The 72,089-nt window shown below is 45.4% G+C and overlaps 1 non-coding gene and 3 pseudogenes across 1 annotated transcript; 2 read left to right on the top strand and 2 right to left on the bottom strand.

Moving 5' to 3' along the window:
* The window catches only part of LOC127032828 (olfactory receptor 14A16-like), a 957-nt pseudogene extending 664 nt beyond the window's left edge, over positions 1 to 293 (top strand).
* A 32,694-nt stretch (positions 294 to 32,987) lies between these two features.
* Positions 32,988 to 33,959, bottom strand: LOC127033197 (olfactory receptor 6B1-like; annotated as a pseudogene).
* Positions 33,960 to 45,248: 11,289 nt separating this feature from the next.
* Positions 45,249 to 45,321, bottom strand: TRNAK-CUU (transfer RNA lysine (anticodon CUU)). The gene has a single exon. It is a non-coding gene; the product is annotated as a tRNA-Lys (tRNA).
* Positions 45,322 to 57,628: 12,307 nt separating this feature from the next.
* On the top strand, positions 57,629 to 66,693 carry LOC127032859 (olfactory receptor 12D1-like; annotated as a pseudogene).
* Positions 66,694 to 72,089: the final 5,396 nt, after the last annotated feature.

Genomic DNA, 72,089 nt, shown 5'->3' with positions numbered 1-72,089 from the left:
CGGTGCTGAGAATCCCTTCTGAGCAGGGCCGTCATAAAGCCTTCTTCACCTGCCTTCCTCACCTCATTGTGGTCTCCTTATTCCTATTCACTGGCACCTTTGCCTTTCTGAAACCCACGTCCAACTCAACCTCAGATCGGAATCTCTTGGTGGCTGTTCTCTATTCCATAATGCCCCCAATGATGAATCCGGTCATATACAGCATGAGAAACAAGGAAATGAAAGGTGCGCTCAGTAAACTGATAGGCTGGAGGATATTCAGCAAGAATAAAATGTCTATATTTCTCCACTGATCACAGTTACATTCTGTGTTTCTTTATATATATAATCCGCTGATGACATTATTACCTTCATGAAACAATACTGTACAATCTGTTAATGCAGAATTGGGTATTTACACTAATAAAAATCCAGATAAACAAATATCGAAAAAGTAGTTACTAGAGGTTTACATCAATGTAATTAAGATCAGAATCTATCTATCTATCTATCTATGCACTGCCAGTCATAACCATTCAATGTGATAACCTTGCACATAAAATCAGTAGCCACAGCAAAGTCCCTACTGGGTTCTCTGGCTCTTCTTATTTTTCAGGATAGTAACTCAGATTAAGGTATCAATGTATTTGTTCTTTGGGGGATTTTTATTCGTTGGATTTTTAGTTTATTTTTGTTTAGTTGTTTGTTGTTTTTATTTGTTTCTTTGTTCCAGGTGGGTTTGCAGATGGAAAGGCCTGAAGAGATACTGAGTGTTTGGTTAGACAGGATTTTCAATGTTTTCCTTCTCTTGAGAGTGCTCCTATGTCATCTCTTTGATGGGATTTTCTGAGTGAGCTGAAGTTTTGCTCCCCACAATCATAAAAGGATGCAAAAGAAGGTTCTGCATGGCTAAGTTCCTCCTGAACTGATTATGTATATACTGTTGGGATATTATTGTATTATTAATGACATGTTAGGAGCCTCAGGAAGCTGTTTTTTATTATTTTAACCTGAAGACGAGCTCCGTGCAGCTTGAAAGCTTGTCCCTCTCACCAACAGAAGATGGTCCAATAAAAGATATTACCTCACCCATCTTCTCTATGTAAGAACTGTGTCATTCTTGCTATGGTGCAAAGCCTGTTTTGAAGAGAAACTTGTTCCAGTGTTTTCTAAAGAAAATCTAATTTGAGATAATGAGGCCAAATTTTGATTCCATTGAAGTCACTAAGGTTTAGCCCCTCACTTCAAAAAAATTAGGATTTGGCCAATAACCTATATACACAAGGATCCAGAATTGGCTGACAAACCGCTGGAGAAAGTCAGTATGACAGAAATCTAAGGGTCTGATATCCCAACTCATCTAGACCAGCACCAATGAAGACTAGACCCATTACATCATCAATTTAATACTGATGAGGTTCTGGCCCAAAGTCTCTGGGTTCCACATAGTAGTGACATAAACACTGCTGTAAGTTACTTGTTTGGAGTCATTTCCTTCTAGCCTTGGTGTAAGTGGAAAAGTCCCATCACATGCACTGATTTGGTGTTCCATACGCTATCCCATGTAGATCTACTCACTTCCAAGTTGAGAAAGGATCTCAGAAGTTATTAGTATTAGAATACCATCTTTGTGCATGGCTCTGTACACTACATATATGACAGACAAAATCAGATCATGGGATTAGACAGAGAGACAGATGGATAGGACCATTTCTTCTCCTAACACATAACCAAATTTAGTCAGAATGATAGATCTCTATTTCATTGAGAATTATGCTCGCTAGCTAGTTAGGTAACAAGAAAGCTATGAAAACTATTGTGCTTCTTTTCCTGTTAATGATTGTTTTTGTCCACATCATGATTTTCTTATAAGTCCTTATTAAGCCTTATTTAGCAAAGATTTTTTATGACTATATCTTACTCCATCGCTCATTTACAAACAGCTCATCAAAAGTACTCGGTGTTTGGATTTTGAGATGTTTTGACTGGATACATTTTAAACATGCTATGTTTTGTTTCACTGAATAAATGGAAGTATCGCACATGGATTCCTGAAAAATCAAGGGGCTAATTCTCAGCTGGTTTAAATTGTCATAGTTCTGTTGAAGTCAATAGATCTCTGAGAATTTACACCAGCTGAGGATCTGGTCCAAAACCTCATGATTATGAAATTAAAATTCACTTTGAATATTCTGTATAAAGGCCCTGATTCTGCAGCCACTTCAGCGTATTCTAAACTTTAAACACAAATGTCCCCGTTAAAGGTTTAAAGAGAAATGTATACTGAAATTCCTGTTGGCTATGGGTCAGGGTTATGGATAGGGCTTAAGGCTAACACCAAAGTGGTGTCAGACCCTGACACTATACAAGTTACTCTCCTTTCTCAGTCAAATAAAGCCCTGCAATTGGAGCATTGGAATTATTCTCCTTTTCTGGGTTCTGGATTATTAACAAGAAATAACAGTTTATCGGAAAGCCAGAATCTCTGGGTCTTCTCCCTCAAGTCACCAGTCCAGTATGCCCCATCACCACCAACCTCTCCTTCCTGGATGTCCTGCTCAGAAGTCACCTTCTACAGGACAGGCCCAACAAAGAAAGTAACAGAATTACACTAGCCGTCACTTTCAGCCCCCAACTAAAACTTCACCAGCGCATCATCAAGGATCTACAACCTATCCTTATGGACCATCCCTCACTTTCACAGACCTTGGGAGACAGGCCAGTCCTCACTTACAGACAGCCCCCGAACCTGAAGCAAATACTCACCAGCAACCACACACCACACAATAAAACACTAACCCAGGAACCTATCCTTGCAACAAACCCCACTGCGAACTCCTTCCTCATATCTATTCAAAGGACACCATCACAGGACCTAATCACATCAGCCACGCCATCAGGGGCTCGTTCACCTGCATGTCTACCAATGTGATATATGCCATAATGTGCCAGCAATGCCCCCCTTCCATGTACATTGACCAAACTTTACAGTCTCTGTGCAAAAGAATAAATGGACACAAATCAGACGTCAAGAATTATAACATTCAAAAACCAGTTGGAGAACACTTCAACTTTCCTGGACACTCAATTACAGACCTAGAAGTGTCAATTCTTCAACAAAAAAAACTTCAAAAACAGACTCCAATGAGAAACTGCAGAACTGGGATTAATTTGCAAACTGAACACCATCAAATTGAATAAAGACTAGGAGTGGATGGGTCATTACACAAACTAAAAACTATTTCCCCATGCTAATTTCTCCCTTACTGTTACTCACACCTTCTTGTCAACTGTTTGAAATGGGCCATCCTGATAATCATTACAAAGCTTTTTTTTTCTCCTCCTGATGTTAGCCCACCTTAATTGATTTGTCTCATTAGAGCAAGTATGGTAACCCCCATCTCTTCATGTTCTCTGTATGTATATATGTCTGTATGCACGGATTTCCTAGTATGTAAGGTGCCACAAGTACTTCTTGTTCTTTTTATTATATCCGTGTTATAGATGGGAATTGTTGTCCAGACAGAATGACGTGCCCAAGATCACACAGGAAATCCATGGCAAAATAGGTAGCTGAGCTGGATCTCACATTATATTAGGTTCCTCCCCCACTCAAAGGGTCAGTCACTTATCCCAGGTCAATGGATAGATCTCACATCAAAGGCAATGCTGGCAGCCAATTTCTCTAGTAAACTAACTAAAGATTTATTATCTAAGAAAAGAAATGAAAGTTATTGAGAGGTTAAAGCAGGTAAAAGACATTAACGGGTTTGGACAATCAAAGTGTGTCAGTCCAAAGTGACAGCAGAAATGTGATAATCTGCTAGTTTTCCATAAGTCTGTCAGGGTTACCCAAAATAACTTTGGGGATCTCTGGATATGTCTACACTGCGGGATTATTCCGATTTTACATAAACCAGTTTTGTAAAACAAATTATATAAAGTCGAGTGTAAGTGGCCACACTAAGCACATTCATTCGATGGTGTGTGTCCATGTACCGAGGCTATCGTCGATTTCCGGAGCTTTGAACTATGGGTAGCTATCCTGTAGCTATCCCATAGTTCCCGCAGTCTCCCCTGCCCCTTGAAATTCTGAGTTGAGATCCCAGTGCCTGATTGGGCAAAAAACATTGTCGTGGGTGGTTCTGGATACAGCCTCACTCCTCCCCCCGTGAAAGCTGCAGACAACCATTTTGCTCCTTTTTCCCTGGGTGGACTGTGAAGACGCCATAGCACAGCAAGCATGGACCCTGCTCAGATCAAGACTGCAATCGTGGGTGTTGTAAATGCCTCATGCATTCTTGTGCAGTCTATGCTGAACCAGGACCTGCAAAGCCAGGCGAGGATGAGGCAGCTACGGCAGTGTGGCGACGAGAGTGATGAGGACATGGACACAGAATCCTCTCAAACTGTAGGCCCCTGCGCATTGGAGATCCTGCTGGTAATGGGGCAGGTTCTAGCCATTGAACTCTGATTTTGGGCCCGGGAAACAAGCACAGACTGGTGGGACTACATAGTTTTGCAGGTGTGGGACGATTCCCAGTGTCTGCAAAACTTTTGCATGCGTAAGGGCACTTTCATGGAACTTTGTGACTTGCTTTCCCTGCCCTGAAAAGCCATAATACCAAGATGAGAGCAGCCCTCACTGTTGAGAAGCGAGTGGCAATAGCCCTCCAGAAGCTTGCAACACCAGACAGCTACCGGTCAGTCGGGAATCAATTTGGAGTGGGAAAATCTACTGTGGTGGCTGCTGTGATGCAAGTAGCCAAAGCAATCATTAAGCTGCTGCTATGAAAGGTTGTGAATCTGGGAAACGTGCAGGTCATAGTGGATGACTTTGCTGCAATGGGATTCCCTAACTGTGATGGGACGATAGATGGTATCCATATCCCTATCTTGGCACCGGAGCACCAGGGCACCCAGTACGTAAACAACAAGGGGTACTTTTCCATGGTGCTGCAAGCACTGAGTGATCACAAGGAACGTTTCACCAACATCCACGTGGGATGGCCGGGAAGGGTTCATGATGCTCGAGTCTTCAGAAACACTACTCTGTTTAAACAGCTGCAGCAAGGAATTACTTCCCAGACCAGAAAATAACAGTTGGGGGTGTTGAAATGCCTGCAGTTATCCTTGGGGACCCAGCTTGCCCCTTGATGCCATGGCTCATGAAGCCATACACAGGCAGCCTGGACAGTAGTCAGGAGCTGTTCAACTACAGGCTGAGCAAGTGCAGAATGGTGGTAGAATGTGCATTTGGCCATTTAAAGGCACGCTGGTGCACATTACTGACTTGCTCAGACCTCAGCCAAACCAGCGTCTCCTTTGTTATTGCTGTTTGCTGTGTGCTACACAATCTCTATGAGAGTAAGGGGAGCCCTTTACAGTGAGGTGGGAGGCTGAGGCAAATCACCTTGCTGCTGATTACATGCAGTCAGACACCAGGGCAATTAGAAGAGCACATGAGGAAGTGAGCATCAGAGAAGCTTTGAAAACGAGTTTCATCACGGGCGGGTACAGTGTGACTGCTGTGTTTGTTTCCCCTTGATGAACTCCCTGTAAGCAACCCACTCTCCCCCTTCGATTATAGCTTGCTTAAGGAAATAAAGTCACTATCATTTAAAAAACATGTATTCTTTATTAAGTCATTATAAAAAGAGGGAGAGAACTGACAAGGTAGCCAAGGTATGGTTTGAGAGGAGGATAGGAGGGAAGAAAAAGGCCACTAAAAAAATTTCAAAGTAATGACAGCCTTTTGGTTGGGCTGTCCATGAGGGTGGAGTGGGAGGGTGCATGAAGCCTTCTCCCACGCGTTCTTACACATCTGGGTGAGGAAGATATGGAATATGGTGAGGGGTGATGGTGGTTACACAGGGGCTGCAGTGGCACTCTGTGACCCTGTTGCTGTTCCTGAATCTCCACCAGACATCGGAGGATGTCAGTTTGATCACGCAGCAGCCCAGGCATTGCACCCCGCCACCGCTGATCTTCCTGCCTACACCTCTGATCTTCCTGCTGCCACCTGTCATCTCAAGCTTCTCTCCTCTCCTCACGTTCATCCCTCCTATCCTCACGTTGGTCCTTCCTGTCCTCACGTTCACTGGCATCTTTCCTGTAATTTAATACCATGTCCTTCCACTCATTCAGATGAGCTCTTTCATTGCGGGTCACTTCCATGATTTCTGAGAACATTTTGTCTCGTGTCTTTTTTTTCCGCCGCTTTATCTGAGATAGCCTTCGGGATGGAGTAGGGAGACTTGAAAAATTTGCAGCTGCATGAGGGAGGGAAAAAGGGAGAGAAGTATTTAAAAAGAAACATTTTACAGAACAATGCTTATCTCTTTCACGGTGAACAACACTATTCACCTTACATAGCACATGTGATTTCACTACAGGTTGCATTTTGCATCTTAATATTGAGTGCCTGCAGCTCTGGTGTTAGAGATATCACAGACGCAGATCCAGGCAGCTGAATTCAGCTTACATGCGTCCATGGTAAGCCATTGTCTTTCGGCTTCTGCAGCCTTCAGATACACAGTGCCTTCCTTTCCCAAATACCAAGCAAATTCCTTTTAGTGATGCTTCTTTCCTGTTAACATGCAGCAGCAGAAACCACTCCCCCATCCAATTCTCTGGGATGATCACTTTACCCCTCCCCGCACCGCGTGGCTGGTATCATGGAAGATCACTGCTAGTCAAATGCAAAAAAGCTCAGCGCCATTCCCCCTCCAACTCCCCTTCCCCTGCTTGGCTACCTGCAAGGAAGGATTTCTTTTAAGCAACAGGCAAACAGCCCAGTAGGAATGGCCATCTCTGTCCCCTTAATTAAATTCCTGAATTTCAACCAGGTTACCATGAACGATATCACTCTCCTGAGGATAACACAGTGAGATAAAGAATGGATGTTGCCAGAATGCCAGCAATCACCGGGACCATATGCAGCTAGGATTTGTCATGTAATGATACCAGATTACTTGCTACATGCATGGCGTGGTCAAGTGTCGTACTATGGAGGATAGAATAAGGCTGCCCAGCCCAGAAACCTTCTGCAAAGGCTTTTGGAGTACCTCCAGGAGAACTTCATGAAGATGTCCCTGGAGGATTTCTGCTCCATCCCCAGACACGTTAATAGACTTTTCCAATAACTGTACTGTCCGCGAATGCATCCCAAGTCCTCAGGGCAAATTAATCATTAAAAAACCCTTGCTTTTAAACCATGTTTTATATTTACAAAGGTACACTCACCAGAAGTCACTTCCATGGCTTCATTGTCTGGGCTAGTGGCTTGGGAGGGCTGGGAGGGTAATTCCGTCTGGGTGAGAAAAAGCTCCTGGCTGTTGGGGAGAACGGAGTGCTGTGTGCTCTCTGCAAACTTGTCCTCCTCTTCCTCCTCCACATCTTCCCCTCCCACAGAATCCTCAAGCATGGCTGAGATTACCACTGTCACCTCGGAAACCACGGACAGGGGTGGGGAACTGGTGGCTGGACCCCCCTAGAATTGCATGAAGCTCAGCGTAGAAGCGGCATGTTTTTGGCCCTGCCCCAGACCTTCCATTTGCTTCTTTGGTTTTCTGGTAGGCTTGTCTGAGCTCCTTAACTTTCACATGGCACTGTCCTGAGTCCCTGGTGTGGCCTCTCTGCATCATGGCCTTGGAAATTTTTTCAAATGTTTTTTCATTTCGTCTTTTGGAATGGAGTTCTGTTAGCACAGAATCCTCTCCCCACATAGCAATCAGATCCAGTACCTCCTGTGTGGGCCATGCTAGAGCTCTTTTTCAATTTTCAGGAGACTGCATTGTTACCTGTGCTGATGAGCTCTGCGTGGTCACCCGTGCTGATCAGAGCTCTATTCTGGCCAAACAGGAAATGAAATTCAAAAATTCGCAGAGCTCTTCCTGTCTACCTGGCCAGTGCATCCGATTTCAGATTGCCTTCCAGAGCTGTCACAATGGTGCACTGTGGCATACCACCCAGAGGCCAATATCATCGATCTGCGGCCATATTAACCCTAATCTGATATGGCAATACCAATTTCAGCGCTACTCCTCTCGTCGGGGAGGAGTACAGAAACCAGTTTAAAGAGCCCTTTATATCGATATAACGAGCCTCGTTGTGTGGATGGGTGCAGGGTTAAATCGGTTTAATAATGCTATATTCGGTTTAAATGCGTAGTGTAGACCAGGCCTCTGTCTTGCAGCTGGAATGTTTCCTGAAAGTGTTCAAACAGCGCCGAGATACAGAACCATTCCCTGGATCCATTCTTATAGCTGTCTTCCCTTTCCTCTGTTTACTAAAGGCAGATTAGGTCTGTGGATTTCCCTTTGTCTAACACAATGAGCTGTGCTTTGAAATTAGCATGTTCTTTACATTTCCAAGGCTCCAAACGCATTTGATGGGCAAATGTAATTACCAGAATACATGAAATGTAAATTGAAATGTAACAGCATACAACAATCCTTTGTTAGTTTTCACGAAGTTCACATATCAAGTACATTTATACTTTTGATCTAGGGTTAATTAAGTACAGGGATATACATAACGTAAAGGGATACCATTCAACAGGTTACAGATAAGTGAAGACAATATCAGTCCCATTTCCTCTGAACTAAATTAACACTTGAGTGAATTAGTACACTCAATATTTCTTTGATAGACGCAAGATAGTGATGGTAATATATTCTGTAGGCCTGTTTATTTACCTGAGATAGAATTTTGGGTTTTGTTTGCCCAGTTGAATTTTGAGGTTTTTAAAATATAATTGTTTGTGTCTTATACCAGTATCAACATATGTAAATGAGGAAAAAACAAACAAACAAACAAACAAAAAATTTGTGTGTTGCTTTTGCCTATAGCCAGATGGGGTTTTTTAGTGCAAAGAGAAAAAACAAGAAATAAGAGTTCAGTTTTGCTGGATATGGTGGGATTTTGATATACGGTGTATAACTGATGGCTGTCTGACTCCCCTCTCAAGACAAGGTCAAGTAACCAGTTGGGAAGGGCCAGAAGGCTGTGGGGGAGTTATAACGATAATTGAAAACCAGTGAAAAATGTACTCCGGTGCATAACCTCACTCCCTTCCCTTCCCATGTGGTACAAAGAAGATGGTACTGAAGCCCCCAGATTCAAGACTCTCCAAAATGGAATAGGACCGTACATTGCAAGGGTGGTACCAGGGGCATATGTTACAGGTATATTTAAGCCCACTACAAAGAAGGAGGGAGAGGAAGCTCTACTGGTGTAAAAAGCTGTGATTATGCTTGCTTGTTAACCCCAATAAACATTGCAATGCCTGCATTTTGGACTCTGGCATTCTGCTCTCTGCTTGCGTGACAAGAACCAAGATTGGGTAGGGGAAGCCCTAACAACACACAAATGAATTGGCCTATTGCTCTGACCTGAGCTGGCCTGTCAGTGTCACAACTGCTACATGACCAGAGGGAGCAACAATAATAAGGTCTGTCTTCACAGGGTTAAAAAAACCATGGCTGACCTGGGTCAGCTGACTCAACCTCATGGGGCTTGGGCTCCGGGGCTGAAAAATTGCTGGGCAGACATTCAGACCCAGGCTGGAGTCTGAGCTCTGGGATCCTACACAGCAATCTTTAGCCCTACTGCCCAAGCTCTGCAACCCCAAGTCAGCTGACCCAGGCCTGCTGCAGCCATGCCACAGGGTTTTTATCGCTACATAGCCATACCCTGATGGACCGGGACTCATGACACCCAGGTTATATTCCTCAGAGCTGCTATGTGACCTCTGGCCAGTCACTTACCCTGTCTGTACAATCTGAAAAATGAGGATGATAACACAGCAGACCCTTACTAGAACATGTGCCTATATACCGCGAATTCGCTTTGAACACGGTCGAGTCCATGGCTCCCAAGTTTAATTACTCTCATTGGGAGTCATGGTAACGCGGGCCCCGCATTAACGTGGTACCGCACACTGATTCCAACCCGGTGTTCAAGTGAGGGTCTGGTGTACTGACCTGGCTATTAAATCACTCTGAGATCTAAAGCTAAGTTGCATTGTTATCTAGATCTATGGAGTAACCATAGAATCATAGATTCATAGACTTTAAGGTCAGAAGGGACCAATGTGATCATCTAGTCTGACCTCCTGCACAAAGCAGGCCATAGAACCCTACCCATCCACTTCTATAACAAACCCCTAACCTATGTCCGAGTTATTGAAGTCCTCAAATTGTGGTTTGAAGACCTCAAGCTGCAGAGAATCCACCAGCAAGTGACCCACGCCGCAAGCTGCAGGGGAAGGCGAAAAACCTGCAGAGCCTCTGCCAATCTGTCCTGGAGGAAAATTCCTTCCCTACCCCAAATATGGCAATCAGCTAAACCCTGAGCATGTGGGCAAGAGTCACCAGCCAGCAGGAAAGAATTCTCTGCAGTAACTCAGATCCCATCCCATCCAACATCCCATCACCGACCACTTGGCATACTTATCTGCTGATAATCAAAGATCAGTTGCCAAAATTAAGCTATCCCATCATACCATCCCTTCCATAAACTTATCAAGCTTAGCCTTAAAGCCAGATATGTCTTTTGCCCCCACTACTCCCCTTGGAAGGCTGTTCCAGAACTTCACTCCTCTAAAGGTTAGAAACCTTCATCTAATTTCAAGTCCAAACTTCCTAGTGTCCAGTTTATACCCATTTGTTCTTGTGTCTACATTGGTACTAAGTTTAAATAATTCCTCTCCCTCCCTAATATTAATCCCTCTGATATATTTATGAAGAGCAAGCATATCCCCCCTCAGCCTTCTTTTGGCTAGACTAAACAAGCCAAGCTCTTTGAGTCTCCTTTCATATGACAAGTTTTCCGTTCCTCGGATCATCCTAGTAGCCCATCTCTGAACCTGTTCCAGTTTGAATTCATCCTTCTTAAACATGGGAGACCAGAACTGCACACCATATTCCAGGTGAGGTCTCACCAGTGCCTTATATAACAGTACTAATACATCCTTATCTTTGCTGGAAATACCTCGCCTGATGCATCCTAAAACCGCATTAGCTTTTTTAACGGCCATATCACATTGGCGGCTCATAGTCATCCTGCGATCAACCAATACTCCAAGGTCCTTCTCCTCCTCTGTTGCTTCTAACTGATGTGTCCCCAATGTATATCTAAAATTCTTATTATTAATCCCTAAGTGCATGACCTTCCACTTTTCATTATTAAATTTCATCCTATTACTATTACTCCAGTTTACAAGGTCATCCAGATCTTCCTGTATGATATCCCGGTCCTTCTCCGTGTTAGCAATACCCCCCAGCTTTGTATCATCCACAAACTTTATTAGCACATTCCCACTTTTTGTGCCAAGGTCAGTAATAAAAAGGTTAAATAAGATTGGTCCCAAAACCGATCCTTGAGGAACTCCACTAGTAATCTCCTTCCAGCCTGACAGTTCACCCTTCAGCACTACCCGTTGTAGTCTCCCTTTTAACCAGTTCCTTATCCACCTTTCAATTTTCATTTTAATCCCCATCTTTTCCAATTTAACTAATAATTCCCCATGTGGAACGTGTCAAATGCCTTACTGAAATCGAGGTAAATTAGGTCTACTGCATTTCCTTTGTCTAAATAATCTGTCACCTTCTCAAGAAGGAGATCAGGTTGGTTTGGCATGATCTACCTTTAGTAAAACCATGTTGTAATTTGTCCCAATTACCATTGACCTCACTGTCCTTTACTACTTTCTCCTTCAAATTTTTTTCCAAGACCTTACATACTACAGATGTCAAACTAACAGGCCTATAGTTACTCGGATCACTTTTTTCCCTTTCTTAAAGATAGGAACTACGTTAGCAATTCTCCAGTCATACAGTACAACCCCTGAGTTTACCAATTCATTAAAAATTCTCACTAACGGGCTTGCAATTACAAGTGCCAGTTCCTTTAATATTCTTGGATGAAGATTGTCTGGGCCCTCCGATTTTGTCTCATTGAGCTGTTCAAGTTTGGCTTCTACCTCAGACTTGGTAATATCCACCTCCATATTCTCATTCCCGTTTGTCATCCTTCCATTATCCCTAAGCCCCTCATTAGCCTTATTAAAGACTGAGGCAAAGTACTTATTTAGATATTGGGCCATACCTAGGTTATCCTTAACCTCCTTTCCATCCTCAGTGTTTAACGGTCCCACTTCTTTTTTCTTTGTTTTCTTCTTATTTATATGGCTATAGAATCTTTTACTATTCGTTTTAATTCCCTTTGCAAGGTCCAACTCTACTTGGCTTTCAGCCTTTCTCACTTTATCCCTACATGTTCTGACCTCACTAAGGTAGCTTTCCTTGCTAATTCCACTCTTCTTCCACTCCTTGTATGCTTTCTGCTTTTTCTTAATCACCTCTTAATCAACTCCTGCCTATGGTTTTTTTCCTCTTTCTTGGGATGCAGGCTTCCGATAGTTTCTGCAGCTGTGACTTAAAGTAATTCCAGGCCTCCTCTGCATTTAGATCCACAAGTTCTTCAGTCCAATCCACTTCCCTAACTAATTTCCTTAATTATTTAACGTTAGCCCTCAAGGAGTCAAAAACCCTAATCCTAGATCTATTTTTGTTTATCCTTCCATCTAGTTTGAACTGAATTAGCTCATGATCACTCGAACCAAGGTTGTCCCCTACAACCATTTCTTCTATGAGGTCCTCACTACTCACCAAAACCAAATCTAAAATGACATCCCCTCTTGTTGGTTCTTCAACTACTTGATGAAGAAATCCATCTGCTATCACATCCAGAAAAATCTGAGCCATATTATTCTTGCTAGCACTTGTCCTCCAGTCTATATCTGGGAAGTTTAAGTCTCCCATGATAAACACATTTCCCATTAGTGTTTACTTCATTAAAAATATTAAAGTCTCTATCCATATCGAAATCAGATCCCGGCGGTCTGTAGCACACCCCAAGCACTATCTCAGGGGAGGCTCTAGTAGCTTTCTTTCTCAGTGTGACTTTTGCCCAGACAGACTCTGTCTTGTCCATTCCACCACTTCTTATTTCTTTACAGTTAACCTCCTCATTGATGTACAATGCTACTCCACCACCTTTGCCTTTATTTCTGTCTTTCCTAAACAGCACATAGCCTTCAATACCTGTACTCCAGTCATGACTACTATTCCACCATGTTTCTGTTAGCCCTATAATATCTGGTTTCAGTTCCTGCACCAGTAGCTCTAGTTCCTCCATTTTGTTCCCTAGGCTCCTCACATTAGTGTACAGACATCTTAATTTTTGCCGTTTGGCTTAACTGACATTCTTTACCCTGTTAGGCACAGACATTCTACCACCAGCATCACCTGTTAGTCTGCTATCTACACTACCCTTCCTCCTTATGCCAATTCTTTTGTCCACGGCTGTATCCCCTCTTACTTTGTTTACTTCCCTCTCAAGGTTAAATATCAGTGTGGAGATCTCCTGGACATCTCCCAACAATCTCCCCCAAATTCCTAGTTTAAAGATCTCTTAATCAGTTCGGCGAGCCTCCATCCTAGAAGTCTATTTTCCTCCTTACTCAGGTGAAGTCCATCCCGAGAGAACAGTCTTCTGTCCGTAAATGCTTCCCAATGGCCGAACATCCCAAAGCTCTCCTTATAGCACCACTGCCTGAGCCATCTGTTGATCGCCATAATCTTGTTACACCTTTATTGCCCTTCTCTAGGAACCGGCAGAATCCCACTGAAGATCACCTGAGCCTCGATTTCCTTAAGCGTCTTCCCCAGTCTGGCATAGTCTCCCTTGATACATTCCAGAGAGTATCTAGCCGTATCATTCATTCCCACATGAAGGACAATCAACGGATTCCTTCCCGCTCCCGCTAGGATCCTTTTCAGCCTCAGGTCCACATCCTGTATCTTAGCACCCGGCAGACAGCACACCCTTCTGTTCTCCCGATCAGCTCTAGCTACAGGCCTGTCTATTCTTCTCAGTAAGGAGTCTCCAATCACGTAGACCTGCCTTTTCCTGGTGACAGTGTGATTCTCTGGTCTATCCCCTGCACCCACTGGCTGCAAGTCCTCTCGATTCCTATTCACCCTTGCAATCCTCCTGGGGCTTATATTTGGTGTTGCCTCCATTGACTTCTCCCCTCCTCTTGTAGGTCTATCAGCTCTTCTCTTTTTCCTTGCCCTCTCTCCTTCAGCAACCACCTGCTGTGCCCCTTCTTCATTTTCCAACTCTGCAAACCTGTTCCTGAGCTCTATTTCTCTTTCACTGGCCCGTCTTTTCCTCTGCCTGGTTCTCTTAGTCACATGCTTCCACCATCCACTTTCCTCCCCCAGCAGTCTCTCCTCTGAATTCTTTGGTCCTGCTTCCATCTGCACGTCTGAGCTTATCCCTTCAGCCCCCTCGTGTCTGTGCTCCATCATCTGCTCAAACCCCCTTCTAAACTCAACCAGAGTTTCCACCTGCATCTCCAGTCCTCCTGCATAACCAGGTACCGAGCAAGGAAGAACATTTGAAGAGAGCAGCTGGGTGGGAAATGGGTTTCCCATCCTGCAAGATTTTGAGAGAGACAAAGAAGGTGAGGTAACATTTTTTATTGGACCAACTTCTGTTGGTGGATGGGACAAGCTTTTGTGCTTCATAGAGCTCTGGGTCTGGGTCTTGGGGTTCCCCGGGTAAGGTCTTGGGGGGACCAGAGTGTACCAGGCACTGGAATTCCTGGTTGGTGGCAGTGCTACAGGTTCTAAGCTGGTAATTAAGCTTAGAGGAATTCATGCTGGTACCCCATCTTTTGGACGCTAAGGTTCAGAGTGGGGAATTATGCCATGACAGCCGGTGACAACACAAAAAGCTCCCTCTCTGAATTCCCTACTGAGCATGCTCACCCGAACTGAGCAGGTGCAGTAACATCTGCTGTTGCAGCTGCCCTCACTCTGCCCTTACTTGGAGTCAGACTTTGCTGCCTGGGGTTTGGAGGTATTAAAAAGGGGCAAAGGGGGCAAATCACACCTGGGGGAGGGATCAGGGTCTGAGCAAGGGGCAGAAGTTTACTGGCGGGGGTATCAAGCTACTGTAAGTAGCAGCAGAAGAGGGGCTGGAGGGGAAAAATCGGGATGAGGGGTGGGAGTCCATGACTGGAGATGCTGCCAGATTCTGTGCAGGTACAAAGCCTGCACCCAGGGAGGGGGAGAGGGGCTAAGAGTTACCCCACAGGATGAGCCACCTGCTGTGCTTGGAAATATGGGGGGCGGGGCAGAGGCTTTTTTAGTTCTCCTCACAGGACACTGCATGCCAGTGCTGGAGAAGAGGGCAGATTCCTAGGGCTGTGTTCTTAAAGGCACAGGCATCCCAATTCCTAGACTGTCAATGCTTAGACACCACACCTTCTCTCTATCTTATATAAGTGCTGAGGTGCTACTTTACTGTTACAGGCAGGAGACTGAATGCTGTGAAATATTGTACATACACTCCCTCCCTCAAACTCTGCCTCACACATTTTGAGTATTTAAGAGAGTTTTCTATCAGTTTCTATGTCTATATGAAGTCATTGCAGCTCCTTTCTCTTATATAATGTGCTGAGGTGCCAAACTCCTACCCGGAGCCCACACGTCTGCACCCCCTCCTGCACCCCAGTCCCCTGCCCCAGGTCAGAGCCTGCACCCCTCACTCAAACTTCCTCCCAGAGCCTGCACCTCAAATCCCCTCCCACAGCAAAACTCCCTTGGACCTCTTCTGGATGTTACCAAAAAATATACAAACCTGCTGCCCCTGGTGCTACTTTACTGCTACAGGAGACCTGATGCAGTGAAATATTTTACCTACATTCCCTCAAACTCTGCATCACACATTTTGAGTATTGTGATAAACTCAGGACAGATAGGTGCAAGGCAGGGGTAGGAATCAGTAACAGAAGGTTAAAAGGCCCTCCTCCTTATCAACTGAGAGACAACCACAGGTCAATCAGGTTCAGCTGGGAAAGGTTACCAAGGTAGTAAATTAGAATCAGCTGGGGGGGAGCTACCTGAGGTTAATTGGGACCAGCTGATTCCAATTTGGGGCTGCCTGAGACCTTTTTAAATCCTTCCCTGTGGAAGGAAGGGTGGGAGAATAGAGAGAGAAGAAGCCCTGCTGCCAGGAGTGCAGGAGCAGAAAAACAGCGAGACTCTCCAGGAGGAGAGGTCGTACTTTCTCCCACAAGGGGGGTAAGAATTCACTAACCAGGACTAGTGGAGATACAGGGAGAAAATTTCCCTTGTGTCCCAAGGGGGACCGCATTACCTAGAGTAAAGCAGCAGAGACTGGGGAGACTGAGGAGGTGCGTTGCCATACGTGGTGTTAGGAGTGGGATAAGAGTGAGACTTCGTGGCACGTCATCTCGGGGCAGGGTAAAGCACCCCCCAACCCAGAGAAAAAAAAACACAAACAAACCCAAAATGGAGGATGTAATAAAGGCATTGTTGCAGGCCACTGCGGCCCAACAAGAAGCTACCAGGGTGCAGATAGCTGCCCAGCAGGAGGCAGTGCGAGTACAGCAGGAGATAAATCAACTACTGATGAGCCAGGTGGCTCAGGATCGAGCCACCCTGCATGAGGTTGTGAACCAGTTAAAAGCCCTGATCACCCTAGCACACGGCCCCCCTGGGACTCAGCCCCTGCAGGCAAGTCACTACTTACAGAAGATGACGATGGATGATGATGTGGAGGCATACCTCCCTGCATTGAGAGAAAAGCCCAACGGGAGGCTTGGCCCCAAGACCAGTGGGCCAGTATTCTGGCTCCTTTTCTGTGTGGGGAGGCACAGAAAGCATATTTTGACATGACAACAGAAGCAGCTTCAGATTACTCCCAGCTAAAGGCGGAGGTCCTAGCGAGGTCTGTCGTGACGACAGCTGTAAGGGCACAACGGTTCCATGAGTGGAAATACCGGGTCAACAAAGCCCCGAGGTCTCAGCTCTTTGACCTGATCCATCTATCCAGAAAGTGACTGTGCCCTGAGACCCACAGGCCAGAGGAAATAGTGGAAACCATGGTGCTGGACAGGTACATGAGAGGGCTACTGCCGGACATACGAGGATGGGTCAGTCAAAATGATCTCTCCTCCTATGATGAGCTAGTTGCCCTCGTAGAGAGACATCTAGCAGCGCAGGAACTTTCTTGGGCCACCAGGGAAGGGAGGTGCCAGAATAGGAGGAAAGTCTATGTACCAAGGGCTCGAGTTGCTGTAGCTCCAGGCCGAACTCTGGCGGGGAGGAAGGAGGCCAAAGAGCAGCCAGAGTACTCGGAGGGACTTGGGGACTGGGAGAGAAAGACGCGGGGGGTAAGGCCTCACAGTCCGAAAATTAGGGGGCTGCCCCGAGCAGGATACCGATGTTATGCATGTGGAGGGATAGGGCATATAGCTGCCCAAAGCCCAAACCTAGAGGAGCCCATGCAATGCGACCTGGGAAATCTGGAAGAGCCATGTGACCTGATAAATCTAGTAGGGATAGCGATGGTCCCTCATAGATATACTAGGTCAGTTAAAATGAATGACATAAAGACAACCACATTAGTAGACTCAGGAAGCGCAGTCACGCTGGTCTCGGGGAAGCTGGTCGGGTATGATCAACTATCCCGGGCCAAGCGCACAGGGATATCCTGTGTCCATGGGGACGTCAATTACTACCCGACCATCCCAGTAAAAATGGAGGTCCTGGGGAACCCCACTAAGGTGATGGTGGGGGTGGTCCCGAAACTTCCCTACCCAGTCCTCATAGGACGAGACTTCCCAGGGTTCGGCAGTCTACTTCCTGGAGGGGAGTCAGAAGGTGGTAACGACCCAGAGAGCAATGGGATGGCCTCGATAGTTAGTGACCCCCCGGCCTTCCATGAGTTTGCCCAGGATTTATTCTCACCCCCTGGGAAACCCAGGAAGACGCGGCGAGAAAGGAGGGCAGATAAAAGGAGAGGAACAAGAATCCTGACCCAGAACCAGAAGCCTATACTCGTAGGGGAAAAAGTTGGTTGGACTGACAAGGAAACTAGGCAGGAGGCTGGGAGGCCAGCAGCTGGGCCCAGTTCCCCAGGGACCTCCCTCGAGGGGGAAGGGGAAGTAGAACCCCCTGAGTTTGGGCAAATTGGGCCTTCACTAGAGAATTTTAGGCTGGATCAGGCCAATGATCCAGTATATAATAATATTCGCAAAGAAGTAGTTGAGGTGAATGGGGTCCCTGTGGAGGGAAGAACCAAGGGCCCAGGGCCATATTATGTGATCAAGAAGGATCTGCTGTACAGGGTAGTCCGTATCCAAGAGCAGGTCGTGGAACAACTCCTAGTACCACAGAAACATCAGAGGGGAGTGATGGAGCTAACCCACAGCCATTTGTTCGGGGGCCATCTGGGAATAGATAAAACCCTGGATCGAATTCTGCAGAGGTTTTTTTGGCCTGGAATATATGTGGCGGTCCAAAGAGATTGTGCCTCCTGTCCGGAATGCCAATTACATGGGCCCCGACCATGCCTAAGGGCACCTTTGGTACCTCTGCCGATTATTGACGTCCCCTTTGAGCTAATAGCTATGGACCTAGTAGGGCCGCTAGAAAAATCGGCCCGAGGACATCAGCACATACTGGTGGTGATAGACGATGCCACCCGGTACCCCGAGGCCTTTCCCCTACGGAACACTATGTCCAAGATCATAGCTAAAGAATTAATCCAGATTTTTGCTAGAGTGGGAATACCTAAAGAGATTCTGATGGACCAAGGGACTCCCTTTATGTCTAAATTAATGAAGGACCTATGTGCCATGCTCCACATATGGACCCTAAGGACATCAGTCTATCATTCGCAGACAGATGGCCTCGTCGAACGTTTTAATAGAACATTGAAGAACATGATACGAAAGGTGGTGAGCCGGGATGGGAAAAACTGGGACACCCTGTTACTGTACCTAATGTTTGCGATAAGGGAGGTACCACATACTTCAACTGGGTTCTCCCCATTTGAACTGTTATACGGTCGCCACCCCCATGGCATACTGGACATTGCCAAGGAAAGTTGGGAAGAACAGCCGAACCCAGGGAAAAACCTCATCGAGCATGTGTTGCAGATGAAAGACAGGATAGCCCAAGTCACCCCCATACTGTGGGAACACATGGAAAGGGCACAAGGGGCCTAACAAACATACTACAACCGCCAAGCGACGATCCGAAAATTCCAGGTGGGAGATCGGGTAATGGTGCTTGTACCCACAGCGGAGAGCAAGCTCCTGGCCAGATGGCAGGGGCCATATGAGATAATAGAAGCCATTGGAGAAGTCGATTACAAGGTCCGACAGCCTGGACGCTGAAAGCTGGAGCAATTCTATCATGTAAACCTGTTGAAACATTGGCAAGAATGAGAAGCTCGTGTGGTCACTCTAGGGTCACCTCCTCCCGAGAGCAACCCACCTGGCCAAGTGAGAATATCCCCAGAATTGACCCCTGACCAACGATCTGAGTTGATCACCATGATCAAGCGCAACCGGGACGTATTCTCGGAAAAGCCAGGCAGGACTACAGAGGTTCACCATCACATCCTCACAGAGCCTGGAGTGAAGGTGAATGTCAAGCCATACCGGGTCCCAGAGGCGAAAAGAGAAGAGTTCAAAACAGAAGTCAGGAAAATGTTGAAATTAGGAGTTATTGAAGAGTCACATAGCCAATGGTCAAGCCCAGTGGTCCTTGTACCTAAACCGGATGGCAGTACAAGATTTTGCAATGACTTCTGGAAACTGAATGAGGTGTCCCAATTTGATGCGTACCCTATACCCCGGGTAGACGAGTTAATTGACCGACTGGGGAAAGCACGATTTTTGTGCACCCTTGACCTGACTAAGGGTTATTGGCAAATTCCCTTGGCAAAGGCCGACAAAGAGAAGACAACCTTCGCAACACCAGAGGGACTGTATCAATACACAGTCCTCCCTTTTGGTTTACATGGGGCTCCTGCAACCTTCCAACGGCTCATGGACAAACTGTTGCGTTCACATGGCAAGTATGCAGCTGCCTATCTTGATGATGTCATCATACATAGTCCAGATTGGGAGACGCACTTGGGAAAGGTGGAAGCAGTCCTCGACACCTTGAGGAAGGCAGGGCTGACTGCAAATCCCTCCAAATGTGCAATTGGGCTAGCAGAAGCCAAGTACCTGAGGTATATAGTGGGGAGAGGCATGGTGAAACTCCAATTCAATAAGTTAGAGGCAATTCAGAATTGGCTCCGATCAGTCCGGAAGAAACAAGTCAGAGCATTCCTGGGGCTGGTTGGGTACTACAGGCGGTTCATCCCCCACTTCGCCACCAGGGCATGCCCACTAACAGACCTAACGAAAGCCCGTGGTCCGGACATAGTAAGATGGTCTAGCATGGCTGAGGAGGCTTTTGCAGATCTGCGGACCGCCCTCTGCACCGACGCAGTGCTGGTATCTTCAGACTGGGAGAAAGAGTTTATCCTGCAAACGGATGCCTCTGAGGTTGGATTGGGAGCGGTTCTTTCCCAAATGGTTGGAGCAGAAGAACACCCAGTCCTATTCCTCAGTAGGAAACTCCTGCCCAGGGAACGTAAATATGCCATAGTAGAGAAGGAATGCCTGGCCATGAAGTGGGCCGTAGAAAGCCTTCGCTACCACCTACTCAGACGGAGGTTTACCCTTGTCATGGACCATGCCCCTCTGAAGTGGATGCACCAAAACAAAGAGAAAAATGCGAGAGTGACAAGGTGGTTCCTGTCACTACAGCCCTTCCACTTCAGAGTACAACATAGGTCCGGAATGAAGCATGGCAACGCGGATGACCTTTCAAGGGTGCATTGTTTGCCAACCCAAGGGGCCCAACCCTGTAGTGTTGAGCGGGGGGGGGGTGGATATGTGATAAACTCAGGACAGATAGCTGCAAGGGAGGGGTAGAAATCAGTAACAGAAGGTTAAAAGGCCCTCCTCCTTATCAACTGAGAGGCAACCACAGGTCAATTGGGTTCAGCTGGGAAAGGTTACCAAGGTAGTAAATTAGAATCAGCTGGGGGGGAGCTACCTGAGGTTAATTGGGACCAGCTGATTCCAACTTGGGGCTGCCTGAGACCTTTTTAAACCCTTCCCTGTGGAAGGAAGTGGGGGAGAGTAGAGAGAGAAGAAGCCCTGCTGCCAGGAGTGCAGGAGCAGAAAAACAGCGAGACCTCCAGGAGGAGAGGCCGTACTTTCTCCCACAAGGGGGGTAAGAATTCACTAACCAGGACTAGTGGAGATACAGGGAGCAAATTTCCCTTGTGTCCCAAGGGGGACCGCATTACCTGAGCCTGTCTCACCAGGACTGAAAGCAGCAGAGACTGGGGAGACTGAGGAGGTGCCTTGCCACAGTATTTAAAAGAGTCTTATCATTATATGTCTACATGAAGTCTCATAACAGTTCACAAATTTGTCTTAACTGCTGCTGTGATTACTTGCTCTCTTCCTTGTAATCCATTTTAATAACAGTTTTGCTCCTTTAAAAAGGTTTTTTTATATTATGCTTATTACTCTGAACACTTTGTCATTTATCTGTATTATCATTGTGTAATACATGTCATTGTGCTGTTTATTTTTTATTTGAATAGCTAATGCTCATCAAAAAATTTTTAAGTAAGTAGTTGTAATTAGTTTTGAGAATTCCATCTGTGTTTCTGTTATAGCACTTGCTATGGTTTTTGTACTTTGATTTGTAATTTGGAGTTTTTAATTCTACCTTTTTTTCTTTTTCTTTTTATAGCACAAGTTTATTTTGTTGGGTCATGTGACTTCTAGACTCATTTCCTGTCCTGTTTTCAAGAATTCCTTTGCATTTGATCCACCAATGAGGATTGCATTTTGCTGCATTTATCTTGCTTGTGATCCAGCCCTTAGTGTCCCATGTTCACACATCACTGCTTGTGTGTAGAATTTGATTCACAAATATTCAGTAAGTGTATTATATTGTGTCATCTTACATCTTTCCCAAGGGCAAAAATCTTCTGCAACAATGAAGGTCTGGACTGATGATAGTGGCTGCAGAACTTTTGGATGCACAAGTCCACATTTCTGCATCTGTGTGCAAAACTCAGCAAGATAAACGCTGTACTAACAATGGAGAAGCAAATATAGATTGCACTGTGGAGACCTGGGGGAAAAAAAAACAAAAAACTGTCTGGGGATTTGTCCTGCTTTGAGCAGGGGTTGGACTAGATGATCTCCTGAGGTCCCTTCCAACCCTGATATTCTGTGATTCTATAACCTGCAATACCAGATTCTTATTGGTCAATCAGAGGTCTCTCTACTAAACCAAGGTGGAATGGATTTCTTTAGTGCAAGTAGTCACAACATATTGTTAAAGATCATTTCATGTTCAATGCCCTGTTAACACCTCTGCAGTCACAGAACAACAAAGCAGTGTTACTGGGTTTCAGACTGTTATCTCTTACAATTTTCTTAAGTTTCCATAGCAATATTTCTGAGTAAGGCTAAGGTTTCACAGAATCATAGAAGTTTAGGGTTAGAAGAGACAACAGGAGGTCATCTAGTCCAACCCCCTGCTCAAAGCAGGACCAACACCAACTAAATCATTCCAGCCAGGGCTTTGTCAAGCCGGGCCTTAAAAACCTCTAAGGGTGGAGATTCCACCACCATCCCAAGTAACCCATTCCAGTGCTTCACCACCCTCCTAGTGAAATAGTGTTTCCTAATATTCAACCATTGCTCCATGTTCTGTCATCTACGACCACTGAGAACAGCCAAGCTCCATTCTCTTTGGAACCATCCTTCAGGTAGTTGAAGGCTGCTATCAACCCCTCCTCACACTCTTCTCTCCTGCAGACTAAATAAGCCCAGTTCCCGCAGCATCTCCTCAGAGGTCATGTGCCCCTGCACCCTAATTATTTGTACTGCCCTTTGCTGAACTAACTCTCTCTAATTTGTCCACATCCTTTCTGTAATGAGGGGCCCGAAACTGGATGCAATACTTCAGACATGTCCTCACCAGTGCTAAATAGAGGGGAATAATCACTTTCCTTGATCTGCTGGCAATGCTCCTACTAATACAGCCCAATATGCCGTTAGTCTTCTTGGCAAGAAGGGCACACTGCTGACTCATATCCAGCTTCTCATCCACCATAATCCCCAGGTCCTTTATGCAGAATTACCACTTAGCCAGTTGGTGACCAGCCTGTAGTGGTGCATAGGATCCTTTCATCCTAAGCTTAGGATTAAATAAATCCTGTATTGATATCCAAAATACTGAAACGACCTAACTGCATTAGGAGCACCCATGAAGGATCAGTTCTTATTGTGTAGCCTGGACCAAACAACTTTGTTATATTACCTTAAATCATCGGTTTACCCATAAACAAATCTAGTGTTCATTATTATTTCCCTACAAAAACCACTTACCTCCCAAGTAAATGTTCTGATGCCTGGATCCAAACTCTGCATCAGTTCCATTGGAACTTCATCTTTCTGACTGATTGTGCTGCGGTCTCTCTACCTGTCTCCAGCACTCCAGAACCCACACGACCAACACCACCTGGGAACCCTGAGATTCAAGCTTCACAGAGTGATGAGACCTCTCTCTCTTCTGTATAGCTTCCTGACCATAGGCATGTGCAGCACATTTCATTAGGATGTGTACCCAGGGAATTTTTATTTATTTTTTTAAAGGCGAACATTTATTGAATATTCAATCATAAAGGATGTTATTTTTATTCATCAAATAAACTAAAGAAACTAAAACTTAACTAAGCTTTTTTTTTAATTAACAATTAAACTTTACTTAAAAATATAAACTTAAAAAATGAGACACAAAATACCAAATTTTTGCTGTAGTGATAACCAGGTGTATACAAAGATATAGTCAATTTTCATGATCTTTAACCAGATAATGAGCTAAACCAAATTGACCAAAACAGATTAAGGTTTCTTCCTTTTCCAGTCCTAGAGAATGAGACGTCACTCACCAGGTGTTATGGACTTAAATTCTTAAATCACATCATTGTAATTAACTGACAAAGCCAATTCTTGTTCAGTGTACAAAATCATGAGTGAGTGGAGGCACCGTTGGGACACTGTACTTCTTAGTTTGTTTTTTTACATGTTCTAGTTTCAAAAAGGCTCTTTCACATGAACAGCTTGTAACAGGTAAGACTGCAAAGCATTGAACAGATTTGTAAAAGGCCTGGAACATGGAAGACCGATCTGATTCCTTTAGCCAATCAAGCCACTCTCTGGTGGTGTTCGTAGTGCTACCTTTAGGATCAGATCCATCATAACTCCGAAGCAACCCGACTTCAGCTTCCAACTCATCCAAGGACACTTTACGTTTCTTGGCAATGATTCTCATATCATCCTTGCCAATGTCTAAGCTTGACAGTTTTCCCATTGCAGTCACAATATTACAAGTCTCCTCTTCAAATCACTGGTCAATGCTGGTAATCATTGAGTCTAGGAATGGGTAAAATGGAGTTATTCTCTCCTGCTCCTCTTTTGTATCAAAGTGATACTAGGACTCAAACACATCATCAATACAAGTGGACATTTTTCGCTTCTTAACTAGGGGAATCAATACATAATTCCTTACACACATTTTCACACTGTCATTGAAAATAGATTGAAAATATTCTGGGCCACTTCTCATCGCAGCCAAAGAGTTAAGCAAGCTTTTCAGCCCTCTGATTGCAGTAACTAACTTGTCATTGCAGGAAGGGAGTGTTGGGGCTCTGGAGTTTGAAGAGCCTTACTCACTTTTACCACCATCTGGAGAATAGAGTGTATCATGTGAAGGGCGAAGATGAACTTGAATGAGTTTAGTTCATGGATAAAGCCCCTGGCTTTTATTATAGCTTCAGCAAGGCAAGTTGTTTCGATAATCTCTTGTAAAGCTTGTAAAATGAAGGAGTAGTTTTGTTTTACAGCAGCCACTGCTGCTGCTCTGCATGCCCATCTTGTGTTTGACAGTGACTTCAAAGTTTTCAACTGGGATCCTACTTCTTGTGAAATCTTCTCCATTGCTGCATGTTGCACAGGACTCCTCTCCATGAAGGTATAAAGAGTCTGAATAACACCAAAAAATTCAAAGACAGTTCTGTTTTGTTTACTTGAAGTGCATGCACCTACTAGGATGAGATTCAAACAATGTGAATGACAGTGTACATAGAGTATTTCACTGTTTCTTTCTTTACATTTCATTTGAACTGCCACAGTACATCCAGACATAGTACACGCTCCATCAAAACAGACAGACATCAATGATGACCAGTCAATTTTAAGAATGCTAAGGATGTCATTTAACTGGTCAAAAATAGACTGAGCATCAACTGTTAATAGTCTCTGAACAGACACAAAATGTTCAACTGGACTATATTTTTCATTGTCAAAATAGCGCACCACAACGGACATTTGTTCATGGTGTCCACAGTCAGTAGTGTCTTCGGCAATTATTGAGACCATGATTCCATTTAGTGAAGACGCGGTCTTTTGTTACACAATGTTGTGTTGTTGTTGGATGCAATTACTTAGATAGGTAGCGTTTTGAGGAGCTTGTTGCACATGCTTTGCCATTACGGGATCTTATTTTTGGAGAATATTGACAAGATTTAGAAATAAACCTTTCTCAAAACTGTCAGCTTTTTCATTGTGACCCCTGAATGGTCTCCCGCCTTTTGCCAAACAGAGAACAATGTCAATCAGTCGCTCCACTACACTTACGTTATGGCACCATTTTTCTTCTTGTTTAGAGAGATTAGCCTGCTTGTACTCATCCAACAATACATCAATAGGTTTCCCTACATTAAAACTTGACCATGAAGAACAGCTCAACACATGAGATTTTGATAGCTGATGGTTTTTAAAACATTCGTTAGCGCTATGCCATTTTCTGAATCCCTTAGCAATAAATGCTGGATCAGTGTGACCTTTGTTTGCTGCATCATTAGAGGAGAAGAAAAGTCAGTAAAAGCAAAATGTTCGATCGTTTGAGGGGCTGTATTCCAACCACCTATATTTTTCATACCATACTAATGATGGTTAACAATATGTTCTGAATAATCATACTAATCTCCTGGAGTGTGTTCACACACATATCCAGTGTCTGCTGCTTCTTAGGAGTGCCTGTGTGTTGGCAACGCTAGTAATACCTTTGCCAAGGTCATGTATCAGACAGTGAACTTGTAAGTATCTGCTGTAATACATGGCCTGACTTTGGTTCACAGCATGGCTGGACTTTGCTGACTATGGTTCAGGTCTCAGGTCTTACATCAGGCCCAGTGCCTCAAGCCCTCTCTCTCACCTACGCAAAACAACCACCTCCATTGCACTCACAGAGGCCAGATGCAATCCGCTAGTCCCAGCAGTGAGCCTTGGACACGTCACCAGGAACAGCTTCATAGCTCTTATCTTGGCTATGCCCAGCAGTGACCAGCTCCAGTAAAGCAATAGCTCCAGGCTCACTTGGAGGAGGGGAGGTTGGGCAAACAAAGAGGTAGACTCACAAGCCAGGGGCACAGGAACTGCCCAGAATCAAGGATAGTTTAATGGAGAATAGGTCCATGAATGGGTGTTAGCCAGGATGGGTAGGGATAGTGTCCCTAGCCTATGGCACTGGCTACTATTGGAAGACAGGATACTGGGCTAGATGGTCCATTGATCTGACCAAGAACGGCTGGTTTTTTGACCCAGTTGGGGGTTTTTCCAGTGTAACTGAGGCTGTTCCTAGGGTCAGGTCTGTCAAACAGTCATCAGGAGGTTTTTTTATAGATATAAAAAAAATGGTTAATATTTTGTGTTCACTCTGCCTGATACCCAGCTAAAAACTCCATGATGTGACCATGGTTATAGCCACTTCCATCCCTGGTCCCTCTACTTAAACCGACAACACTGACCCAGTGGACACCAGCCAAAGTGGAAAGGCAAGAAAGGAGACATTATGTTGCCAAATGACCAACAGAGGAGGTGAAGCTGTATAATGAAGACCACCCAGAGAGGTGAAGCTGTATAATGGTGTATAAGTGTTGAGCAGAGAGCACTGAAGAGAAGAGGACTTCTGTGCTGCGTAATGAACTGTGGCTAGTAGAAGATGTCATGGAGTGAGTTATGGGCTGTTAATTATACTAAATAATGGCTACCAGGTGACATGAGAGTCAAGAACGGGTAAGAGTCAGCTATAGCAAGAAGAAACCATAGAGGAAAGGAGAGCAACAGGTTGTCATTCTGGGAAATCTACACTAGATGGCAGCAGAGTAGAGGAAATGAGGGGGGGGGGTGTCAGAAATACTGACCAGTGACCAAGATTTCAGTAGGCAATACAATAATGGGAAAGTTATACTGTAAAATGGCCACTAGGTGGAAGCATGTTGTAAGCATGGAATATGGGCAGCTACTTTCAAACATGCCCATTAGATGGCAGCATCTCTTGAATACTAATAAAGGGGCAGTGCAAGTACATTATAACTGGCCATCACCTTGGACAGATATCTCCCAAAAATGTAAGCTGGTGTTTGTCCATGTGCAGCAGGGTGACCACCTGCTCCAGCCTGAAAGGGGTTGGAAGAGCCCTGCAGAGGGCTGGGCCTGGGCAAGGTAAAAAGCTGGCTGATTAGGGGAAGTGGCTGCAGCTGGGGCCATGCCCCAAACTGGGCAACAGGGCCTTCTAAGAAGGCCAGGGAAGCCTGAAGTGTCAGTGTCCCTCTGCCTGTAGAGCGAGATGGGCCTGGCTGCAGGGAGCTAGAGACAGGGTACCTGAGTGCAGCAGGACTGGGGAACTCCAGCCTGGAAAGCCCCAGGCTGCGGCCTAGCACAAGGCCAACAATCTATTTTTGACCAGTTAAATGACGTCCTTGGCATTCTTAAAATTGACTGGTCATCAGTGATGTCTGTCTGTTTTGATGGAGCATCTACTATGTCTGGATGTCCTGCAGGAGTAGAAATGAAATGTAAAGAAAGAAACAGTGAAATACTCTAGGTACAGTGCTCTGCGCATTGTTTGAACCTCATCCTAGTAGATGCATGCACTTCAAGTAAACAAAACAGAACTATCTGTGATTTTTTTGTTCTTATTCAGACTCTTTATGCCTTCATGGAGGGACGTCCTGTGCAAGATGCGGTAATGGAGAAGATTTCACAAGAAGTAGGGGTCCGGAGTGCTGGAGACAGGTAGAGAGACTACAGCACAATCAGTCAGAAAGATGAAGTGCCAATGGAAATTTCAAGGTATTTTTCCCACTTTGAACTTTAGCGTCCAAAAAGTGGGCACCTGCATGTACCCTTCTAAGCTTAATTCCTAGCTTAGATCTGATAGCGCTGCCACCAACCAGAAATTCCAGTGTCTGGTACACTCCCTGTCACCCCAAAACCTTCCCTGGGGGACCCAGGACCCAAACCCCTTGGTTCTTAAAACAAGGAGAAATAAACCATTTCCCCTCCTTCCCCCTCCAAGACTTTCCCCTCCCTGGGTTACCCTGAAAGGCTACACTGATCCAAACTCCTTGGATCTTAAAACAGAAAGGAATTAACCTTCCCCCCACCTCCTTTCCTCCCCACCAATCCCCTGGTGAGTTTAGACCCAATCCCCTTGGGTCTTAAACAAGGAAAAAAATCAATCAGGTTCTTAAAAAGAAAACTTTTAATTAAAGAAAGAAAAAGTAAAAATTATCTCTGTAAAACCAGGATGGAAAATGTTTACAGGGTCTTCAGCTTATATAGACTAGAGGGACTCTCTCCCCTTTAGCCTAAGATACAAGTTACAGCAAACAGAGGTAAAAATTCTTCCAGCAAAATACACATTCAAAAGTTAAGAAAACAAACATAAGACTACTCCGCCTTTTCTAGCTAGTACTTACTATTCAGAACATGAGAGACTGTTTCAGAAAGATTGGAGAAAGACCTGGTTGCACGTCTGGCCCCTCTTAGCCCCAAGAGCGAACAAAGAACAACACAAACAGCACAAACAAAGAGTTCCCTCCACCGAGATTTGAAAGTATCTTGTCCCCCAATTGGTCCTCTGGTCAGGTGTCAGCCAGGTTTACTGAGCTTCTTAACCCTTTACAGATAAAAGGGACATTAACCCTTAACTATCTGTTTATGACAGGAACTGATGCAGAGTTTGGATCCAGGCATCAGAACATTTACTTGGGCGGTGGTAAGGGGTTTTTGTAGGGAAATAATAATGAACACTAGATTTGTTTATGGGTAAACCAATGATTTAAGGGAGTATAACAAAGTTGTTTGGTCCAGGCTACACAATAAGAACTGATCATTTCTGGCTATGGGCGGTGTTCATTTGAGGGGGCTCCTAATGCAATTGGGTCATTTCAGTATTTTGGATATCAATAGAGGATTTATTACTAGAACTGATCTGATATTTTCTGAGCTGGGTGTGTACAGGCATGGGTTAATTTCCATCTGGAGCAGAGATTTCCTATCATGCAATGCTTCCCTGCTTTCCTGATCCCAGAGTTCGGTGTGGTTCTTTCCTGGGAATCTCTGTTCTGCATTCTGTATGCTAATAGAGATGCCTCCCTTTCCCATCTTTGAAGCAAATGATGCTGGGGAGTTTCCTTAATTATATCACCCTTGTCTGGAGGGGCTTAGGTGTGTCTCCCACTGCCTTTTCATTGCTTTTTGTAAGTCTTTCTTCTGATCAGCTTTGGTTCAAGCAGAGGCTGGGGGATGAGGCCTTTGTGAGTCAGACTGCAGAGCTCCTTGACACTGTGGGATGGGGGCAGGGGGGACCTGCCAGACATGGGTTGAGGGAGACCCTGGAGCTCCAAGCCGCCAACAGTGGTGGGGGCCCCAGAACCAGTTCAACAGCTACACAATGCCGCTACATTTTCACAATATTCTACTGCCTGTGACCCGTCCCTGACTTTTACTATAAATATCTGACAAAATGAATGATCTGGATGATGGGAGGGATTGCACCCTCAGCAAGTTTGCAGATGACACTAAAAGTATGGCCACACTTGCTGCTGTACAGCGCTGTGAGTTAAACCTGCCTTCATACAGCTGAGTAGGGAAAGCGCTGCAGTCTGTCCACACTCAGGGCTGGTTCAAGGATATTTTGCACCCTAGGTGAAATTTCCACCTTGAGCCCTGCCCCTGGCCAAGGCCATCCCTAGTTATTGCTGGGAGGCTGTGTGGGGGCCCAGGCCTCCATGAGGTGAGGCTGGCCCCAGGCCTCTGTGGGGGCATTATGTGGAGCCCTTCCCCAGGCCTCTGTAGGGGATGGGGGCTGGCCACTTCCTGCAGGAAATGGAGTGACTCAGCCCCAGCCTGGTCCACAACCCTGGCTCCCAGCGAGTGCAAGGTGGGTGGTTCTCTCCTCTCCCCAAGCCTGGGAGCCAGGGGAGTGAAGCAGGCTGGGGCCAGATCATTCCACTTCCCGCAAGAGGTAGACAGCCCTCTGTGCCCCACAGAGGCCTGGTGCCAAACCTCGCCCCCTCCCCCCGCTCTCTTCTACTGGATCCGCCCTTTGATCTGCCAGAGTGTGCATCCTCGCTCGTCCCCAGAGCACTGCTTTACCGCATTATATCTGAATTTGTGTTATATTGGGTGGTGTTATATTGGGGTAGAGGTGTACCTCCAAAGATCAGGGAGCAAAGTCTGCCTCCAAGTAAGGATGGAGTGAGGGCAGCTGCAGCAGCGGATGTTACTGCACCTGCTCAGTTCAGGGAATTCTAGGAGGGAGCTTTTTGTTTCGTCACTGGCCATGCCGTGAACCAAAGTCAGGCCATGTATTACAGCAGATGCTTACAAGTTCACTGTCCGATACATGACCTAGGCAAAGGTATTACTAACATTGCTAACACACTCCAGGAGATTAGCCCAGGCACATCCTGACCCAACACCAGATAAGAGGGTTTGACAGAAGGGATGTTCGGCCCGAGACATCTGGAGCAAGGTACAAGGGGAGGTAACAAGAAGATGTCATGAAACATGTGAGGTGGGACGTAAGTTGTTTATCTCAGTCTATAAATGTCGGGGTACCTCAATTTAACCCTTTGTGTGGCCCAGGGGACAGCAGAAATTCCCGCAGCTGACTGAGCTGCTCCGTGGCACTGGGCACTAGCATGTTAGTGTATCTGTAACCACAGAACCAGGATGCTAGAACTGTGCCTTGAGGGCAATAAACCTGGCTGAGTGCCTTTGTCACAAAACTGTGCCTGTGGTCTTTCTTGCTGGGTAGTAGTATCAAGGGGGAAGGGAAATGGTTTATCCCCCTTTGTTGTGAGACTCAAGGCATCTGAGTCTTGGGCTCCCCCATGGAAGGTTTTGGGGAGACCACAGTGAGCTAGGCACTGTATAATTCCTGGCTGGTGGCAGCAATTACCAGGTCCAAGATGGTAACTAAGCTTGGAGGTTTTCATGCTAACACCCATATTTTGGACGCTAAGGTCCAGATCTGGGAAGAAATGTTATGACAAGTACTATCGATGTCTGCTGAACCATCTATCTGCCCAGGCCTGGGACAGCATACGGAGAGAGCAGGCAAGCACGCCAACTGACAATAGTTTGCAGAGGGCTATGATGGCAAGTAGCACAATTTCAGGGGTGGTAGATTTCCCAGGAAACATCCCCACCTATGCTGCCCCAGGATTTACTATTTTTATTGTCCAAACATTTATTTTGATCAAAAATGGCTTTTTTATGGATATAAAAAATTGGTTAAAAATTGGTCTCCACTCCACCTAGTGCCCAGTTAAAAATTCCGTGATGGTACCACGGTTATGGCCACATCCCTCCCTGGTCTTTCCACTTAGATGGACAACAGTGACCTGAGCTCTGGCTGGATTCTGCGTTGTATCCTTAGGGGCATAAGAAACGAGCAGTAGCAACAAATATGATGATGTCACCCATGGTGTTTTGTTGGTATTAGACAGTCTGAATTTGATTACAAGACTTTATTATCTTACATAGAGAAAGAATGAACAGGGGATATACCCAGGGATTTACTTTCACTGTTAATGAATTTTAATGCCTTACACAATGTCAACTCTATGTGGTTTCAGAAGCTGTACACACTCCTCACGGAGGGTGAACATTTTGCCAACACCCTGGAGAAAAATACCATCATACTGTATGTATCACTGCTGAACATGAGAGAGTGACAGAGCTGTCAACATCCTCACTTTCCTGGAAGATGTGTTACATGGACACAATGGGGGACCATAAAGACCGTCTCAGTAAGTCCATGCTGTTGCGGAAAAGACCACCACCTTGTCAATTGATCAGACAGCCTGAGGCTCCTTTTATTGATAAATCATCAATACATGTGTGCACACACAGAGAGACAGCGTGTCCCCTAGCAAGGGTTAATCCGCTCTCCCGAACTGATTTTTGCCAGAGCTTATAAAGTGTAAAACCACAAATTATCATATTTTGCTTACACATAAACCATAACCTTATTTGGCTATCATATGACATAAATTGCAGAAGAGCAATTAATATTATCCTTATATGGTATAACATATATAAAATTGCAAGCTCTTATCTTTTACTTCCTCATGGATGTTTATGTGATTGTCAGAAGACCCTGACATCAGTTATTGTACTTGCGGTCAAGCTGACCAGCCTCACAAGGCCCTTTGGGATTCAGTGTCTGGTGTTCAGTTCCCGATTCTGGCCAGCTGTTTCTATGCTGATACTTAGATTATTTATGCTAACGCAGGCCTTTTTAGTATGTTACCTTAGGGCAGTGATGAGCTGGTTATTAGGGGACTTTTGAGTTTTTCCCTTATGCTAGCAGTATGATCATGGTTTGCGTATAACAAAACTGTTTTCTGGGAGTGCAGTTCCGCAGTGGTTAAGATAGCAGCTTATTATTTTTCTTTGTATTAGTGGTCTTAAGGCCTAGGATCTATACTTATGATTTATTATAGGTGATGTATCTTAGATGAGGGGGGTTAATTTTCCATATCAATGTAGATCATCTCCTTTACTTTTTCACATTAGTGCTGAGATTTTCAATGGGAGTTTTCAACTTAATTTTAATGCGGGCTGATTGCTTAAATCACCCAGGCAGCTTTGAAAACCTCAGACTAAGTTATTCTCTAGGAGTCGCCGCATGTTTTGGTGAAAGCCACATATTTACTGACTGCTTGCACAAGGTTTCCTTGACCTCTCTGTTTCTCAGGCTGTAGATGAGGGGGTTTACCAGGGGAGTCAGGACTGTGTAGCAAAGAGAGACCACTTTGTTCAGGTCTCTGAGTATATCATGTTTTGGTAGCAGGTACACAATCTTTATAGGTGCATAGAAAATTATCACCACAATGAGGTGAGAGGAGCAGATGGAAAAGACCTTTTGTTTCCTGATGGTGAAAGGGATTCTCAGGATGGTGGCGATGATACACACGTAAGATGTCAGGGTTAGTAGGAAAGGAGGCAGGGTGAATATGGACGCTAATATGAAAGCCAGCAATATGACCTGGTGGGTGTCACTGCAGGAGAGTTCCATCAGTGGGATGACATCACAATGGAAATGGTCAATTTCATTTGGGCCACAGAATATTAACTGTGATAGAAATAAGACAAAGATGGCAATAGTCAAAAAACCATTTAACCATGACCCAGCAGCCAACTGGAGGCAAACCCTGCTATTCATAAGAGTTGAATAGTGCAGGGGTTTACATATCGCTAAATACCTGTCATAAGACATCACTGCTAGGAGTTAGCATTCTGCACATGCCAGAGAACCAAAGAAATACTGTTGTGTGAAGCAGCCACTGACTGAGATCGTTCTGTCCACAGTCAGGAGAATGACCAGCAACCTGGACAGGGGGGTTGAGGTGTAGCAGGTCTCCAGGCAGGAAAATTTGCCCAGAAAGAAGTACGTGGGGGTGTGAAGGTGCTGGTCACCCACAATGAACACCACAATGAGGGTGTTCCCTGCCACGGTTGCCATGTAGATCACTTGGAACATCAGGAAGAGAAGAATTTGCAGGTCAAGGGGATCCCCGAATCCCAGAATGATGAATTCTGTGATGGCCGTTTGGTTTCCCCAGTCTCTGTCTGCCATGATTTGAGTCCAGGAAGAATAAAACTCGTGAGAGAGACAAGCTTTTGAGAGCTAGAGAACTTGTCTCTCTCTCCAACCAAAGTTGGTCCAGTAAAAGATATCACCCACCTTGTGTCTCTAATATCCTCGGACCAACACGGTTACAACAACACTAAAAAAACTAAAGGGAATGATTAAAAAAGATGTGACAAGGAAACTTTCTGTGCTTGTTTCATTTAAATTAAGATGATTGAAAGCAGCCTTTTTCTTCTGCAAAGTAAAGTTTCAAAGCTGTATTAAGTCAATGTTCAGGTGGAAACTTCTGAAAGAACCACCATAACATTTTGTTCAGTTACAAACATTCCAAAGTTAGGAACAACCTCCATTCCCAAGGTGCTCCTAGCTCTGAGGTTCTCTTGTACTTGCACTGCCCCTTTATTAGTAGTCAAGGTATGCTGCCATCTAGGGGCATTTTTGGAAATAGCTGCCCATATCTCAGCTTTACAGCTTGATACCACCCACTTTCCCATTATTGTGTTGGTCGCTGAAATCTGTTGGGCACTAGTCAGTATTTCTGACCTCCCCCGTCCCTCACTTCCTCTACTCTGATGCCATTTAGTGTCCATTTCCCGGCATGACAGCCTGTTACTCTGCTATCCAGGAGTGCATTCTTTTTGCTTTCCCATTCTTGACTCTTATTTCACCTGGTGCCCATTATTTAGTAGAACAGCTCATTTCTCACTATTTAACATCTGCTTCTATCCACATTCATTACATAGCACAGAGGTCTTTTTCTCTTCAGTGCTCTTTACTCACCACTTATACACCATGATACAGCTTCACCTCCCTTTTCACTTCCCTCAGTTGGTCATTTAGCAACATAACATCTCCTTTCTTGCCCTTCCACTTTGGCTGCTGTCCACTGGGCAGCACCGCTACACCTGTCCCATTCCTCTGCCCTCTAGTGTCCCTGCACAGCATAATCTAATCTTATCTCATTTCTTATCTACTGCTGGATGTGCACTGTTCCAAATTATAGCTACTAGGAACCAAATCATTGATCATGATTGCAACATTAGTGGCTACAAGAGCACATACAACAGCAGCGGCTTTCAAAGTATTAGCAGGGGTTTCCCATCCATCCCCTGCATCTGTTTCCAATGGAAAAGCGTAGATTGACCCTACCATGACCGAATCCCCATTGCTTTCCAGGCTGAGATTCTCAGAGGTGTCTATGGAAGTTAAGTTTCAGAGTAGCAGCCGTGTTAGTCTGTATCTGCATCTAAGAAGTGGGTTTTAGCCCATGAAAACTTATGCTCAAATAAATTTGTTAGTCTTTAAGGCCTGGTCTACACTATACGTTTATACCGAATTTATCAGCGTTAACCCGATTTAACGCTGCACCCGTCCACACAGCGAAGCCCTTTATATCAGTATAAAGTGCTCTTAAAACCCATTTCTGTACTCCACTCCGACGAGGGGTGTAGCGCTGAAATCCGTATTGCCATGTCGGATTAGGGTTAGTGTGGCCATAATTCAACGGTATTGGCCTCCAGGTGGTATCCCACAGTGCACAATTGTGACCGCTCTGGAAAGCCATCTGAACTCAGATGCACTGGCCAGGTAGACAGGAAAAGCCCAGCGACCTTTTGAATTTCATTTCCTGTTTGACCAGCGTGGAGAGCTCACCAGCACAGGTGACCACACACAGCTCATCAGCACAGGTAACAATGCAGTCTCCTGAGACTCGAAAAAGAGCTCCAGCATGGACTGCATGGGAGGTACTGGATCTGATCACTGTATGGGGAGAGGATTCTGTGCTAACAGAACTCCTTTCCAAAAGACGAAATGAAAAAACATTTGAAAAAATTTCCAAGGCCATGATGCAGAGAGGCCACACCAGGGACTCAGTACAGTGCCGTGTGAAAGTTAAGGAGCTCAGACAAGCCTACCAGAAAACCAAAGAAGCAAACAGAAGGTCCGGGGCAGGGCCAAAAACATGCTGCTTCTATGCTGAGCTGCATGCAATTCTAGGGAGGTCCGCCACCACTACCCCACCCTGTCCATGGACTCTGAGGTGGGGATGGTAATCTCAGCCATGCCTGAGGATTCTGCGGACGGGGAATAGGAGGAGGAGGAGGAAGAGGGGGGTGAGCTTGCAGAGAGCACACAGCACTCTGTTCTTCCCAACAGCCAGGAGCTTTTTCTCACCTTGATGGAATTACCCTCCCAGCCCTCCCAAGCCACTAGCCCAGACAATGAAACCATGGAAGGGACCTCTGGTGAGTGTACCTTTGTAAATATAAAATATGGTTTAAAAGCAAGTGTTTTTTAATGATTAATTTGCCCTGAGGACTTGGGATGCATTCGCGGCCAGTACAGTTACTGGAAAAGTCTGTTAACATGTCTGGGGATGGCGCAGAAATCCTCCAGGGACATCTCCATGAAGCTCTCCTGGAGGTACTCCAAAAGCCTTTGCAGAAGGTTTCTGGGCAGCGCAGCTTTATTCCATCCTCCATGGTAGGACACTTGACCACGCCATGCATGTAGCAAGTAATCTGGTATCATTGCATGACAAAGCCTAGCTGCATATGGTCCCGGTGATTGCTGGCATTCAAGCAACATCCGTCTTTATCTCACTGTGTTATCCTCAGGAGAGTGATATCTTTCATGGTAACCTGGTTGAAATTCAGAAATTTAATTAAGGGGACAGAGATGGCCATTCCTACTGGGCTGTTTGCCTGTTGCTTAAAAGAAATCCTTCCTTGTAGGGGGAAGGGGGCATGAGTGGTGCTGAGCTTTTACACGTTTGGCTAGCAGGGATCTTCCCTGCTATCAGCCACGCGGTGGGAGGGGGCGGGGGGTGTTTAGCAGTGATCTTCCATGATACCAGCCACGCGGTGGGGGGAGGGGTAAAGCGATCATCCCAGAGAATTGGATGAGGGTTGGTTTCTGCTGCTGCATGTTAACAGGAAAGAAGCAGCACTGAATGGGCTTTGCTTGGTATTTGGTAAAGGAGGGCACTGGATACATGAAGGTTGCAGAAGACAATGGCTTACCATGGCTGCATGCAAGCTGAATTCTGCTGCCCAGATCTGCGTCTGTGAGATCTCTAACACCAGAGCCGCAGGCACTCAATATTAAAATGCAAAATGTGACCTTGTAGTGAAATCACATGTGCTATGTAAGGTGACTAGTGTTGTTCACTGTGAAAGAGTATAAGCATTGTTCTGTAAAATGTATCTTTTTAAATACTTCTCTCCCTTTTTTCCCTCCCTCATGCAACTGCAAATTTTTCAAGCCTCCCTACTCCATCCCAAAGGCTATCTCAGATAAGGCAGTGGAAAAAAAAGACTCTAGATGAAATGTTCTCGGAAATCATGGAAGTGACCCGCAGTGAAAGAGTTCATCTGAATGAGTGGAAGGACGTGGTATCAAATTACAGAAAAGATACCAGTGAACGTGAGGACAGGAGGGACACTTGAGATGAGAGGTGGCGTCAGGAAGATCAGAGGAGGCATGATGCAATGCTGGGGCTGCAGCGTGATCAAACTGACATGCTCCGGCATCTGATGGAGCTTCAGGAAAAGCAGCAAGATCACAGAGTGCCGCTGCAGCCCCTGTGTAACCACCGTCACCCCTCACCATGTTCCATATCCTCCGCATCCAGATGTGTAAGAACACATGGTGGAGGCTCTGTGCACCCGCCCACTCCACCCCCGTGGACAGCCCAACCAAAAGGCTGTCATTATTTTGAATTTTTTTTAGTGGCCTTTTCCTTCCCTCCTATCCTCCTCCGAAACCACACCTGGGCTATCTTGTCAGTTCTCTCCCTCTTTTTATAATGAATTAATAAAGAATACATGATTTTTAAACGATAGTGACTTTATTTCCTTAAGCAAGCTGTAATCGAAGGGGGAGGGTGGGTTGTTTACAGGAAACGAGTCAATCAAGGGAGGGGGTTCATCAAGGGGAAACAAACACAGCAGTCACACCGTACCCTGGCCCATGAAGAAACTCGTTTTCAAAGCTTCTCTGATGCGCACCACTTCCTGGTGTACTCTTTTAATCGCCCTGGTGTCTGGCTGCGCATAATCAGCGGCCAGGTGATTTGCCTCAGCCTCCCACCCCACCATAAAGGTCTTTTCCTTACTCTCACCGAGATTGTGGAGCACACAGCAAGCAGCAATAACAAAGGGGATATTGGTTTGGCTGAGGTCTGAGCGAGTTCGTAATGTGTGCCAGCATGCCTTTAAACGGCCAAATGCACATTCTACCACCATTCTGCACTTGCTCAGCCTGTAGTTGAACAGCTCCTGACTACTATATAGGCTGCCTGTGTATGGCTTCATGAGCCATGGCATCAAGGGGTAGGTTGGGTCCCCCAGGATAACTGCAGGCAATCCAACATCCCCAACTGTTATTTTCTGGTCTGGGAAGTAATTCCCTTGCTGCAGCCGTTTAAACAGAGTAGTGTTCCTGAAAACGTGAGCGTCATGAGTGCTTCCTGGCCATCCCGCGTGGATGTTGGTGAAATGTCCCTTGTGATCCACCAGTGCTTGCAGCACCCTTGAAAAGTACCCCTTCCGGTTTATGTACTGGGTGCCCTGGTGCTCCAGTGCCAAGATACGGATATGGGTTCCATCTGTCGCCCCCCCCCCACACAGTTAGGGAATTCCATTGCAGCAAAGCCATCCACTATGACCTGCACATTTCCCAGAGTCACTACCTTTCGTAGCAGCAGCTTTGGCTGCTTGCATCACAGCAGCCCTCACAGTAGATTTTCCCACTCCAAATTGATTCCCGACTGACCGGTAGCTGTCTGGCGTTGCAAGCTTCAAGAGGGCTATTGCCACGTGCTTCTCATCTCTGAGGGTTGCTCTCATCTTTGTATTCTGGCATTTCGGGGCAGGGGAAAGCAAGTCACAAAGTTCCATGACAGTGCCCTTACGCATGCGAAAGTTTTGCAGCCACTGGGAATCATCCCAAACCTGCAAAACTGTGTGGTCCCACCAGTCTGTGCCTGTTTCCTGGGCCCTAAATCGGCGTTCAATGGCTAGAACTTGCTCCATTACCATCAGGATCTCCAAAGTGCATGGGGCTGTGATTTGAGAGAATTCTGTGTCCATGTCCTCATCACTCTCAACGCCATGCTTCCGTAGGCTCCCTCTCCTCGCGTGGGATTGCAGGTCCTGGTTCAGGATAGACTGCACGATAATGCACGAGGTGTTTACAATGTTCATGATTGCTGTCTTGAGCTGAGCAGGGTCCATACTTGCTCTGCTATGGTGTTTGCACAGTTCACCCAGAAAAAAAAACTCAAAACGGTTGTCTGCTGCTTTCATGGAGAGAGGGGTGAGGCTTTACCCAGAACCATCCGCGACAATGCTTTTTGCCCCATTAGGCACTGGGATCTTAACCCAGAATATCAAGGGGCGGCGGGGGGAGACTGTGGGAGCTATGGGATAACTATGGGATAGCTACTCACAGTTCACTGCTCTGGAAATCGAAACTAGCCTCGGTACATGGACGCACACGGACGAATTAAAAATGGATTCTGTAAAATCGGAATAATCCTGTAGTGTAGACATACTCTAAGAAAACTCCTAGAAAAGGGCTCTGTCAATATTGCAAGGGAGATTAAAACCAGGCCACTTCAAGAGGGCATATCAGAAGCGGAACTTGAACCCACTACTCTTGAGGAAAATTAGAAGCCCCACTTGTGGGAAAGACAGAGCCTTGAGTCTGGCGCCTTAGACCACTCAGCCATCCTGACGCTATGACATCAAGCAGGTCTCTCAACCTTCGTTTTCGTCCACATGGTATGAGCCGCTCAAGGAGGTCAAGACAGCGTCTCTCTTTCAACATCTACATCACATCTGGTTTTTAGACACCATCACCCTCATCTAAAGTTGCAGGTTTCCTACAACCCTGTTCTTTCTAAGTTGTTCTAATCTCCCAAGAGGAACAATTCTTCTCCGCTTTATTTACCTCCATCGCAGTCCTCTCCACCTCTTCTTCTGCCTACCTAGTGGCTCTTGGATGGAAAAAGGTCCTTGAGCTGATAGAATTTCTGAGATAGAAACTGAGAGAGGGGCTTTGAGACCTCCTGATAGGATGTTGACACAATCTAAGAGGGCTCTTGGTTGTAGCTGCCTCCTATCTCTGCTCCCTAGGTTGTCAATTCTGTACCCTCAGGAAGCAGCCAAACTACAGTAGGTAGAGCACCCACTTTAGGGCTCAAGCCCAAACCCTGAGACTAAGAGTCTTGCCGTCCATTTATCAGTGTTTACTGTACTGCTCCCTTCTTTCTCCACCTGTAGGTTTGACATCCATACCTGCCCAACATCAAGCAATGCCAACTTTCTGGTGGGGAATAAACTGGAATTTACCCAACTAGGTGCCTTGAACGCAAGGATTCTGGAAGTATTGAAAATTTCCTCTAACTTCTCTTGCCGCTACACTACAGAAGCTCCTCAGCAAGTACTCTCCCAGGCCACTTGTTGAGGTCATGTCAGGAGTGGGATTTGAACCCACATCTCTTGAGGGAGACCAGAAGCCCCACTTGTGGGAAAGACAAAGCCTTGAGTCTGGCACCTTAGATCACTCGGCCATCCTGACGCTGCAACACCAAACAGCTCTCTCAACCCTCGTTTTCGTCCACATGGTATGAGCCACTCAAGGAGGTCAAGACAGCGTCTCTCTTTCAACACCTACTTCACATCTGGATTTTAGACACCATCACCCTCATCTAAAGTTGCAGGTTTCCTACAACCCTGTGTGTTCTGAGGTGTTCTAATCTCCCCCCTCACTTATTCGGGGAATAAAAGATGGACACTAGGATAGAGGCAGAATAGAGACACTTAGCTTAATGAGAACCTCAAAGTCCCGCACGGCGGGCCACATAGTCAAGCAGCCAGCCCTCACAATCGGTACCGGCCTTGTTTGTTTTTTCTTCCAAAATAGCTCAGCACTCAGGGTGTTGAGCCCTTCTGGAAATCTTGCAAAAGAGTTTGGAGCCTGCACGGGAGTTGAGTTCTTATGAAAACGATGTTTTTCTTTTGTTTCACCAAGAAAATTGGGGAAAAAATATTAATCGAAGGTGAACCTGGATGTTTCTTGCTGTTTTTGTTCAGCTCCACTAGGCTGTTTCGAAAGCTGGTCCATTCCCCATTAGAGAGGGTAGAAGCAGAGAGAGCGAAGGAACCCCTGCGCTCAGCATCACCAGCTGAGCCCAAGGAAAAGCATTGAAACACGCTCAAATGACGCTTTAGGTTCATCCATCAGAATCACAAGAGCAAGACAAAGAAATCTCAAGAGGAAGAGTCCTCTGCTTTCATTTACCCCATCGCAACCCTCTTGACTTCTTCTTCTGCCTACCTAGAGGCTGGTCCAGGAAAATCACTCAGCTGATTATAATTTGGGCAGAGCAACCCAGGGAGGGCTTGTGCTCCCCCTCCATGTGAGCGGATGGCATTCTGGCTTGGTCTACGGGGGTGGGAGGTGTCTCTCAGCTTTGGCTTCCCCAGTTTGTCAACTCAGTTCAGGCAGGAAGCAGGCTCTCCTCGACCTTCGCAAGCCACTTTCTGTCCAAATTGGGAAACCGGTCCAGTGTCCATTCCCCTGTGAGAACAAGAGCAGAGAGTGAAGGAAGCCCTCTGCTCACTTTCACCAACTGAACCCAATCTGAGGCATTGAAAGAAAGGGAATTACGCTTCCCGTTCCTCCGTCAGGATCACCAGAGAAACAGGCAAAAATCCCGAGGAACAATTCTTCTCCTTGTTATCTACCCCCAAAGCAATCCTCTCCGCTTCTTCTGCCTCCCTCGAGGCTCTTCCAGGGAGAAAAATCATTGAGCTGATAGGATTTGGGGGATAGAAACCGAGAGAAGGGTTTGATAGCTCCTGAGAGGATGTTGACACGATCGAAGAGCTCTCTCGGTTTTAGAAGCCTCCTATCCTGGCTCCTTTGTTGTCCGTTCTGTGCCGTCAGGAAGCAGCGAAAGCAGGGTAGGTAGGGCATCTGGTGACGTTGCGCTCCATGCATTTTATGGAAATATGCTTATAAGTGTGAGTGTGATGTAAGTGGAATATGCTTTATGCAAAAGGTCTCTTGTAAGGTATCCTAAGAAAGGTTCTCAGCTACTGAAGATATGCCTCCTATTTGTATGCATGTCTCCTTCTTGTATCTGAAGCCAGAAACATGAAGTCTAACTCTGAGGTCCTGTTGTAATTGTGCAAAGCGTGGGCCACTAATGGTGGTTGAAAACCTTGACGGCTCCCATTGACCCAGACAATTGGTTGTAAATGGTTTTTTGACCTGCAAACCTTCCTGTGTACGTGTGGGCCAAGCCAGGAAGAATGGAAACTAGGGGTCTTACAGAGACCACGATACTGGAATCCATCTTAAATCTGGCCTTTTTCCACTTAGAAGGAAGGGTGAGGACCCAGAGAGACAAAAGATTCCCGCTTTATGCCAAAGCTAGAAAAGGGGGTGAAGCAGGACAAAGGGGCTGCCAGTCATGAGAAAACCCCTGCTAAGATGTCTGCTGGAAGTAAGAAGGACCGTAGCAGGGGGAAGGATTGGGCCCAGACTAGGAAGGAGTCTAGTGTGTGAAAGAAGCTGATTGGAACCACCTCTGAGGGTGAGCTATTCCCTGGAATCGGTTTCTTTATGTCTTAGGCTTAGGTTTTGTTTTATTTTGCTTGGTAACTTCCTTTGTTCTGTCTGCTATGACTTGAAACCACTTAACTCCTCCTTTTTATACTTAATAAAAATGACTTTTGTTTCTTAATAAACCCAGAGTAAGTGATTAATCGCTGGGAGAGCAAACCGCTGTGCATATCTCTCTGTCAGTGATCTAGAGGGTGAAGAATTTAGGAATTTACCCTGTGTAAACTTTATAGAGAGTACAAGGGATTTGTTTGGGCTTTTGGATCCCACCAGGAGCTGAGTGTCTGGGTGCTGGAGACGGGTGCTGAGCTGTTTTTAGTTAAAGTCTGCAGCTTTTGGGGGTGTGGCCCAGAGCCTGGGTCTGTGTTGCAGCAGGCTAGGGTGTCTTGCTCAACGAGGCAGGGTTCTGGAGTCCCAAGCTGGCAGGGAAAACGGGCTGGGAAGTGACTTCAGTCCAAGGGGATCTCTGTGACCGAACCCATCACAGTGGCGTGGTCGAGCAGGATATGTGCCCAGCTGATTGCTTTGAGACACTGGTAGTGATTTTTAAGTGTGTTGTCTGGAGGACAGACAAAGTGCTTATTCGGGAAGGGAAAGATGACTCCTTTGGTTGCAAAATTGACTGGGAAAGCTCTGGATATATTCAGTAAGATGCCTATTGCTGCGGTTTCAAACTATAGTCTATTTAAGGAATTGGTTTTGAAACAGGTTCAGATTATGCCCGAAACCTAGAGGGTTAAATTCACAACTCTTTCAACTCCCAGAGCCCTTCTACAGCACAGATGATTTGTATACACCTTCACCGTGAGCCAAACTGGCAGGTTTCCGGGAGCCCTGTGAGTCCTATGTTGTTTTAGTCTCCCTGCTGATTTATTCGGAGAATAAAAGATGGACACCAGAACTGAGGCAGACTACGGAGACCGCATTCTGAGAAAACAATGGTGAACCTCCAACGCCAGCAGTGTGGGCCACCTAGACAGGTAACCAGCACCCACCACCTTGACAAGCTTTTTTCCAAAATAACTCCTCTTTTGGAAAAATAGGTGGAGCCTTTTTGACAATCTGGCTAAAGATTTTAGTGCCTAACTGGGAGCCTAGTTCTTCTGAAAATCTGGCCCTAGTGGTGGGTGTGAGACCTTCTGAAAATTCTGGCCAATGTGTCTGGAAGCTCCAAGAACCATCACAACTTTCAGCATTTACTAGAAGAGGATGAACAAAACCTTCCTTCCTTGACCTACAATCAGCTTGAGCGCAGGCTGAGGTTTCAAGAGAATTGATTTCATTCTTAGATGCAATGAGAAACAAACACCCCCCTGTAGACATTGGAAGAGGGAGTCTGAAATGGATCTGCCACTAAACCCCGTTGCCTTTCATCAGTAGCCACCTGAGCAAGAGGGTAACCATTGGCCTAAAGGTGAAAGGCCCATAGCCCATGCTCAGAATCCTTCAGCAGCTAGATCTTAGGAATGGAAAAGCTTAATGATCTTTCTCTGGGGTGGTTACTTCCAAAGACTTGTGTATAGCGCTGGGTGAAAGATTTTTGGATGAATATTCTTTTTAGTGAAATATTTTGGTGGACCCAAAATGATTGTTTGGTTTCAGCAAGAAAAGTGAAAAAAAAAAGAAAAAAGATCTGCAATGTTGTACTAATTTAGGTTAGGCTAGGTAACAGGGAAAAACTAAATTGTTTGCACAAGTGAGCGTATTTGTCTGAAAGGGTGTAGAGTCAGGGCTTTAAGGGGCAGAGAGCCATATTGTAGTAGTTGGTAGCTTTGCTTTCCCCAGGGCCTCCAAAGAGTTTTCAAGCATTCTGCAGGAGGCCAGGAAGTTGCATTCTTCCTGTTGAAGGACAAGTTCGGAAGGAACGGTAGACTTTTGTTGAAAAGGGTAACTCCTTGAGGGGGAATTGAACACAGGCCGCGGGGGTGAAAGCACCATACCCTAACCACTAGACCACCAGGGATATTGCCTTAGGGTTGTTGGGCTTGACTTTCTAGGCCTACTTTCTGTCCAACTGAGGCCATTTGTTCTTCTTCAAAGGAGGTTAACACAAGCTCTGAGCTCTTTGTTTCCTTACGGCTCCCTTCTTATTTTTAGCACAGTCAACTGATATAAAAGAGAAACAGAAAATATCTTAAAACAATTTCCAGTATTGTTATACATTGAGGCCACGTCTTTTTGTTTGTTTGTTTGTTTGTTTGTTTGTTTTAGAAAAAAACAGTTTCATTGCTATTTTGTTTACTCTCCAAGGGCTTACAGAAATGTAGGAGGGATGAATAAGATGTGGTTGGAATCATCAGCCTCAAGCAGTCTCCACCCCAATGAAGAGGGCCGGTGGAGGATTTGAGAAAGAAGCAGTTACCTCAGCTACTGAGCACTGGCGAAGATATAGAAAGAAGTAGAGAAGCTCTGGATCCCTGAGGGAGCAATCAGCTTCTGAAAGGTTACTTTTTCCCTCTCTTGCCTGGGCTAGAAGAGCCTCAACTCTCTTAGGAGCATGGAGTAGTCAATTTCTCTTCTCTTCATGACCTACTAAAGGTCCCAGACAGCCTCAGCTGATTGAGAGGACAAAGAGGGGATTCCATTGTGCTCTGAGAACATAAGGGAGAGAGTGATGTCTAAGAGTGCAAGATCAAATGCCCGACGTGGGGCTCAAACCCACGACCCTGAGATTAAGAGTCTCATGCTCTACTGACTGAGCTAGTCAGGCTAGGCCTGAAGACCTTGCAAAGGCCCAGAGAGTGCAAAAGAAGAGCGAAGGAAGTTTCTTTGCATGCTGAGATTCATTTCCTGACATTTGCCTTCTTTGCTGGTTCCTTCGCTCTCCAGCTAGCAAACAGGGCCCGTTCCAAGGCTCGTTAGATGCTGGTGTCTAGACCAGAGAAGTGGGGTTCATCTAGCAGCTGCTCAGAGAAACCTGTGTGGGAGGGTGGAATTTAGGATTCTCCCACCAGGAGGAGGTGCTGTTTCTCAGCAAAAGCTTCTCAGCGCCCAAAGAGGGGGCAGACAGGACAGTTCCCCGGCGGCCGCCAGACACATCTTTTTGCAGGAAATCAGAACGCCCTGGGGTAAAACTCCTCCAAGGATGCGCGGCTCCAGGAATGTCAGAGAAGGGAAGGACTCTTTGCTTTAGGAGGTGGTTGCGAAAACCTGCAGGTCGTTAGGTCCCTCCGGCGTCCGATGAAACCATTTGTGGGGAAGGGGCCGGGGTAGACAAAGACAGGAAAGAAGGGCTTGCAGCCCCTGTGCAAACACCATGTTCCCGGCGGTCCAAGAGAAGTGAGTGGGGGTTTGAGCATTTTGACTGCTTTCTGAGAGCACAGAACTGACAACCTGGCAAAGCTCAGAGCCCCATTCCACAGAGTCAGAATGCTATCAGCTCCCAAGGAGGGGGAGCAACACCCGACCCGAAGTTTCTACGCAAGGACTCCTATCGGCTGCGTGTCCTTCCCTGAGAGGGTGGCGTTGGGATAAGCGAAAGGAGCGGAGGATTGTTCCTCTTGAGTTTTCTTTGAGTTGGTCTTGTGATCCTGAGGGAGGAAGCCGAAGCATCATTTGAGTTTGTTCACTGCCTTCGGTTGGGCTAAGGGTTGTGATCCTGAGCACAGGAGTTCCAGCTCTTAACCCCACAGGGGAATGGACAAAGGACGAACTTAATCTGTTGGACAGAAGGGAGCCTGAAAAAATCAGCGTATGCTTCCGGTTCCTTCATCAGGATCTCAAGAGAAACCCAGAAAATCCCAAGAGGAACAATTCTTCTCCGCTTTATTTACCTCCATCGCAGTCCTCTCCACCTCTTCTTCTGCCTACCTAGTGGCTCTTGGATGGAAAAAGGTCCTTGAGCTGATAGAATTTCTGAGATAGAAACTGAGAGAGGGGCTTTGAGACCTCCTGATAGGATGTTGACACAATCTAAGAGGGCTCTTGGTTGTAGCTGCCTCCTATCTCTGCTCCCTAGGTTGTCAATTCTGTACCCTCAGGAAGCAGCCAAACTACAGTAGGTAGAGCACCCACTTTAGGGCTCAAGCCCAAACCCTGAGACTAAGAGTCTTGCCGTCCATTTATCAGTGTTTACTGTACTGCTCCCTTCTTTCTCCACCTGTAGGTTTGACATCCATACCTGCCCAACATCAAGCAATGCCAACTTTCTGGTGGGGAATAAACTGGAATTTACCCAACTAGGTGCCTTGAACGCAAGGATTCTGGAAGTATTGAAAATTTCCTCTAACTTCTCTTGCCGCTACACTACAGAAGCTCCTCAGCAAGTACTCTCCCAGGCCACTTGTTGAGGTCATGTCAGGAGTGGGATTTGAACCCACATCTCTTGAGGGAGACCAGAAGCCCCACTTGTGGGAAAGACAAAGCCTTGAGTCTGGCACCTTAGATCACTCGGCCATCCTGACGCTGCAACACCAAACAGCTCTCTCAACCCTCGTTTTCGTCCACATGGTATGAGCCGCTCAAGGAGGTCAAGACAGCGTCTCTCTTTCAACACCTACTTCACATCTGGATTTTAGACACCATCACCCTCATCTAAAGTTGCAGGTTTCCTACAACCCTGTGTGTTCTGAGGTGTTCTAATCTCCCCCCTCACTTATTCGGGGAATAAAAGATGGACACTAGGATAGAGGCAGAATAGAGACACTTAGCTTAATGAGAACCTCAAAGTCCCGCACGGCGGGCCACATAGTCAAGCAGCCAGCCCTCACAATCGGTACCGGCCTTGTTTGTTTTTTCTTCCAAAATAGCTCAGCACTCAGGGTGTTGAGCCCTTCTGGAAATCTTGCAAAAGAGTTTGGAGCCTGCACGGGAGTTGAGTTCTTATGAAAACGATGTTTTTCTTTTGTTTCACCAAGAAAATTGGGGAAAAAATATTAATCGAAGGTGAACCTGGATGTTTCTTGCTGTTTTTGTTCAGCTCCACTAGGCTGTTTCGAAAGCTGGTCCATTCCCCATTAGAGAGGGTAGAAGCAGAGAGAGCGAAGGAACCCCTGCGCTCAGCATCACCAGCTGAGCCCAAGGAAAAGCATTGAAACACGCTCAAATGACGCTTTAGGTTCATCCATCAGAATCACAAGAGCAAGACAAAGAAATCTCAAGAGGAAGAGTGCTCTGCTTTCATTTACCCCATCGCAACCCTCTTGACTTCTTCTTCTGCCTACCTAGAGGCTGGTCCAGGAAAATCACTCAGCTGATTATAATTTGGGCAGAGCAACCCAGGGAGGGCTTGTGCTCCCCCTCCATGTGAGCGGATGGCATTCTGGCTTGGTCTACGGGGGTGGGAGGTGTCTCTCAGCTTTGGCTTCCCCAGTTTGTCAACTCAGTTCAGGCAGGAAGCAGGCTCTCCTCGACCTTCGCAAGCCACTTTCTGTCCAAATTGGGAAACCGGTCCAGTGTCCATTCCCCTGTGAGAACAAGAGCAGAGAGTGAAGGAAGCCCTCTGCTCACTTTCACCAACTGAACCCAATCTGAGGCATTGAAAGAAAGGGAATTACGCTTCCCGTTCCTCCGTCAGGATCACCAGAGAAACAGGCAAAAATCCCGAGGAACAATTCTTCTCCTTGTTATCTACCCCCAAAGCAATCCTCTCCGCTTCTTCTGCCTCCCTCGAGGCTCTTCCAGGGAGAAAAATCATTGAGCTGATAGGATTTGGGGGATAGAAACCGAGAGAAGGGGTTTGATAGCTCCTGAGAGGATGTTGACACGATCGAAGAGCTCTCTCGGTTTTAGAAGCCTCCTATCCTGGCTCCTTTGTTGTCCGTTCTGTGCCGTCAGGAAGCAGCGAAAGCAGGGTAGGTAGGGCATCTGGTGACGTTGCGCTCCATGCATTTTATGGAAATATGCTTATAAGTGTGAGTGTGATGTAAGTGGAATATGCTTTATGCAAAAGGTCTCTTGTAAGGTATCCTAAGAAAGGTTCTCAGCTACTGAAGATATGCCTCCTATTTGTATGCATGTCTCCTTCTTGTATCTGAAGCCAGAAACATGAAGTCTAACTCTGAGGTCCTGTTGTAATTGTGCAAAGCGTGGGCCACTAATGGTGGTTGAAAACCTTGACGGCTCCCATTGACCCAGACAATTGGTTGTAAATGGTTTTTTGACCTGCAAACCTTCCTGTGTACGTGTGGGCCAAGCCAGGAAGAATGGAAACTAGGGGTCTTACAGAGACCACGATACTGGAATCCATCTTAAATCTGGCCTTTTTCCACTTAGAAGGAAGGGTGAGGACCCAGAGAGACAAAAGATTCCCGCTTTATGCCAAAGCTAGAAAAGGGGGTGAAGCAGGACAAAGGGGCTGCCAGTCATGAGAAAACCCCTGCTAAGATGTCTGCTGGAAGTAAGAAGGACCGTAGCAGGGGGAAGGATTGGGCCCAGACTAGGAAGGAGTCTAGTGTGTGAAAGAAGCTGATTGGAACCACCTCTGAGGGTGAGCTATTCCCTGGAATCGGTTTCTTTATGTCTTAGGCTTAGGTTTTGTTTTATTTTGCTTGGTAACTTCCTTTGTTCTGTCTGCTATGACTTGAAACCACTTAACTCCTCCTTTTTATACTTAATAAAAATGACTTTTGTTTCTTAATAAACCCAGAGTAAGTGATTAATCGCTGGGAGAGCAAACCGCTGTGCATATCTCTCTGTCAGTGATCTAGAGGGTGAAGAATTTAGGAATTTACCCTGTGTAAACTTTATAGAGAGTACAAGGGATTTGTTTGGGCTTTTGGATCCCACCAGGAGCTGAGTGTCTGGGTGCTGGAGACGGGTGCTGAGCTGTTTTTAGTTAAAGTCTGCAGCTTTTGGGGGTGTGGCCCAGAGCCTGGGTCTGTGTTGCAGCAGGCTAGGGTGTCTTGCTCAACGAGGCAGGGTTCTGGAGTCCCAAGCTGGCAGGGAAAACGGGCTGGAAGTGACTTCAGTCCAAGGGGATCTCTGTGACCGAACCCATCACAGTGGCGTGGTCGAGCAGGATATGTGCCCAGCTGATTGCTTTGAGACACTGGTAGTGATTTTTAAGTGTGTTGTCTGGAGGACAGACAAAGTGCTTATTCGGGAAGGGAAAGATGACTCCTTTGGTTGCAAAATTGACTGGGAAAGCTCTGGATATATTCAGTAAGATGCCTATTGCTGCGGTTTCAAACTATAGTCTATTTAAGGAATTGGTTTTGAAACAGGTTCAGATTATGCCCGAAACCTAGAGGGTTAAATTCACAACTCTTTCAACTCCCAGAGCCCTTCTACAGCACAGATGATTTGTATACACCTTCACCGTGAGCCAAACTGGCAGGTTTCCGGGAGCCCTGTGAGTCCTATGTTGTTTTAGTCTCCCTGCTGATTTATTCGGAGAATAAAAGATGGACACCAGAACTGAGGCAGACTACGGAGACCGCATTCTGAGAAAACAATGGTGAACCTCCAACGCCAGCAGTGTGGGCCACCTAGACAGGTAACCAGCACCCACCACCTTGACAAGCTTTTTTCTAAAATAACTCCTCTTTTGGAAAAATAGGTGGAGCCTTTTTGACAATCTGGCTAAAGATTTTAGTGCCTAACTGGGAGCCTAGTTCTTCTGAAAATCTGGCCCTAGTGGTGGGTGTGAGACCTTCTGAAAATTCTGGCCAATGTGTCTGGAAGCTCCAAGAACCATCACAACTTTCAGCATTTACTAGAAGAGGATGAACAAAACCTTCCTTCCTTGACCTACAATCAGCTTGAGCGCAGGCTGAGGTTTCAAGAGAATTGATTTCATTCTTAGATGCAATGAGAAACAAACACCCCCCTATAGACATTGGAAGAGGGAGTCTGAAATGGATCTGCCACTAAACCCCGTTGCCTTTCATCAGTAGCCACCTGAGCAAGAGGGTAACCATTGGCCTAAAGGTGAAAGGCCCATAGCCCATGCTCAGAATCCTTCAGCAGCTAGATCTTAGGAATGGAAAAGCTTAATGATCTTTCTCTGGGGTGGTTACTTCCAAAGACTTGTGTATAGCGCTGGGTGAAAGATTTTTGGATGAATATTCTTTTTAGTGAAATATTTTGGTGGACCCAAAATGATTGTTTGGTTTCAGCAAGAAAAGTGAAAAAAAAAAGAAAAAAGATCTGCAATGTTGTACTAATTTAGGTTAGGCTAGGTAACAGGGAAAAACTAAATTGTTTGCACAAGTGAGCGTATTTGTCTGAAAGGGTGTAGAGTCAGGGCTTTAAGGGGCAGAGAGCCATATTGTAGTAGTTGGTAGCTTTGCTTTCCCCAGGGCCTCCAAAGAGTTTTCAAGCATTCTGCAGGAGGCCAGGAAGTTGCATTCTTCCTGTTGAAGGACAAGTTCGGAAGGAACGGTAGACTTTTGTTGAAAAGGGTAACTCCTTGAGGGGGAATTGAACACAGGCCGCGGGGGTGAAAGCACCATACCCTAACCACTAGACCACCAGGGATATTGCCTTAGGGTTGTTGGGCTTGACTTTCTAGGCCTACTTTCTGTCCAACTGAGGCCATTTGTTCTTCTTCAAAGGAGGTTAACACAAGCTCTGAGCTCTTTGTTTCCTTACGGCTCCCTTCTTATTTTTAGCACAGTCAACTGATATAAAAGAGAAACAGAAAATATCTTAAAACAATTTCCAGTATTGTTATACATTGAGGCCACGTCTTTTTGTTTGTTTGTTTGTTTGTTTGTTTGTTTTAGAAAAAAACAGTTTCATTGCTATTTTGTTTACTCTCCAAGGGCTTACAGAAATGTAGGAGGGATGAATAAGATGTGGTTGGAATCATCAGCCTCAAGCTTCCCTCAGTGGAAATTGAACACGGTGTTTTTATTTTGTTTCACCAAGAAAATTGTGGAAAGTTTATTAATCTATGGTGATCCTGGATGTTTATTGCTGTTTTCGGTCAGCTCCAGTAGGTAGTTTCGGAAGCTGATTCATTCTGCATTACAGATGGTACAAGAAGAGAGATGTAAGGAATTCCTGTTCTCAGCATCAAATCCTGAGCCCAATGAAAAACACTGAAGCACAATCAAATGGCGCCTTAGGTTCATCCATCAGAATCAGAATAGCAAGACAAAAAAATCTCAGGGAGAAGAGTCCTCTGCTTTCATTTACCCCACCGCAACCCTCTTCACCTGCTCCTCTGCCTACCTAGGGCTCATTTATAGAGACTGAATTAGCAGGGTGACTAAAACAGCATAGAACTCACAGGGCTCCCAGAAACCCATGAAGGTGTATACAAATCATCTGCGCTGTAGAAGCGCTCTGGGAATTGGAGGAGTTGTGCCTTCTTGGCCTGCTTGCAAAGCCCATAAGAAGTTAAAGGAAATGAAGACGGCTAAGTTACCATCTGTGCAGTGTCAGGGTGGCCGAGTGGATCAACCCTACAATTATTCATGTTGGATCATCCTCACTTCTCTGCTTTAAACTCTTCAAGCTAACTCAAAGCCTAAATCCAGTATTAGATAATAAAAACCATTTCTATTCTTTCAAAATCTGCTACTTCCATTCACAAACTGACCAAACGCACTTAAAAGGGACATTTCTCTACCCCTCAATCCTCCTTTTTTCAACCGCATAAGAATAGTAAGAAGAAGAAGAACTCCATTCATTCATTCAACTAGTACAATGTGCTTTTTGGCTATATTAACAGGAAAGATCTCTCAATAGAATGTCACTGATAGGTACTAAAAGAAATTGCACCATCTGCTCCCTTCAGAAGCAGACTAACAAATCAAGACTGACACACCCCTAGAGCCCCTACCAGGGGTATTCTATCTGCCACCCAAGATCCAGAAACCTGGGAATCCTAGATGCCCCATCATCTCAGGCATTGGCACCCTGACAGCAATATTTTCTGGCTATGTGGACAGTCTCCTCAGGCCCTACACTACCAGCACTCCCTGCTATCTTTGAGACACCGATGACTTCCTGATGAAACTACAATCCATTATTGATCTTCCTGAAAACACCATCCTAGCCAGTATGGATTTAGAAGATCTCTACACCAACATTCCACATAAAGGTGGACTAAAAGCCACAGGAACAGTATCCCCGATAATGTCACTGAAACTTGGTGGCTGAGCTTTGTGACTTTGTCTTCACCTACAACTATTTCATATTTGGGGATGATTTAAACCTTTAAATCAGCGGCACTGCTGTGGGTACCCGCATGGCCCCACAGTTTGCCAACATTTTTATGGCTTTCTTAGAACGACATTTCCTTGGCTCTTTTCCCGTAGTGCCCCTACTTTACTTGCACTACAGTGATGACATCTTCATCATCTGGACCTACGAGAAGGAGGCCCTTGAGGAATTCCACAAGGATTTTAACCATTTCCACCCCACCATCAACCTCAGCCTGGAACAGTTCACACAAGAATCTGCTTCCTGGACACTACACACAAGAGATCCACTTCCTGGACACTACACTGCAAATACGCAATGGTAACATAAATACCACCCTATACTGGAAACCTACTGACTGTGATACTTACCTACATGCCTCCAGCTTTCATCCAGACCACATCACATGATCCGTTGTCTATAGCCAAGCCCTACGATACAACCACATTTGCTGCAATACCTCAGGGAGAGATACACACCTACAGGATCAAGCAATACCCACAAGGGGTATTGCAGAAAGAGATTGATAGAGACGAAAGGGTACCCAGATGTCACCTACTACAAGACAGGTCCAACAAAGAAAGTGACTGAACACCACTATCCATCACCTACAGCCCTCAACCAAAACCTCTCCAGCACATCATGAAGGATCTACAACCATCCTGAAGGACGATTTCTCACTCTCACAGACCTTGGGAGACAGGCCAGTCCTCACTTACAGACAGCCCCACAACCTGAAGCAAATACTCACCAGCAACTACACAACACACAACAAAATCACTAACCCAGGAACCAATCCCTGCAACAAACCCCATTGCCAACTCTGTCGGCATATCAATTCAAGGGACACCATCATAGGACATAACCACATCAGCCACACAATCGGGCTCGTCCGCCTGCACATCTACCAATGTGATATGTGCCATCATGTGTCAGATACATATTAGAATCTTCCTCAACTCCTCCAACAAAGCTTTGGTAGTTTGGGTTTGACAGATTAGCAGGTTGAATAGGAAAATCTTGAAAAAAACTACAGTTGACTTCAGTGAGGGCGTAACAAAGGCCATTTTTCTACTTTCCATCACACTCTCTCAGTCATTTCTGTAGGGAATGAAGTCTTCCAGGCACATGTCATTACCAAAACAAGGTAGAGTAAGGACATTTGCTAACTTCTTTGCCACACTGATGCTCTGAGTTGCTTTGATTCTGTTCATAAATACTAAACGCCCCTTGACGGTCTAATGGAATAATTAATCACAGTGAAACAAATTCAGAATCATGGTGGACCAGTTCGTGGTTTTAGTAAAAATAAATAAACAAACCCAACAACAGTATTTGCTAGCCGGGGTTTTATTTTTTTAGGCTAGGATATTCAAATATATTGAATGGAAGTTGAGTGCCTAACTCCCTTAGGATTTTGTGCTTTATTTATTTATTTATGTATTTATTTATTTATTTTCCCAGCACCTCCTGCCTGCTTGACTTTGTTCTCTGTACGGAACTCTTGGCTTGTTATGCACATACCAGTGACCCTCATGTGGTTCAGAGATTCTGCCCCAGAGGAGACATCTAGAGAATGGAAATTGGTTCCCCCCCTGTGATTCAGACTGTGAATATGATAAAAAGGTTCATTTGTTCCACAGATTCAGCACACCATCCAGAAGTTCATTCAATAGGAGCTTGCATCTCGCTTCCATTCTGAACAGACAGATACTCCTGCTGTTTCTCTTCAGCGTCCTTTAACACCAGTCATTGTTATTGTTTCCATTACAAGGATGACCAACGTGGCCCCTGGCTGAGCTTTGAGGAAACAGCATGTGAGAGTCACCAAGGGTAGGAGTTTCAAATGGCTTTAGACTCCTTTTGAAAAGCTCCTGATTTTGGAAATACAAGTAGCCCTAACAGCCAGTGCTTCGGAAACATGTGTATTACCCCCAAAATTAAGGTAGGCTTCTAGACTAGGAGTTTCAAAACACAGCACATTTAGAAGGTGGCATAGGTTTCCTAGATTCATGAATTTCAAGGCCAGAAGGGACCATTATTATGATCTAGTCTGACATCCTCTATAACTAGGCTTGGAAAAATTCAAATTTTTTAAAAATATATTTTTCATGGATAATATCAGTGTTTATTTGTAAACATTTTTATCAATTTAAATTTTCACAGCTGTGGGGAATTTATATGGGGGTGGTGGTCAGACAATAATTATGTAATGACAGTAGACATTGAGATTCAAAAAGTTTAAGCTTTATAACCCTTACAACACAAACTGTCAATGTCACACGTCAAAATATACGAATTAAATAGCCTTAAATTAAACTCAAATGAGTTCTCAAGCAACATTTTTCTTATGTTGCCGAGCGATACATTTCTATTATCAACAGAAATAGTTTTTCTTTGTTTTGTGTTTGTATGGTGAAGTTGATGTTTACCGACATTTACTGATAAAAAGCTGATACCTCCGAGTCCGCTTATGCAGCAGTCATTACAGCTCATTTTATACTCCTTAAGGTTTGACTCTAATAAGTGCTCCAGCAGCATTTTTCTACCTTTACCTATTTCTAAACTTCAAGGATCAATGGCAAATTTTTTTCCACTGGTTTGCGTGCGTACATTGAAATCAATGTTCACTGACATTTACTGATAAAAAACAAATGCTTCCAAGCATATGTATACCATATGCCAAAGAATCCCACCAAATGATTCCTGTATAACTTTTATGTCAGATATAGCAGATAGCAATGCAGGTTTTTTTTAAAAAAACAGCCTAGTTTAGTGGCTAGAATGACCAACTAAGACTCAAGAGACCTAAACTTTATCCCAGCTCAGCCATTCACTTGCTGTGTGACCTTGGGTAGACGGTTTCCTCCCTTTGCTTCACCACACACCCTTTATTTAGCTTGTGAGCTCGCTGGACTGGGGCAGGGCTATCTCTTGCTGTGTGTCTGTACAGTGTAAAAAGGGCTATAATCTCAGTTGTCACCTCTAATTGCTACAGTATTACAAATCATAGTGGACATGATGGTAACTGCCCAGTTGAATTGTTATTAGGCTTATGAATCCCTAGATGTAGCTTCCTGTTAATGTCCTAGGATTCTAAGCAGATAACCTCCAGTCTAAGTTCATTATGAGTGTGCCAGACATGGCAATTTCATGCAATATCCTTGGGATACCTTACTGGATTAAGTTTAAGTATTTTGGAAGTCCATTGTATTCAATGAATGGTTTCTGTATTATTGTGGGTCAGAATTGTATGCTACCTCTCAATGGGGGAGATATGACAGGTGTGAGATGTAGGGGGTTCTACAGACAATACTGAAAAATGTGCCAGACAAGAACAGATTTTTGAGACAAAAGTGGGGGATATCTGTGAGGACGATTATAGGGGGAGATGAATACAAATTCCTCACCTCCGGTTATGCACATTCCCCACCTATGCTTATGCAAAATCCCAGCCATTTGTAGCTGCACCCTGAGCAGTGGGTCACTGTCTGCTGATGACATGTTACATGATGATAAGATCAAAGGCCCAAGATATTTAAAGGAAAGAAGGAACTTTTCATGGTTGTTTAGTTCTGAATCAGTTATGAACTTGAAACCACAGGGAAAACCCAGTTGTGGATCTGATGGACTGACACTTACCAGAGCCTGAGGCTGGAGTTAGGTGACCTCTGTTAGTCTTTTTAGCATGTATGTAGGCTATTTTATTATTTTAATATGTTTTTTCTACAATGCTTTCACCCTAAAATAAATGTCCTTGCTTATAAAGAACTGCATAGAAACATAACTGTGAGCCATTAAGCTGTTCATAGCCTTGGGAGAGGAAACAAAGCACTGGTGCTGGCATGTGTAGGCAGTCTGGCTAAACAGTATAGGCAGAGAACTGTGCAGCCCAGAGAAAACCTGGTCAGGAGGGGGAGAGACATGGGCCTCTACCAAAGAAAGGGGATGGCTGAGGAGCTACTAGCCTAAAATGAGGTCTTCAGCGGACCACCGGGGAGAATACAGGTGCAGTTGCCTTGAACTGTGACAATGACTATCAGATGCTACGGGTGATCCCCAGTTCTACTTTGAGCATGTCCATTCGTGTCTAAGTGCCACTCTCCGTCGTTCCAGTGAGAGTGGTGGGTAATAGAAATAAATTAACAACAACAGGAACGTTAAACATTTCCTCCCTAAAAATCTCACAGAAGGGGCAATGAAAACCAATGGGATGTAAACTCAGAACAATATTTGATTTTGTTTCATGTTGGTTCAATGAAAATATCTGGATTGTTCATGGCAAACTGGGCTGATAAAGAGAGAACAATAAGAGTTTGAAAATCAGCACTCTAAAGTTTTCACTGGAGTCTGCTCTGTTTCTTTCAGGACCCCTTTTGCAAAAAACCTAAAACACTCTGAGACTGTGCTTTGCTGGAATGACTGCTTTCCATGTGGCTATTTCCCGTTATCAGATATGCATAATGTTGATCTGTGAAGAATTCTTCACCTCTTGGGAACTGCTGAAAATAAATTCATCAAGGACTATGGTCAGGTTTAATGAGCAAGTGTAAGGCAATTTGGAGTCCCACTTCAACATGGGATGGAAGATGCTTTTGCAACTGCAAAGTAGTATGATTAATATGTCTACTTTTATACATAACTCTTATAACTGCAGTGATAGATAGATAGATTTGATTTTCTATCTATCTATCTCAGCTTCACAAAGAAACGAAAAATCAGTAATTATTTTGCCTCTTTTTACTATACAATTATATCTGGGTAAACAATGTACCTATGGCTGCAGAAAGAAAACTCTCTATCACAAAATGTCTGACTCCAACCCAATGTATTGCATTGGGATCAGGTTCTGCAACATGGGGGGAGGGGATGGAACCTTACGCTGCTTTCACTTTCTGTTGCTTTGCCCTCTTCCTCCTGCAGGGATGGAGAACCAGACAGAGGTGAGAGAGTTCATTTTCCTGGGCCTCACCAATGTGAGGAGTCTTCAGTGCTATCTCTTTGCCCTCTTCCTGCTGCTCTACATGGCCAGCGTTTTAGGTAATTGTGCCTGTGATACTGGCCGAGCCCAGACTCCACACCTCCATGTACTTCTTCCTGGGAAATCTCTCCAGCCTAGACATCTTCTACTCCACAGTCACTGTGACCAAGATGTTGGCCGGTTTCCTCTCAGGGCACCAGACCATCTCCTTCACCAGCTGCCTGGCACAGCTCCATTTCTTCCATTTCCTGGGCAGCAGTGAGGCCATGCTGCTGGCTGTCATGACCTACGACCGCTACATGGCCATCTGCAACCCACTGCGCTACACACTGGTCATGAGCCCACAGGCTTGCCTGCTGCTTGCAGGAGTCACCTGGGCCATTGGCTTCCTGCACGCCCTGATGCACACGGTCATGACCTCCTGGTTGCTCTCCTGTGGCCCCAACAGTATCCACCACTTCTTCTGTGACATCAAGCCCCTGCTGAGCCTGGCCTGCAGCAGCACCCGCCTCAACCTGAGCCTCCTCCACACCGTCACTGGGATTATTGGTGTGAGTCCATTCATCCTCACGCTCCTCTCCTACCTCTACATCATCTCCTTCCTCTTCCTGAAGGTCCGGTCACGGGAAAGCAGGAGGAAGGCCTTCTCCACTTGCACCTCGTACCTCACCATGATAGCATTGTACTATGGGACAGCGATCTTCGCCTACTTGCGTCCTTCTTCAGGAAGCTCCAAGAGAGACGAGATGATCATCACCCTAGTGTACAGTGTCATCACCCCAGCTCTGAATCCCGTCATCTACACCCTGAGGAACAGTGAGGTGAAATACATCCAGGAAATTCATCACTAGAAAACTCTTCCCTGAACGGAACTAAGTAAAATGACTGCTTCTTGTTTTGAAGTGAAAAGGAGAGATGTTGACCAAGGGAATTATAATGTAAGGGATCTATCTTCAATATCCGCTGGAAAAATAGACTGTAGGTGACATTCTTGCAGTGAGCAAGATAGAGATGGAAAAATGTCCTCCCAGGATTTCTTCATCTCTAATTGTTAGAAATTTGGTACATAGGTCCCATTTGAATATTTATTGACTTATTAGTTCTAATTCTGGTTTCCTCCCATTGTTCATTATAAATGAAATTTCTTTCACTATAAATCTCTTCTCTGGCTTGTATTCATAGCTGGCAACTAAACCTACAATTGTGATAAAGGTATTTTAATGTCTGTGCAGCCAGCTTAAACGAACCTAATTTTTAAAGCCCCATTGATTTGTTTCTTTTCCCTACACCCCTCTTCTTGTCACAACAATGGAGAGTTAAGATTTTTTGGATGCCCCAACTGTGCATGTAATATACCTTGTGTGCTTATTTGTGGTATCTGTCTTGGTACACTTAAGAATTGGGGTTGATCTTATGAAATGTCTATATCTGTATGAAATTTCTGACAGTGGCTCAGCCCCAACTTTCCACCCTAATGTCCTTCTTCCTGGGCAAAACATCTTCTGTTCCACAGTCACCATACCCAAGATGCTGTCCAGCTTCCTCTCAGGGCACCAGGCCATCTCCTTTACCAGCTGCCTCACCCAATTCCATTTCTTCCACTTCCTGGGCAGCAGGAAGGCCATTCTGCCAGCTGTCATGGCCTGTGAGTGCTACATGGCCCTCTTCATCCTGCTGCACTACACTCTGGTCTGGAACCCATAGGCCTGCCTGTGGCTGATAGCAGTGACCGGTGCCACTTCATCCCTGAACATGCTGATGCAACAGTCATGACCTCCTGGCTGTGTTTCTAGTGCCTCAGCTGCTTCTAGGGCTTCCTCTGTGACATCAAGCCCCTGCTGAGCCTGGCCTGCTGCAGCACCCACCTCAACCTGAGCCTACTCAAAATTATCACTAGGAGCTTCTGTCATAACTTAGTCCCAGATTTGGACCTTAGCGTCCAATATATGGGGGTTAGCATGAAACCCTCCAAGCTTAGTTACCAGCTTGGACCTGGCACTTGCTGCCACTACCCAAAAAATTAGAGTGTTTTGGGGCACTCTGGTCCCCCTGAAAAACCTTCCCTGGGGACCCCAAGACCCAAATCCCTTTAGTCTCACAACAAAGGGAAATAATCCTTTTTCCCTTCCCCCCTCCAGGTGCTCAGGCTAGCAAATCCAACACACACAGATCTCCCCCTGATTTCTTCCTCCCACCAATTCCCTGGTGAGTACAGACTCAATTTTCCTGAAGTAAAGAAAAACTCCAACAGGTCTTAAAAGAAAGCTTTATATAAAAAGAAAGAAAAATACATACAAATGGTCTCTCTGTATTAAGGTGACAAAATACAGGGTCGATTGCTTAAAAGCATATTGAATAAACAGCCTTATTCAAAAACAATACAAATTAAAGCACTTCAGCACTTATATTCATGCAAATACCAAAGAAAAGAAACCATATAACTTACTATCTGATCTCTTTGTCCTTACACTTAGAAACAGAAGATTAGAAAACAGAAACTACTTCTCCAAAGCTCAGAGAAAGCAGGCAGACAGAAAACAAAGACTCAGACACAAACTTCCCTCCACCCAGAGTTGAAAAAATCCGGTTTCCTGATTGGTCCTCTGGTCAGGTGCTTCAGGTGAAAGAGACATTAACCCTTAGCTATCTGTTTATGACACGCCCCCCAAATTGCAGACAGTGGGGAAGCTCACTGGCGGCAATTTCCTTCTAGAACTTTAAAATAAACAGATTAATACAACACATGCACCTTTACATATACCACTAAGTATATAACTAACAGACTTCTACATTTTAAGAACACTTTTTAACTACTGAATTCTGGGAAACTCTCACGGGACAGAGCATCAGCAACTTTGTTAGAAGCTCCTGTGATGTGTTGAATTTGAAAATTAAAATTTTGGAGAGCTAAACTCCAATGAAGAAGTTTCTTGTTGTTCTCCTTGGCAGTATGAAGCCACTTTAGTGCAGCATGGTCAGTTTGTAGTTGGAACCGCCGTCCCCAAACATATGGGCGTAGCTTTTCCAGGGCGTACACAATGGCATAGCATTCCTTTTCACTGACTGACCAGTGACTTTCCCTCTCAGACAGTTTCTTGCTGAGAAACACGACAGGATGGAAGTTGTGATCTGTTGCTTCCTGCATGAGCACTGCTCCTATACCACGCTCAGATGCATCTGTGGTTACTAGGAATGGCTTGTCAAAGTTCGGGGCCCTGAGCACAGGGTCAGACATGAGCATCGCCTTAAGCTGGGTAAAGGCCTTTTGACACTCATCAGTCCACTTAACTGCATTTGGCTGGGTCTTTTTGGTCAGGTTGGTCAGTGGGGCAGCGATTTGGCTGTAGTGTGGTACAAATCGCCTGTAATATCCGGCCAAGCCTAAGAAGGATTGGACCTGCTTTTTGGACCGTGGGACAGGCCACTTTTGGATAGCATCCACCTTGGCCTGTAGGGGGTTTATGGTTCCTCGACCCACCTGGTGCCCCAGGTAAGTCACTCTGTTTTGGCCTATTTGACACTTTTTGGCCTTAACAGGTAGTCCGGCCTGCCTGATGCGCTCAAAGACCTTTTCCAGGTGTAGTAGGTGTTCGGGCCAGGAGTCTGAAAAAATGGCCACATCATCGAGGTAGGCGACTGCAAATTTTTCCAGTCCAACTAGTAGACCATCTACCAGCCTCTGGAAGGTGGCGGGTGCATTTCGAAGGCCGAAAGGAAGGACATTGAATTCATACACCCCCGCATGGGTGACGAATGCTGACCTCTCCTTGGCAGGTTTATCTAGCGGTACTTGCCAGTACCCCTTGGTTAAGTCTATGGTAGAGATGAACTGGGCACGTCCCAACTTCTCCAATAGCTCATCGGTACATGGCATTGGATAGTTGTCCAGACGTGTTACCGCATTTAGCTTACGGTAGTCCATGCAAAAGCGTATTTTCCCATCTGGTTTGGGTACCAGAACCACTGGAGATGCCCATGCACTGGTAGATCAGCGGATTATACCCATCTGTAGCATGTTTTGGATCTTCCGTTCTATAGCAGCTTGGGCATGAGGAGACACCCGGTAGGGTGGTGTTCTGATTGGGTGAGCATTACCTGTATCAATGGAGTGGTATGCCCGTTCAGTCCGTCCTGGGGTGGCTGAGAACAATGGGGCGAAGCTAGTGCACAGCTCCTTGATTTGTCGCCGCTGCAGATGTTCCAGGGTGGTTGAGAGGTTCACCTCTTCCACGCCACCGTCTTTTTTCCCGTTGTAGTCAGGCCACTTAGCATCATCTCCCTGGACTGTAAACTGACAAACCTGTAAATCTCTGGAATAGAAAGGCTTGAGAGAATTAACATGGTACACTTTAGGCTTTAGTGAGGAATTGGGAAATGCTATGAGGTAGTTTACAGTTCCCAGGCACTCTTGGACCATGAATGGCCCTTCCCATGATGCTTCCATCTTATGGGCCTGTTGCGCCTTCAAGACCATAACCTGGTCTCCTACCTTGAAGGAACGTTCTCTGGCATGTCTGTCATACCAGGCCTTTTGCTCTTCCTGAGCATCCTTTAGGTTTTCTCTAGCAAGGGCTAAAGAGTGTTGGAGGGTGCTTTGTAGGTTGCTTACAAAGTCCAGAATGTTAGTTCCTGGAGAAGGCGTAAACCCCTCCCATTGCTGCTTTACCAACTGTAATGGTCCCTTAACCTCGTGACCATACACAAGTTCAAATGGTGAAAACCCTAAACTGGGATGTGATACAGCCCTGTAGGCAAACAGCAACTGCTGCAACACTAGGTCCCAATTACTGGAGAATTCGTTGATGAATTTTCGTATCATGGCCCCCAAAGTTCCATTGAACCTTTCCACCAGGCCATTGGTTTGATGGTGGTACGGGGTGGCAACCAAGTGATTCACCCCATGAGTTTCCCACAGTTTTTCCATGGTCCCCGCCAGGAAATTAGACCCTGAATCTGTAAGGATGTCGGAGGGCCAACCTACCCTGGCAAAGATGTCTGTTAGGGCCAGGCACACAGGGTTAGCCCTGGTGTTGCCTAGAGTGACTGCTTCTGGCCATCGGGTAGCAAAGTCCACTAAAGTCAGTACGTACTGCTTTCCTCTGGGTGTCTTTTTTGGGAAAGGACCCAGAATATCCACAGCTACTCGCTGAAATGGGACCTCAATTATGGGGAGTGGCTGGAGAGGGGCCTTGACCTGGTCTTGAGGCTTTCCCACTCTTTGGCATACCTCACAAGACCGGACATACTTGGCAACGTCCTTGCCCATCCCCTCCCAGTGGAAGGACTTCCCCAACCGGTCCTTGGTTCTGTTCACCCCATCATGGCCACTGGGATGATCATGGGCTAAGCTTAAGAGCTTCCCCAGGTACTTAGTTGGAACCACCAACTGTTTTTGCGGCTGCCATTCTTCCCGGTGTCCACCAGAAAGAATTTCCTTGTATAAAAGTCCTTGGTCTATAACAAACTGGGATCAATTAGAAGAGCTGAGAGGCGGTGGGGTGCTCCGTGACGCCGCCCACGCTTTCTGAAGGCTGTCATCTGCTTCCTGCTCAGTCTGGAACTGTTCCCTTGAGGCTGGGGTCACCAGTTCTTCCTCAGACTGTGGACTTGGGCTTGGTCCCTCTGGAAGCGATGTAGATGATGGGGTTGTTTCCGTTGATGGTGAACCGCTCTCCGCTGGTGCACCTGAGGGTATTTCAGGCTCTGGCTGAGCCTTTTGGGTATGGCTGTCTGTTGCTTCTACCAGTTCTGGCTCACTGGCGCCCTCTGGCTTTGAGATTGAAGATGTGGTTGCACTTGCTGGTGCTGGTTGCTGTTCCAGTTCCGGGCCTGGGACTGGAGGTGTTGTGGCTGTTTTAGTGGTTGGCATGGAATCCGGGTCCACTACCTCTGTCTGGGTCTCTAGTAACACAGACGGGGCGTCTGTGGACGGTTCAGGAACAGGAATGGGTCTGGAAGCTTGCCTGGTTTGGCTACGTGTAACCATTCCCCCTCTCTTGGCCCGCCTCACCTGGTTGGCCAAGTCTTCCCCCAGTAGCATGGGGATAGGATAATTGTCATAGACTGCAAAAGTCCACATTCCTGACCAGCCTTTGTACTGGACAGGCAGTTGAGCTGTAGGCAAGTCTACAGCTTGTGACATGAAGGGGTAAATTGTAACTTTGGCCTTTGGGTTGATGAATTTGGGGTCAACGAAGGATTGGTGGATAGCTGACACTTGTGCCCCCGTGTCTCTCCACGCATTAACCTTCTTTCCGCCCACTCTCAAATTTTCCCTTCGCTCCAAGTGTATTTGAGAGGCATCCGGGCCTGAGGATCTTTGGTGTGATGGTGGTGTAATGAATTGCACTCGCATGGTGTTCTTTGGACAGTTGGCCTTGATATGTCCCAGTTCATTACACTTAAAGCATCTTCCATCTGATGGGTCACTGGGCCGAGGTGAGTTACTGGAGACTGGTGAGGTGGAAGTGTAGGGTGTCTGTGGCTTTACTTGGGTGGTATGTGGGGTCTTTGGCTGTCCTCGGTTGTAGGGTTTAAGGTCTGTGTGCCCCCTGGGGTAATCGTTCCCCTTGACAGTAGCTTTCTTGCTTTTTGCCACTTCCATCCATTTGGCTCCAATCTCCCCCGCCTCAGCGAGATCTTTGGGTTTTCCATCTTGTATGTACCGTGTGATGTCTTCAGGAACACCATCCAAGAACTGCTCCATTTGTATGAGGAGGTGCAGTTCTTCCAAGGTTTTAACATTGTGTCCTGATATCCAGGCCTCATAATTTTTTGCAACGTAGTAGGCGTGTTTGGGAAATGACACATCTGGTTTCCACTTTTGGGTTTTGAAGCGCCGACAGGCATGATCTGGGGTTATCCCCATTCTGTATCTGGCCTTGGTTTGAAAAAGTTTATAGTCATTCATTTGCTGCTTAGGCATTTCAGCTGCCACCTCTGCTAAAGGTCCACTGAGCTGTGACCTTAATTCTACCATGTACTGGTCTTCGGGGATGCTGTACCCAAGACAGGCTCTTTCAAAATTTTCCAAGAAGGTCTCGGAGTCATCCCCTGCCTTGTAGGTGGGAAATTTCCTGTGCTGTGGAGCAATAATTGGCGCCGGGTTGTTAGGGTTGGCTGGCACATGCAGCCCAGCTTTTGCCAAGTCCAGTTCATGTTTTCTCTGTTTTTCCTTCTCTTCATTTTCTTTTTGTTGTTTTTCCATTTCTTGGCGGTGGGCCTACTCTTCTTCTGCTTGTTTCCTTCGGTGGGCCACCTCTTCTTCTTCTAGTTTTCTTTTGTGTGCTGCCTCTTTGGCTGCCTGTTCTCTTTGGTAGGCTGCCAGTTTGATGCTTTCTTCCTTTTCTTTCAGCTCCATCTCTTTTTGTTTTATTTCTAGTTCCTGTTTGCATTTTTCCATCTCTCGCCTGTGTTCAGCTTCTTTGATTTGGTCTTCGGCCTCAATTTTTGCCTTAGAAGTCATGATTCCTGTTTTCTTGTGTTGGGGTGCCCTCCGGTGTTTATCTTCTGAACTGCAGGCTCTCTGTTGCCTCCTGAAGTCTATCTAGCAACAGTGCCTTTAGCTAATCTTCAATGTTAAGTAAACCTGAAAAACCACTTTATATGCATGTATATAGTGCTGGTAATGACTCTCAATGGGTGAGCTATTGCATGACAAAAGACCTGTAACAGCTCCTTAATGGCTTCTTGCTTAATATGCAAGCCACAAACTGCCAGAGAGAGCAGAAAAAAAAATTCTCTCTGGTTCCCTTTTAAAACCAAACTGTTTCTCTCTGCTAAAAAGCCCTTAGCAGAGAAAAGAAAAATATAATATTCCTACTGGCTTCTGGATTTTGTCTATCCCGTAACTGCTGCACACCATGTCATAACTTAGTCCCAGATTTGGACCTTAGCGTCCAAAATATGGGGGTTAGCATGAAAACCTCCAAGCTTAGTTACCAGCTTGGACCTGGTACTTGCTGCCACCACCCAAAAAATTAGAGTGTTTTGGGGCACTCTGGTCCCCCTGAAAAACCTTCCCTGGGGACCCCAAGACTCAAATCCCTTGAGTCTCACAACAAAGGGAAATAATCCTTTTTCCCTTCCCCCCTCCAGGTGCTCCTAGAGAGATACACAGACACAAGCTCTGTGAATCCAAACAGAGTGACTCCCCCTCTCCGTTCCCAGTCCTGGAAACAAAAGCACTTTCCTCTTCACCCCGAGGGAATGCAAAATCAGGCTAGCAAATCCAACACACACAGATCTCCCCCTGATTTCTTCCTCCCACCAATTCCCTGGTGAGTACAGACTCAATTTCCCTGAAGTAAAGAAAAACTCCAACAGGTCTTAAAAGAAAACTTTATATAAAAAGAAAGAAAAATACATACAAATGGTCTCTCTGTATTAAGGTGACAAAATACAGGGTCAATTGCTTAAAAGCATATTGAATAAACAGCCTTATTCAAAAACAATACAAATTAAAGCACTTCAGCACTTATATTCATGCAAATACCAAAGAAAAGAAACCATATAACTTACTATCTGATCTCTTTGTCCTTACACTTAGAAACAGAAGATTAGAAAACAGAAACTACTTCTCCAAAGCTCAGAGAAAGCAGGCAGACAGAAAACAAAGACTCAGACACAAACTTCCCTCCACCCAGAGTTGAAAAAATCCGGTTTCCTGATTGGTCCTCTGGTCAGGTGCTTCAGGTGAAAGAGACATTAACCGTTAGCTTTCTACACTGGGTTCTTTTGTCCCCAACTTCCTGCTGTACCTCTACTTAATTTCCCTCCTCCGGACAATCATGGGAAATCAGGACCAATATCTTTTCTACCTGCACCTCCCACCCATGATGGTGTCTCCATGCTATGTACCAACTCTCCTGGGGTCTCCTCTGAAAGGAATATTATAGTCATCCACACATACAATGTTGTCACTTCAATTCTGAACCCCATGATCTATCTTTCAGGAAGGAGGAGGTGAAATTTGCCCTGTAGAAATTGCTAAACAGAAAACTCTTCTAGGAAAGGACATGAATAAAAAAAAGACACATAAAACCCTTTAAAATTATGATTAAAACTTTTTAGTCTTTTTGGACTCCAAGATTTTTAAGTACACATTAGATTCCCTCTCTCCTCTCATTTTTTCCCCTTCAAGCTGTCACTATAGGGCTGTGCTAAGTTTGTTTGGGTACCCTAATATCATTTCTTGCTGCAACATGTATGCATACTGTTTAACTTTCATTCTGAATTTCCTGTGGGCTTTTGTGGGGAAATTACACCTTGGTAATGTATTCTACCCTAAATTAAGGACATGTTCTCTAAACCTGGACTCCATCTTAATGACTGCTTATAGTGAAACTTTGAAGGATAATGGTGAGGAAATTACCGTGAACCATGCCAAAAAGAGTATTCCTATATTTCTATATGCAAAATTTCATTGTTTTAACTAGATGGGAAGCTGGAAAAAATTATGATAGGGCAGAGTTAAGGTTATTTTGGTGGCTTAACTGTGCATTTCCATTCCTTAATATGTTTGGATTTAAGTTGAACCTTAACTTGGAAGTTCTTGGGTTTTAACACTTCATTTTGTATAATTACAATATCCCTGCAGTGCATTTTACCCAAATTTACTGATGTAAAACATTATTTCTGTTTTAACATCAATTTTGTGTGATACTTGCAAAGGGAAGATGACAATGGAATATATAACTGCAGCAGCCAGTCTGCATTGGACAATGAAAAACAGGTTGCAGGAGACAATCCTGGCCCTTGACCATAACGAAAAGTTGGCAATGAACTATATAATGTGGGAGAACAATCTGTATTAGCCACTGAAAGATTGATTCTACAGGAGAACTCACAATGGCAAAAATGGATGGAAGGAGCTGAACAAATGTCATAGCAAGACTCTCTCATCTCTACTAATTGTGAGGCAACATTAGATGAATTATTAATTAATATTTATTATTATTACACTAACAACTTTAGGCATCAAATGAGATCAGAACCCCAACGACTTGGAAAAGTTAAAAAAAAATAGTGATAGCCAGTCCCTGCTCCCTAGAGACCTTCCAAAGTAAAGTGTTTCAAAGGAAAATATGAGATTTAGGCAACCATGGGCTAGATACACTAAAGAACTTACGTGCTATGTTAGGCACCTAAATCCCAGAATCAGGCCCCACTGGGAATCACAAAACCCTGCTCAGCTGCCTCCAAATGCTGTGGGTGCCTCAGCTCTCTTGGAATCTAATTTTTTCAGGAAAGAGTTCCCGAGGCACCTATGATTCTTCCTCTGAGCATGACCACTGGAGCCCCATGCCAGGTATCTGGACATCTAAGCCCCACAGTGATGCAGAAAATAGGGGAAGATAGTTTTTCCTTCATCTAACCAGCCTGAGGAGCCTGATCTGGTAAGCCTGCTCAGAGCTCACCTACCAGATTAGGCTCCTTTAGGCAAGTTTATGCAAAACAAACAGGGGACAGGGTTGGAAACCCAAAGGTGGCTGAGTTCCCTTGATAAGTTTTAGACCAGTTGTCATGGTACTCATCCAGCATGTGGGAGACCCCCAGTTGAAATCCCCCCTCTGCCTGAGGGGTAGAAAGGATTTGAATAGGGATCTATCACCTCTGAAGGGTTATGGTATATTGTGATGTTGGGCTTCCTCAGTCCCTCCTGTATAAGCTGTTCCACTGTGAATAAATAATGAAAGAATCCATAGGCCAGAGAGAGAGAGAGACCAAGCATGGGGATAACTCTTCAGCCTGGTGATTAGGGCACTCACCTAGGAGGTAGCAAATCCCCTACTCTCCCTCAGGTAGAGAAGGAACTTGAAATGGGGGTCTCACAGATCCCATGTGAGCATCCTAACCACTGAGCTAAAAGTTATGAGGGAGCTCTTTCTCCCTCCACTCTCCCCCTGGCCCCCGGCTTCTTGCAATAACACCATAGGCACCAAACACCAAGAGAGAGAGTTTGCAGCTGAGAATCCCAGCCAGAGGGAGGCACCTCCCCACGTCCTGGACATAGGCACCTATCTCTAGGAGTGGTGTGGGGCTTAGGACGCAACCTTCTTCTTGGAATCTCCCATTGGCTAGCTTAGGCGAGAAGCCAGCTATCGTGCTGACTTTTTTGAATCCCATTGTGAGGCACCATAGAGTCATAAAATCATAGGACTGGAAGGGACTTTGAGAGGTCATCTAGATCTCAAATTTTACAAGTGTATTCTCTATGCCATTATCTAATTCACTGATGAAGATATTGAACATTGAGGTGATGCAGTTGCACAAATTCCACTGACTTCTAGTGGGCATTTGCTCCTAAGTCACTTAAGACCTTTTGAAAAGCTTATCCCTAGTTACTGAAGAAGGCAAGAAATCAGGAAACAGGTTCTATTTTTGGCTCTCTCACTGGCCTGCTGTGTGACCTTGGACAAGTCACCGCCCCTATCTGTGCCTCAGTTTCCCTTTAGAAGAATTAAGTTAATGGTACTGTACCATCTTTCTAAAGTGCTTTATAAGATGTGCATGCAGATTCCCTTGCTAGCAGAGCTGTTGTTATTCCATTAATCCAGGGGTTCCCAAACAGTGAGCTGTGGCCCAAAGATGGGCTGTGCCGTAGTCTTGAGTGGTTTGCTGGCGCAGACATGGGGAGGATGGGGGGCATTGAGAAGTGGACAGCAACGGCATGGTGGCCAGCAATGGACTCTGCCCAGAGCCGGCGGAGCTCAGCACCCCCAGCGGGCAGGTGAGGGTGCAGCGATGATGCCGGGCGGAGGGCGACGAGAAGGGGCCATCCCCAAGAGGTGGCAACTCCCAGGGCAGCCAGAGGAGGCTGGAGGGTTCACAGCCATTTCTGCTCTAAGTCACCACCCCCTGCAATCCATGGCTGCCGGGTCTTCTGGATCATCAGCCCCACAGGCCTCCTAGGGACAATGACGTGATTGGGTCCATCAGCAGCACAAATGGGCCTCAGGGATAAAAAATTGGGAACCCCTGCATTAAGCAGTGGTGTAGGGCTGCTCTGAACATAGACTCAGTGCTTTCTGTTAAAAATCATATTTCAAACACTGATTATTACCACCAAAGCCTGACAAGCTTTTGACCAACAAATTTTCAGTTTTTGCAGAAAATAAAATGTTCCCGACATTGTTTTTGATAAAAAGTCATTTTTTGTCCAAATTGTGTTAGATGGAAAACAGTGACCAGCTCTAGTGCTGAGTTTGAAACAGAGCCTGGCAGGAGCCAAAGAGCCTAAAGGAATTATGCACCAAACTCCCAAAGTGTGATAATGGGAGTTGGGCACTTGACTCCCCTTGCCGCTTTTGAAAAGTCCAGCCTACATTTCCAGCATAGAAAATAAATCTGCCCTGCAAGAATTAGATTTAAATAGCAGGTTAGATGGTCAGGGATGATCTAAATATATTTATTCCTCCCTCAGCATGGAGGCATGGACAAAATGACCTCTTGGGGTCCCTTCCATCCCTACATTTCTATAACGCTACGTAAACAAAACCTTTGGAACATTTTCATGCAAACAGGTCTCACTCCCAAAGGGTTACAGCACAGAGATGATTAAAAATTGGGATCATAGGCAAATGAATTTCAATGGGAATTGGCCACTCGACTCCCATGGGCTCCACTGAAAATCCCAGATATAGACAATTACTCTCAGCCTGTTTACAAATTGGATGCAAATATCTTCCAAGAAACTGATGAAAAAATGTGGAAGAACTGTTGTGTTTTAATATGGCTAAATGTCAATGTATACATCTCAGAAGAAACAATGGAGGCCTTGCTTACAGGCTGGGGGCTCTGTCTTGGGAAGCATTGACTTTGAAATGATTTTGGGGGCACGAGGGGCATGCAGGGGGGTAATTAGCTGAACATTAGCTCCCAGTGCAATGCTGTAGGCAAAAGAACTAATGTGAGCCAGGGATGCACAAGCAGGGTAATCTCGAGTAGGAGTAGAGAGGTTACTTTACCTCTGTATATGGCTTTGGCGCAACTGCTGCTGGAATACTGTGACCAGTTCTGGTGTCCACCATTCAAGAAGGATGCTGAGAAATGGGAGAGGGTTCAAAGAAGAGCCACAAGAATGGCTAAAGGATTAGAAAACCTGCCTTATACTGATAAGCTAAATAGATTGAGCTCTTGGAGTCTAACAAGGAGAAGGTTAAGGTGTGACGCAGAGAAAGGTACGATGTGATCCACTGAGTGGAAGTTGAAGCTAGACAAATTCAGACTGGAAATAAGATGCACATTTTTAACTGTGAGAATAATTGACCATTGGAACAATTTACCAAGGGTGATGGATTTTCCGTCTCTCACAATGTTTAAATCAAGACTGGATGTTTTTCTAAAAGATCTACTCTAGGATTATTGTGGGGAAGTTCTGTGGCCTGTGTTATACCAGAGATCAGACTGGATGATCACAATGATCCCTTCTGGCCTTGGAATATAGATATCTATGAACTCCGCTTCCTTTAAGTTTATCACTGCTTGCCTTTGTGATGCACTGTACCTTAAAATAGCACCCTGTAGCCCTCACACTCATAATTTGTATATGATTATGACATCTTGTACAGAGGATGCCATGTAAGATATCCAATGGAAGGTCGTATGTTGAAACTCATTGTCCTGTCAAAATATCTGTATCATCATTGTATATTGAATTATGATATTCTGCTATATGGTTGATATGAAATATGTTGTGTAGCTGGGAGGTGCCCACAGCTAGCTATCTGGTGGCAACAAAGGAGGTGAGCCACATGCAAACAGGCATTAAGCGACCATCACAAGCCATTGACTAGAAGGGTAATTGTAAACAAGAGGTTTACAATTCTGTAAGAGACAGTTGCGCAAGCATCACACAATGGGGATTGCTCAACTCTATGACTCAGTTGCGCAACCGCCCACCAGGACATGCCTAGGCCAGTATCTTCTCTGGGACATGAGATGAATTGAGAGTATAAAATAAGGGACAGTGACATCCTGAGACCACCATTCTCCTCCCTCACCTATGCTGAAGGTAGCAAGAGTGCTGGGAAGACAATGATTTTGAACTGAGGAGATTGGTCCCAGGCTTAGAAGGAAATTCAATCTGTGTATTAAGAACTGTAGCCTGCCTGTGACATCCAGTGGGATGAGAAAAGCTGTAAAATCCAAATCTTGCTTAGTCTAATAGAATTTAGGATTTAGAATGTGTGTTTACTTTTTATTTTCTTAGGTAACTATCTCTGACCTTTATGCCTTATGTCTTTATGTAGTTCAACTTATTTGAATGTTTCCTCTTTACCAGTGAGTTTGTCTAAACTGCTTGGGGAATTTGCTCAGATTACAAAGGCTAGTGCATGTCCACCATCCTTTGACAAAGTGGCAAACTAATTAATGAGCTTCAAGAGAAGGTCTTGAGCAGTGTA

Source organism: Gopherus flavomarginatus, chromosome 12 (assembly GCF_025201925.1).
Source record: "Gopherus flavomarginatus isolate rGopFla2 chromosome 12, rGopFla2.mat.asm, whole genome shotgun sequence".
Taxonomy (NCBI): domain Eukaryota; kingdom Metazoa; phylum Chordata; order Testudines; family Testudinidae; genus Gopherus; species Gopherus flavomarginatus.
This window is presented reverse-complemented; position numbering and strand designations above follow the sequence as displayed.